General features: G+C 33.0%; 6 protein-coding genes across 7 annotated transcripts in view; 1 reads left to right on the top strand and 5 right to left on the bottom strand.

Moving 5' to 3' along the window:
* Positions 1-5,898, bottom strand: part of LOC124825749 (DDT domain-containing protein DDR4-like) — an 8,665-nt gene extending 2,767 nt beyond the window's left edge. Inside the window, exons 1-8 of the mRNA XM_047298446.2 lie at positions 5,199-5,898; positions 4,972-5,082; positions 2,894-2,980; positions 2,767-2,804; positions 2,613-2,694; positions 1,872-1,978; positions 1,588-1,753; positions 231-323 (exon numbers count right to left, since the gene is read on the bottom strand). Coding sequence (XP_047154402.1) covers positions 231-323; positions 1,588-1,753; positions 1,872-1,978; positions 2,613-2,694; positions 2,767-2,804; positions 2,894-2,980; positions 4,972-5,082; positions 5,199-5,573 — 1,059 coding nt within the window. The 5' untranslated portion in view covers positions 5,574-5,898. The remainder of the gene's footprint in view (positions 1-230; positions 324-1,587; positions 1,754-1,871; positions 1,979-2,612; positions 2,695-2,766; positions 2,805-2,893; positions 2,981-4,971; positions 5,083-5,198) is intronic.
* An 8,590-nt stretch (positions 5,899-14,488) lies between these two features.
* On the bottom strand, positions 14,489-18,434 carry LOC124825748 (HIPL1 protein). Its single transcript, XM_047298445.2, has 7 exons — positions 17,924-18,434; positions 17,649-17,806; positions 16,286-17,086; positions 15,987-16,203; positions 15,654-15,832; positions 15,188-15,429; positions 14,489-15,038 (listed from the first exon to the last, which is right to left on the bottom strand). Exons 1-7 carry the CDS (start codon positions 18,012-18,014, stop codon positions 14,630-14,632), a joined length of 2,097 nt encoding a protein of 698 aa, XP_047154401.1. The 5' UTR covers positions 18,015-18,434; the 3' UTR covers positions 14,489-14,629.
* Positions 18,435-23,974: 5,540 nt separating this feature from the next.
* LOC124825746 (protein NUCLEAR FUSION DEFECTIVE 4-like) lies at positions 23,975-27,460 on the bottom strand. Its single transcript, XM_047298444.2, has 2 exons — positions 26,876-27,460; positions 23,975-25,376 (listed from the first exon to the last, which is right to left on the bottom strand). Exons 1-2 carry the CDS (start codon positions 27,338-27,340, stop codon positions 24,228-24,230), a joined length of 1,614 nt encoding a protein of 537 aa, XP_047154400.1. The 5' UTR covers positions 27,341-27,460; the 3' UTR covers positions 23,975-24,227.
* A 5,001-nt stretch (positions 27,461-32,461) lies between these two features.
* On the bottom strand, positions 32,462-36,434 carry LOC124825745 (protein NUCLEAR FUSION DEFECTIVE 4-like). 2 transcript variants are annotated; one of them, XM_047298443.2, is made up of 3 exons: positions 35,800-36,434; positions 34,095-35,309; positions 32,462-33,458 (listed from the first exon to the last, which is right to left on the bottom strand). In XM_047298443.2, exons 1-2 carry the CDS (start codon positions 36,292-36,294, stop codon positions 34,128-34,130), a joined length of 1,677 nt encoding a protein of 558 aa, XP_047154399.1. In that variant the 5' UTR covers positions 36,295-36,434; the 3' UTR covers positions 32,462-33,458; positions 34,095-34,127. The 2 variants fall into 2 exon arrangements, with proteins under 2 accessions (XP_047154399.1, XP_047154398.1); XM_047298442.2 differs by lacking the exon at positions 32,462-33,458 and having other exon boundaries at positions 33,867-35,309.
* Positions 36,435-39,305: 2,871 nt separating this feature from the next.
* On the bottom strand, positions 39,306-42,732 carry LOC124825744 (pentatricopeptide repeat-containing protein At1g18900-like). Its single transcript, XM_047298441.2, has 2 exons — positions 42,581-42,732; positions 39,306-42,133 (listed from the first exon to the last, which is right to left on the bottom strand). The coding sequence occupies exons 1-2, from the start codon at positions 42,584-42,586 to the stop codon at positions 39,494-39,496; spliced, it is 2,646 nt and encodes an 881-aa protein (XP_047154397.1). The 5' UTR covers positions 42,587-42,732; the 3' UTR covers positions 39,306-39,493.
* A 28,395-nt stretch (positions 42,733-71,127) lies between these two features.
* The window catches only part of LOC124825742 (calcium-dependent protein kinase 10-like), a 4,903-nt gene continuing 3,941 nt past the window's right edge, over positions 71,128-72,089 (top strand). Inside the window, exon 1 of the mRNA XM_047298440.2 lies at positions 71,128-72,081. Within this exon, the coding sequence (XP_047154396.1) occupies positions 71,412-72,081 (670 nt within the window). The 5' untranslated portion in view covers positions 71,128-71,411. The remainder of the gene's footprint in view (positions 72,082-72,089) is intronic.

The raw sequence follows: 72,089 nt of genomic DNA, 5'->3' as shown, positions 1-72,089 counted from the left end.
GATAAAAAGAAGAGCAAAAATGAATTCAAGTTCAAATCCTAGAATGCTACATCTTCTCAACCATGCCAGATTAATTTTGCCAGTTAAAAGTACAATAGGGTTCTTCAAGGACCATATATGAAGATAAAACTAAGAGCAAACATGAATTCAAGTCAAAGTGCCCATTTTTTCAATTTTCTAAACCCACTGAGAGGAGGATAGGGTAGAGTAAGCAAACACAGATATAGTACCTTGTGAACCTTCTCAATTTCAGGAAGCATGTCTATCTTCACCTTCTTCCCTACAGAAACCTCCGTTCTGTTTTTACTTGTGAAAAGCTTCTCCTGGGCAATCAGATGGTAAAAGCAAATAAGATGAAGCTCAACTAAAAAAAGTTGCAAACTTCACGAAAATTGGCAGAATTAGGTTATTTTATAATGTTTCCCTTTGAAAATGAAAAAAAAAAACTAACGGTCAATCCTATCTTCTATAACAAAAATATATCTGCATTCTTAGGTCTGTCAAAAAAAAAAACAGAGCAATAGAGGGAATTGTAAACCAAAGGATTCAAGTAGGGTAGCCAATCCCAATTACTGGCAAAAGGCTTAGTTGTTATATCAGAATGTTTATAATTTAACTTTAAAATGATATTAGTCAAAGGATCAATGGATTTTGAACAAGACAATTGAGAAAACAACTGATTGCATTAGATAATTGCTGCGGCTAATTTGATCTCCCTGGTTCCAACACTGATGAAGGCCTCATTCTGGCCAACAACTACTTTTTATTATAAATAGAAGGCACTTAACACTTATGGTGGCATAAGGCACCCTCTGACCACTTTAAGTTCTTAGTTGCATTATATTTTCTTCGTGCATATAGTGGCTGAGATTGCCTTCTAGCACTTATTGATATTTCGGAAAAGATTGTTCCTTTTTAGTAGTAGTCATATGAAATGGCAAGGAATGAAATTTGAAAAGTATAATAATGTTGTAATGTATAGTAGAATTGTAACAATCAATGTTCTGATTTTGTTATTGTTAGATATATTGTGTATATGGGCTTGGCCCATCCCTATGTAATGCTATGTATGACATGTATATATGTTCCACTGCACACAATCCTATCACAAGATAAATATATACCATTTCTCTCTACATGGTATTTAGAGCCTAATTTGAATCCATGTCATCCCAGTGGACTCACTGTTCAATGGTGCCAATTTTTCCTGGATATCATGTCCACTCTGATTTCCTACTACCCCTTTCGCTGTGGATTTTTTCCTTTACAGTTATTAGGTTTTATCAACAATTGGTGAATCTAATGGTTTCATTCAAGGACTATAATTAACTTTGAATTTTCTACAAAATAACAGTTTCCTATTTGATAAGTTCACTTGGAACTTTAGTTACGGTTTCTAAATCAAAATAAAATTAGTATCAGTTTGTGACTCCATATATACATCACATTGATTTACTGATTAATATATTAAGTGATCCATTATCTAGTTCAAAACCTATAACTCCAAAGTCCCAATTCCCAGAAAAACACTGAACACTCGTTAAAACATGCCCACTAAGCATAGATAGATGAGTTTGAATAACTTACAGAAACATCCAGAAATTCATCAAAATTGGTAGCAACTGTTTCCCACTGGTAGGTTGTATTAGAAAAAACCTGGGAACCTCTTGGTTTCCCTTTCTTCATTTGAACCACTTCAGTTTTCCTTATCTCCCGATACAACCTCTGACCAATATTTTGGTCATCTTCATACCTGCATTAATCAAATGCCATGTGAATAAAAAGAAAAAAACAGAGATAAATGTGCATTAACTTTCCAGTATGACACTTCAAACTTCGAACAGATTGAAGTCAAAGCACATGAATATTACCAATAAGAAACTCCATGCGAATCACCACCAATACGCTCCTTGCGAAATGTTGAAAGTGGAATGCCATGCTTGATTGAGCTGTCAATGTAACTCCTGATATCTTCTTGCTGCAAAATACAAGTCAAGTTTAATCATGTACACTATCAAGAGGGATGATCAAAAGTAAGATTTGTGAGTCAGGCTATAAATGATTTGCCCCTCAATCTGTGCACTTGGCAAGTTTTGATCTTGGGAATTTAAATACCTTTTGCACTGCTCCAACCAATACCTTCCCCCCTTCCCCCGGCAAAATAACAGAACCCCAAAGAAAGTTATTGCATAATAGGGTGTCCTAGTTAGACACAATAGCAATTGGCCAACTAAAATAGTGCATGGCCATGCATCTCCAGGAATCTGTGTGAATTTTATTAAAAGAAACTATTGAGGAAAATTATCACACCCTTGTTAATAGACAAGCCCAAAGAACCACTCAATATAAGAAATAGATAAACTAAACCTAGAATAGGTGGTTGCAACTTGAACACAAAACGAGGCAAACAAAAATAGTGAATGACAGACAAATCACATGCATATATCATAGTATAAGTTAATTCAGTTCTAAACATGAATCGCATAGTTTTTAGAGATCCAACCTAAAATAAAGGAAAGTGGCCTCATTCTTCCATACTAACTTTCACCCATTCAAGGAAAAGTATATAAGAAATATAGATATATACATAGACATTAACTGGGCAAGGGTACCTCAACACGAATGTCACATAATGCTTTTAAGATGACCACACGAACCCCTGGATCAAGTGATTTATATACTTCAATCTCCGCTCTGTCACGTCAACATAACATGAGACTCGGTAAACATATAAAGTGGATTTTAGATATTGCAAGATTAACTTACCCGTGTGAAGCAACAATAGGAAGATCCCCATCCGCAACCTGCATTTGAATTCCCTATTCATATTAGCTCTGGAAACTACAAAATGTTATATAGAATTTTCAGCTTGCTGAAAAAATAGTCTTGTTACCCAGTGCCACCAATCTCTTAATTTTCTGCATAATACGGTTATCCAAGTATCACGTGAGAGTGCCATTCGTGTAATGGGAGGAATTGCCTATAAAAAAGATACAATAAATGTTATAAGACTAGCAGCAATTTTGACAGCTTGTGACATTGTACAAAGAAGAGAGTATTGATCTTGCAGAGGAATAGATTTTGAGAGGGATCAGTGCCCTATAAAAGACAATGGCAAACAACTCTCACAAGCTCTTAAACTGCAAGACAACTAGAATTAAAACCCTTGACTTTGTCACTCGTTTAACAATATCTATCTATCCACCAACAAAAGAGATTAAGCAAGATTAATGCTATTTATTATAATATCTAATCTAATTTTAAAAACTTAAATGAGTTCAAGTATCACCACTGTTTTGATTAACCACTTCAATAGATGAAGGACAAATGGAACTAAAGACAAAATTCAATAGATTCAATAGATGAAGGACAAATGGAAGTAAGGAGATAATGGCATTTAACTTGTGACAGCATTCGTTGCACTACAGCAGCTTAAAGTACAAAACTTCAACTACCTCTGCAAGATATGGAAGTGTGTGACCAATAACATTAAACAGTCTAAGCTTTCATCCTCCCCAGTCCCCACTATCTCTTTATCACTCAAAACCTAAGTACCTAGCATACAAGTCAGACTTGCACAGATTTATGTCGTTATCTACTCAACCCAAAAACTAAATTTCAAAACAGTCCAAGCACACTGTTTTAATCAATTCATCTCCATCCACAAACTCATTACATCATGGATGAGTATAGCATGCACCATGTCTATAACAACACTTTCTCATCGCAGAATGGGAGTTTCAATACAGATCTAAAAGATCTAAACCCTCAAACAATTAACTGAATAATTTCCCACATTATTTAAATCTGCAGGGAAGCTATAGTTCAAGTATAAACACTTTGCAATAAGAATTAGGTATAATAAAAACTCGTCTCAGAAGATCTGAGAATTCTTCAGAGTAGGCCTTTTCTATAGTAATTTCTGTAGTGATGCCCGCCTATATAAAATGTCCAGTAAAGTATACATCCGCCTCTTGCAAGAATGATCATGATTATCTTTGACATATTGATTTGAACTCAGAAAATCAGAAATAAGACCAACAAGGATGAAGCCCAGTGAAAAAAAAATCCAAAGGTACATTTGGAAGTGGTAACCATTTGATGCAGCATAGTAGTTTACACTTAGAAACAAAAGAAATAAGTAAACTAAACTTAATAGCAGCACACTTGAACACTATCCTTCAAAAGCAACTTGGGCCAATATCAGGGCAGAGAGCACAAGCAATCAGCAAAAGTCCCCAGTTTAACACTCAAGAAAGGGTTTCCCAACATTCAACAAAGGCCTCAAATCAATTACTTGCTTTGCACCAACCAATTCCTGCCAAACTCAACTCAGTTGCAAATAATCATGTCCATCTCCATGCATCACATAGGTCAAACATATTATGGCCATGAATCCATCAGACAGGCAATGCACTTACAAACGCTATATTCGTTAGTTTTCAGTTTTTGGCTCCTTCCACAATTCCCACATTTAAAAGAGTTTCAACCACCGCATTGAATAAAGAGTCATTCGAACAGTCAAGTAGTGGCTAATACTGAAGCTTATCATTTGGATATTCAACTCAAACTCTTAGAAAATTTTGAAACAAGTTCTGACCTTTACCATTTGAATTATAATCCCAAAACACTCTTCTCTGTTTCAGCAACAGCAACCTCCAGATACCCTACACTAATAAGAACTCCACTTTACAGCTATTAATTTCCCTCGCTCCCGGGTAATGGGCACTAGACATTATCACGAAAATACAACTTCATATTTAAGGCATACAATCATAATCAAAACCACCGCAATATTACTCAAATTAAGAAAAAAAACACACCAAAACAACATCCTACAAACTCCTAACAATAATAACAAGCACAAAACTAACACAACCGACATAGTCTAGAACTTCACAGAAGAAAGAAGAAATGCAGTACGCACACAAGAATAAACCAAAGGAAGAAAAAAAATAAAAAAGCACCAACCTTTAGCAAAGGCATATGTATATCACTCAATGTGTCATTGGGAGTGAGCAAAGCCGTCTCAAACTCTTCAGCCGAGAATTCTACTGAAATATTCAAAAGATGCCTAAAAAGCTGCAGCAGCAACAAAAACCACAAAAAAAAAAAAAGAAAAAAAAAAACTTAATACAAAGAATGCACAACAAACCCAATGAAAAGCAAAAAATAAAAATCACAGTCTCGAAGCTCACATTCAAAAAATTGAGTATTGAAGCCAATTCCCACATAGACCGGAGGTTGTAACGCGGCAACTGTGCAGGCGGGGGCGGTTCCACCAGCGGCGTCACGATCTTGCCGCATTGCTGCGGCTGCGGCGACGGCGGCTGGGGCGACTCCTCGCGGCGAGGCTCCCTCTTTGCAGCCTTGGGCCTGGCCGGCTGCGACGCCGAATAGAGGCGTGCAGCCGTGCGAATGGTACAGGCGCGAGAGGGGCGGTTCCTGGTGGGTGCGGGAGGAGCAGCATCGGCGGCGGCAGTAGCGGCGGTGTTGGTGGTTGCTTCCTCCTTGTGCGAATCGGGTTCCGGCGAGGGTTCTTTGTTGTCTTGCAGGGGAGATCCTTGGGACATGGTGTGAGAGAGAGAGATCAAAAGGGTTTTAGGTTAGGTATGGTGGGATTACGTGCAGAGGATCATGGTTGGGTTAGCATTGAAGACGGAAAATCAAAGTGAAGAACGAGGGGTTGTAGAGAGAGAACCGAAGAAGGGTACTTTCTTTGTTTTTAGAGAGAGAAACAATGAATGTTTGAAAAAAAAAAATTGGAGCAGTGTTTTTTTTTTAAAGGGACCAAAGAGAGGGACACAAACCCTCAAATTCAAAGGCGCATGTACCTATGTACCTATGTGGTTCTGCAAATATAGGTAACTCAAGCAGCACAGAGAGATAGATTTGTAAGGGTCAGAAACACAAACACAGTGCCAGGAATTTGGGTTTTCACTTTGCAGCTTTCATTTTTATTTATCTTTTACTTATACTTATGTTTCATAATTATTATTTTTTTAAATTGTACGGTTGCAATGTTCTGTTTCTGATGTTAATTTTAATTTTAATTTTCGTTACTGTCTTTTAAAAATTTCATATAACTAATAATTTATTTATAAATATTAAACAGAAAGGAAAACAGGTTTTGTGTTGTCACTTGTTTTCCTTGCCAGCTCCATGTACGATTTGTGCAGCTAGTATCCTCCAGAGATGAATTTTCAATGGAGGAATTTGGTTAAAAGGTTGCATTTGCAAAGTTTTTACTGATATATTTGCAGATATATGTGAAAAACAAAATTAATTACCCAAAAAAAATGAGAAGATCATTTTTCTCAATCAGTTTTCATTATTATAGATTGATACAATGTCTGTCACTTAAATCGGAAGATCTTAACATCTTTTCACCTATCACATGGATTATATCTTCAAATTGGGTGAATTTCGTAGAAAAAAATGAAATAGAAAGATATAGATGTGGTAAGTAATATAACGAAAATTTAAAAAGATAAAAAATAAAGTAAAAATGGGATAAATAAAAAAGGGGTTTGCGCGTACGCCTGTTTTTCAGTTGGTACATTTTAGCAATGTGTACCGGATTTTAGTAGACAAAAATACCCTTATATATCATGGATTCTAAGTTTTAAGGTTAAGGGTATTTTAATAATTTTTATTCTCAAAACTTAAAAAAAAAAAAAAGAAACCCCCCAAACCCTTACTCACCTCTCTCATTCCTTTCAATCCTTTCTCTTTCATCTCTCTCACTCCAACCTTTTCTCTGTCATCCCTACTGTAGCCCCAATTGAAAAAAATCAGAAACACATGCCTTTAAAAAAATTTCATTTGTAAAGAGTTGAGTCATTGACATATTCACCTTCAAGGCAAAGGTTCATTCAAGATCTCTTCAATTTCACCATCTTCAGTAACCTCTCTAATTTCATCATCTGTATTTGTTGAATCATCATCTCTAAAAAAACCCTTCAGGCCAATTACCAATTCTTTAGGACGTCATTATGCTTGTGAAAATTAGATAAAATTATATACGACAAAAATTATAAAATGAAAACTCATTATAAAGTCATTTTTTGTAAGAAATTGTTTAACAACTGAGTGTTTCTAATTTTTTTCTAGGCCAATTACCAATTCCTTTGATGTCATTATGCTTGTGAAAATTAGATAAAATTAGATTAGACAAAAATTATAAAATAAAAACTCATTATAAAATCATTTTTTGTAAGAAATTGTTTAACAACGAGTATTTTTGATTTTTTTTCAGGTCAATTATCAATCCCTTTATGCTTGTGAAAATTGGATAAAATTAGATAAGACAAAAATTATAAGATGAAAACTCGTTATAAAATCATTTTTTTGTAAGATTGTTTAACAGCAAGTGTTTCTGATTTTTTCAATTGGGGCTACAGTAGGGATGACAGAGAAAAGATTGGAGTGAGAAAGAAGAAAGAGAAAGAGTTGAGAGGAATGAGAGAGGTGAGTAAGGGTTTGGGGGATTTCTTTTTTTCCTTTTTTAGTTTTGAGAATGAAAATTATTAAAATACCCTTAACCTTAAAACTTAGAATCCATGATATATATAAGGATATGTTTGTCTACTAAAACCTGGTACACATTGCTAAAATGTACCAACTGAAAAACAGGCGTACGCGCGTTAGCAAGCCCCAATAAAAAATCCATGTATTCTTATAAGTTACTTTATCATGGGTTTTAAAATATTTAATAATCTAGAAAAATCACATTTTTTTTTAAAATTGAGTTATGTTTTTGTTTAAATATCATATTTATCGTTCTTTTGTAATTATGTTTTATAACATGTATAGATACTAAAGGTTTTACAGTACATATTTTATTACTCAGTTTATTTAAGTTTTGGAGTGATTGCCTTTTATCTTTTGACTATTCGTATAACCTTATATATATATATATATATATATATATATATATATATATATATATATATATATATATATATGTATATATATATGTATATATATATATATGTATATATATATATATATGTATATATATATATGTGTATATATATATATGTCTATATATATATATGTATATATATATATATGTATATATATATATGTATATATATATATATGTATATATATATATATGTATATATATATATATGTATATATATATATATATGTATATATATATATTAAATTACTTCAATCTAAAACATTTTCGCTCAAAATTGAAATGTTTCTCATTCCTCCAATATTAAAAGTATTGATGGAAGAAACATTTTAGATGGAATTGAAAGATGTTTTTTCATTAAAATATATTTATAAGTAGTGGATCATACATTAAGTCAAAATAAAGTTATTTTTTACGAATATTAGTTGGTACAAGGATACTCATATGTGTTTAACTGATATATCATTATAATATGAAATAAATCACATTAAGAAAAAACACTAACATTGTATTGGCCTAAGAATCCTATCATTTTCTTACAATATCTTGTTATTAGATAGAACATATCAATCATCTCTTTTAAACATATTATCTTAACCTTTAGATAAATTAATCTAAGTAATTATGGAGAAACTTGATCAAACTTTATAACTTCTACTATAATTATGTTAATATAAACATGTGAATGAATCATTATGAGTTTATGATTAATTGATCTAGGTCTTTTTTTTTTTATATTGGATAAAAATAAGTTTTATATGTGACTTATCAGATAATTTCTAGTGATTAACTATATGACTTATACTCACTTTTTCGTTTGTATGGAATGTTGCGTTAATATTTTTCCCTAAATTAAATATCAAAACAGTCCATTAATTTCTCGGTCAATGGTGTCATAGTTTCGACACTTAATATTTAATGGGTTATATATATATATATATATATATATATATATATATATATATATATATATATATATATATATATATATATATATATATATATATATATATATATATATATATATATATATATATATATATAGAAGAGTGGCAAGAGTGGACATTAGCTCCATGAGCATAATCTAGGATTGAACTTAGAAAAATTCATCATTGATATGAGTTTTAACACCAATACATGTCAAATTTGAAAATACAAATAAAAATTTAAAATTAAACATATATGTGTATATCATGAGCATAATCTAGGACTGAACTTAGAAAAACTTATCATTGATATTAATTTTAACACCAATGTTATAAATTTGAAAATATAAATAAAAATTTAAAATTAAACATATATATATATATATATATATATATATTACAAAAACAATATATGTTATGAGAAGTTATTTTTCGACGGCTTTAGAAACTTCGAATAATTGTTGGCGGTTTATGACTAAAATTATAGTGTTTTTTTTTTAATTTTCCAGCCGTTTATAACAAAATCCACTCCTAAAATTTTTTTTAAAATAATTTTCCTATGAAACCATTGGTAATTCTTAAATATTTCTTCAAATCATAGTTACTTTCCATCCCTGGTTTCATTCCTTCTGCATCTAATCTAATTTTCCTCTAAACCCCAATTCCCTCCTTCTCCTTCATTTCCCTACATCACAATCATTTTCCTCCAAACCCCTTCTCCGCATCACAATCTTCAAATAAGGCGACTTATTGTTCATGGAGCTCCTCAGTTTGGCTTCATGTTGGTCTTCTCCTGCTTGGACTAAGCGAGGTGTCAAGGCGTCGAGGAATTTGTGAGCTAAGCGAGGCGTCGAGGCGTTTTATTGTTCGTCGAAAGTCCCTACTGGTCTAATCGAGGGACCTTGTCGTGGTTGCATAGGTCATCGAGGTGCTTTACCGCGTTCGCTCCTGCACTGACCATCAAGGTACGTCGTGATTATTGCGTTCGAGCTTGACCCTCTGGTTTTGCCTCTCTCAAACTGAACTCTCGTAGATCTTTGTATAGTAACACCTTGTTTGCACATTCCCATTGTCTCCATGCAGCAACATGTCATTGTAATACGCTATCGAGGGTCTTCCTCAAAGAATACTTCATCGTCATGAACAACACTAGAATTGGTATACCAGGTGTATACTTGCATTAAGAAAAATAGGGTTTGAAAAAAAAGGAAAAGTGTATGATGACTTTCCCAATAAATATATGATGTTGTATTGGGAAAATTGGGTCCCGATATTTTGACAACAAAGTTTTAACACTTTTGACAACGCCACGTATTAGCATTTGATTGGCCAGTTTCAATTTTTTTTTTAATAAAAATCTGATGTCGAAATGGGTTGAGGGTTAACTTTTTCATGCTTCCAAAAATACCCTTATTTCTTTATCTCTCCAGATTGTGTTTCTGCGTTTTGGTTCACCATTCCATTTTCTCATTCTCCTCTTTCTCGGCGTTAAGCAAAACCCTTGGCATTCTCTAACTTTGCCTCCTCTTTGTTGTTCTCTCGTGGCTCCTCATTTCCTTTGACTCCTCATTTGCGTGGGACAAACCCAAAGTTCGTTCTCCTCATTTTAGTCCTCCATTTCGTTCGCTCTCATATTCTTCACTGTGCCCAATGGCATTCTCCGTTGACCATGGTGGTTCGAGGAAGGTAAATGAGTTTATTCATTTTCTTCATTGCGTATTGGGTTTGGCATTAGGTTTTCGTTGTTGTGTTTAATGTTTTTTTGTTTTCGCTTTTGGGATTTGGCCTTTTCTTATTTCGGTCTCTTTGATGCAGTTCGTCATTCTTTTTCAACAAAGTATATTTGTGCTTTGAAGAGAAGAATAAAAGGAGAAATGTACAAAGTACGCCTCGTACACGACCGTTGTAAGCCCGGGAGGCATGTACTACAACCAACCCAATGTGCAGAGGTTTGTGAGGATCGGATCGCGAAAGCCTTACAAGAACAAGGCGCTTAGAACCCCATACAAAGGAAATATAGCGAAACACAAGTGATTTTTGTATTGAATTGTTATAGAAAGGAATACAAAATTGTACATAGATGAATAAATAAGTTTATTGTACCCAATTTTTTTAATGAAATAAAAGATGAAACTTTATTCATTTTGGTTATTGTTAATGTTAATTGAAGTTTTAATCTCTTTGTCATTGTCATTGTCAGATGTGTTGTTGTTTAGAATGTGAATAAACAAAGTGGCCAATGCAATTGACTACCATCCATGAATAATGATATCACCAATTTTCATTGCATCTATGGAATGTGTTGCCTATTTTGCCTCTTGTAATCGATTACAATGAGCCTGTAAACGATTACACGAACAAAATTTTGGTTTTGTACAAAAACCTGTGCTGTAGGAGTCAATTGTGGCCACACATGTAGCCAAAGACATTTTACGTTAGTTTTTCATAATTCTTTAGTGGATGAGAGTTGTTTTTAGTGTTTAAGTGTGACTAGAGGAAGAAAACTGAGGTTTGGGCCATCCATGGTGAAGGAAAGACCCAATGTTGGTGTCAAGGCCAAGTTGGTTCAAGTCCTGAAACAAGTGTAGGCCATTTTGTTCCTTGTAATCAATTACAAGGGCCTTGTAAACGATTGCACGAACAAAAATCCAGTTTTGTACAAAAATTTGTGCTGCAAGAGCCAACTGTGGACACATAAGTAACCAAAGGCAATTTGAGTAAGATAACATGCTGCCAACTTTGACCTTTGCTGACTAATTTAATCATAATTTTTCCCACAAATCTCCAAAAGATGCGATTCTTTTTTTTATTATAAAATAGACTCAAGAATCTTTCTAATGACTACTCATTTGTGATTTTTGGACATTTGAGTCTGAGTAGGTGCAGTTAATTCCTTAAAGTTAACATTTTACACATTCCTGTCAACTCTGACCTTTGCTGATTGTTTTGCTCATAACTTTCTTCACAAAACTTCAAATGAGTTGATTCTTCTTTTGTTCGAATCTAGACTCAAAGAGCTTTCAAATGACTATCAACCCATAATTTTTAGACCACTGTACTAGATGTAGTTAATTTCCCAAAAACAACGTTTTTTTAAGCTTCTTAAACGAGTTTACTTTCAAGTTATTGTTTCATGTTTCTTAGTTTAGATGGGAAAATTACAAATTAGTAGTCATTGGAAAGATTTTTGAGTCTATTTTGTAATGAAAAATGAATCAACTCATTTAAAGTTTGGTGGAGAAAGTTAAAAGCAAAACAACCAGCAAAGGTTAGAGGTGGTAAGAATATATAAAACTTTAACTTGAGGGAATTAAAATTAAAAATTTATAGTCATTTGAAAGCTTTTTGAGTCTATTTTCTAATAAAAAAATAATCACATCATTTGGAGGTCTGTGGGAAAAGTTATGATTAAAATAGTCAGCAAAGGTCAAAGCCCATATATGTTTTTGAACCAAGGTAGGTGAACTACAGGAGTCAACTGTGGGCACATAAGTAGCCAAAGACATTTTACGTGATTTGTTCATATTTCTTGAATGCATGAGAGTTCTTTTTAATGTTTAAGTGTGAGTAGAGCCTAGAAACTGGATTTTGGGTAGTCCTTGATGGAGGACAGACCCAATGTTGGTGTCATGACCAAGTTAACATGATGTTAACTTTGATCTTTACTAGCTATTTTAATGATAACTTTTCCCACCGACCTTCAAATGAAGTGATTCTTTTTTATTTGAAACTAGACTCAAAAAGCTTTGACTACTAATTTGTAATTTTTGGACATCTAAGAAGGTACAATTTATTTCTTAAATTTAACATTTTATATGTTCCTGCCAACTCTGACCTTTGCTGGTTGTTTTGCTCATAACTTTCTCCAGTAAACTCCAAATGAATTGATTCTTGTTTTGTTGGAATCTAGACTCAAAGGCCTTTAAAATTACGCCTTGTTAATCAAGTGTAGGCCTTTTTGGGCATTGGAATTGATTACAAGGATCCTGTAAACGATTAAACAAACAAAAATATGATTTCGTACAAAAACTTGTGTTGTAGGAGCCAGCTTTGAGCACATAAGTAGCAAAAAAAAATTTACGTTATTTTTTCATATTTCTTGAATGGATGAGAGTTCTTTTTAATGTTTAAGTGTGAGTAGAGCCTGAAAACTGGGTTTTGGGCAGTCTTTGGGGGAGGAAATACCCAATGTTAGGTGTCATGACCAAGTTAACATGCTGTCAAGTTTGACCTTTGCTGGCTATTTTAATGATAACTTTTCCCACCGACCTCGATGTGATTCTTTTTTTATTAGAAACTAGACTCAAAAGGCTTTCCAATGACTACTAATTTGTAATTTTTGGACATCTGAGTAGGTATAGTTTATTCCTTAAAGTTAACGCTTTATATATTCCTGCAAACTCTGACCTTTGCTGGTTGTTTTGCTCATAACTTTCTCCAGCGAACTCCAAATGAGTTGATTCTTATTTTGTTCAAATCTAAACTCAAAGAGCTTTCAAATTATGCCTTGGTAATCAAGTGTAGGCCTTTTTCGTCATTGTAATCAATTACAAGGACCCTGTAAACGATTACACGAACAAAAATATGATTTTGTAAAAAAATTTGTGCTGCAGGAGCCAACTGTGAGCACATAAGTAGCCAAAAAATTTCACGTTATTTTTTTCATATTTCTTGAATGAATGAGAGTTCTTTTTAATGTGTAAGTGTGAGTAGAGAAGAGGGTTGCCATTGGGTTGCCATTGGACCTGCAGTTATAACATCAACAAAATAGCAAGGGTCGAGAAGATGGTTAGGGTTCGCGAAAGAAGAAAACGTCAATGCTGGAGAAGATGGTTACGCTTCGCGCGAAAGAAGAAAACGTCAATGCTGAAGAAGACGAACTTACAAGACAGCGAGAAGGTGAGTCTTTAGGGTTTAGCGAGAATGTTAGTCTTTGAACACCAGAAAGATAAGAGAACTGAGAGATGAAGGAACGCGAGCATTCAGGCGAAAGCGAAACTGCGAAATGTAAATAAAAGAAGAAGCGAAAGCGCGAAATGAAATTTCGTATTTTTTTCTTCCCATAATACCCTTGCTTGATCAATTGCATATTAATTTATTTTTTTAAACATCAGCCAATGGACAACCCTCACGTGGCGTTATCAAAATTGTGTTCAGAAAACGTTGTTAAAGAAGCGTTTTCCTAATGAAATACTATGAAAATTAGAATATTACACCAATAATAGCTTTTAGGTTTACATATAATCAATAATCTTTAAAGCATAATTAATTAGGTGTAAAGTTAATCAAATCTCTCATTGGTACAAAGTTTAACGCGTAAAATAATCCTCACTTCTCATGTTTTTCAATAAATTATTTCCTATTTTTTTGTTACGGCGCTTTTCATAGCAATCTTTCGGTCTAACACTTGGCGTCGCAATCCAAACACAGATTATGTGTAAAATGAGTGTATGTGTATATGAACGTTCCCTTTTCTAAATCATACAAATGGATGGAACAAACTTACCTTATTCTAAAAGTTGAAAAACTAAGTTCAAGCAATCATATATAAAAATAGCATAATTAGAATGACAATTGAGTCTTTATATTATTTGGTTGGTAAAAATAAATTAGAAAAGTGGAAGAAAGCATTCCCTAACTCGATCAGTAGCTGAGCTCAGTTATCTCATTTATTAAAGCGAAAGCAAGGAAACCCAGATGAAGAAAAGCCAGAAGAAATTGCAAACATCCTCTTAAAATCTGCTCTCCTACATAATGTACAATGATCATCATGACATCACCCTATAAAATGGAACAAAACCAACAACAAAAATGAACATTGCAAAAGCAGATACTGAGGGAGGAGACTCCAACGTGAAGCATGGGAAGGAGAAGGAGAAGGAGTTGATGTTGTGGTGGTTGTGGTTGTGGCCTTTTCCTGCGAGCAAGCATAACTGCAACGACTTGGCCGAACAACTCTGTAGACACCAGTGCTTGCAAGGACATAAACATCTTTGTTGTTGTCTTCACCGAATGAGAAGATGTAGCCTAAAGCAGGAAGGGAGTTTCCAGGTGTAGACTGACACTGTATAGGAGAATCACGTGCACAACTGAAGGGAATTCTGCTGCTGCTGAAATTTCCACTGTTTTCTGGGTTCTCTGTGGCTGCCCATATTGCACCTGCGTATAGATCTCCATACAAGTACCTGAAATTCATTCATTCATTCAACAGTAAGCAATGTTCCTGCTGCATAGGTCTACTGAAGTTGTGTCATGGATTATTTTCTAAAACCTCAGACAAATTTATAATATGATATATTTGACAAACTGCACTGTTTGGAAGAAGCTTATTCACCTTCCGGTCATGCAAGGATCAGTGGTAGATCGATAGACATATCCTCCAGTGATGGATGCTGATCCTTCATTCTTGTTTAACTCAGAATGGTGGTATCCCATTACTGGGAAAATTGGATTTATGGAATTTGCGGAAGTATTTCCTCCGGGTGATTGTGGAGGGTTGAACAGATACGGGCCCTCGTATACACGCCATCCATAGTTTCCACCCTTTGTGATGAGATCCACCTCCTCATAAAGATCCTGAAAATCAATTATGAAACTCAGAATGCTAAGAATATAATAGAGTTTAATGTTAACAGTTCTGCAATTACTGCACAGAACATCTATCGATGATGAGCCTGTTTTATGGTGCTATGCTAGATATGATTGAAAGATAGTATAAGTTTCTCTATAACGGAAAAAATTGGCACCTATGTGTCTAACTTAAGAACTGCACATTTTGGTCAGATACTCATTTCACAAACCTGCCCAACATCTGCACACAAGAAGTAGGAAGGTCTTTCTGCATCAAAACTGCAGCGCCAAGGATTCCTCATTCCTAAGGCCCATATTTCAGGCTGCAGATCATTATCTTCGCTAAATGGATTGTCATTAGGAATGGAATAGTTACCCCAAAGTCCAAGTTTGGTAATTTCTGCTGCACCTGAAGATTAAACACAGATACTTAGACATCAAAGCCAATAGTAACAAAAAGTATACACGTTACATGAGTGTGTGAGAATGTGTATCTTGAGCATAAGTGCATAGTTGTATTCCAAAAATAAAATCTTCTATTGTCATTCATGAGCACTACTCACTCGGGATGTTGTCGATATCAAACCTCATAATCTTTCCAAGCAATGATTTCTTGTTTTGTGCAAAATTATAAGGATCACCTACACTTCCTCCATATCCCATCATTAAGTATAAATATCCATCATCGGGTCCAAAGAGTATTTGACCACCATGTTGAGATGAAAACGGGAGCCCCATGGTAAATATTCTTCTCACCTCAGTTGGTTTAGCACTTTCCACCTGAAAAACATGAACACCATGGTGTATATTCATTGAAAACTCTATAGGAGAACTAGTTTTCTATGTGTGAAGAGATTTGTACCGAGGAAGGCTGAGATCCAGTGCTATTAGCAGAATACTCTGCAATAACAGTTTGATACTGGCACGGTTGGACACCAGGATCAGTTTCTAACTTCGATGGGTCACAATTAACATCTGAATTACAAGAACATCTTCCATTACATCCTGACCACCTGGACTTATCACATGTAAATGAAGCAAAGAATCGTCCATTTTTAGCAAAATCTGGATGAAACGCCATGCCCATCATTCCAAATTGAGTGTCAAAGTAAACTTGATCAGTTAGATCAACAAAAGGACTTGATTCATCAAGCTCGTATGTTCTTCCTGATCCCTCTTCCGGAAGTATTGCCAGCCAAACCGTGCCCTTTTGGTCAGAGAAGAAAGCACGGTTAGAGCCATCAGGATGAGCCACCATGTTGAGATAAGATCCATTACCAATTTTCTCGAGGCACAAGCCATGAGGGGGAGTTACAGAGGTCTCAGTTTTATTCAGTGAAACAGGTTCTCCTTCAAAGCACACTGATGAATTATCAGATGATCCACCAAACGCAGTGCAGAAGTCTGTTTTGGACTGCCATAAATCAGTAAGTTTGGTAGCATTGGTGTGAGCTGGTGCTCCTGCTTGACCTTGTAATGAAGGGGAAAATGGAGAATTCACTATGGGTACATCTTTGCATGTGTTCCATACTTCAGAACAGAAATCTTCCACTTGTGTCTTTGACTGAGAAGAATTTGTTGGTACAGTGGAATTGCAAAGCACAGGAACTGATCTAGCTGAGGACTGAACAGTAAATAGCTCCGCCGAAAATGGGTCGCACCTCTACCAACAAAGGGTATCAAAGAAATTAGTCCAAGGCAGAACTCAACATGGATGCTTTGTTTTTTGTTTATTTATTCCTGCTTTTAGAAGTTATTATTATGAATAAAAAAGCTTAACAAAGGTCTCTATCTCAATATCTTGATAAGATAATTATAGCTTCAGGAGAACTGAACAACTACCCCCTTTCCATACATGAAATTTGATTAAAAAAGTTTAGATCTTTAAGTTTATTAAAAAGTTTAGATCCATGAAAATAAGGTTATTGAGCCTCAAACATCAATTTATAAGCCAGATATTTATGACCTGAAATATGGGTGTTCTGAAATTATATGTGATGGGTTGATTTTCGTTTCGATCCATCTCAAAGTTAAGCTAATGTCATTGTTCGAACCCAATTTCCAAACGTCAAGACCAATATTCATTAACTCTAGATTGCTGCTTGATGCCACGTATCAAACGTGAAGAAGTTGAAAGTATTCTCCAATTTAAGAGCAAAGAGAAAACGACAACTTTCCGGGTCTTTATATAAATACAAAGTTCTGGGAAAATAACAAAATCTTACCGCACAGAGTATTGATTTCAAAACTGAGGCACAGGCAGAATCCGATACGTTGTTGACTTGGAATTGCTTCAGTATCTGTGAATCTTCTGTGGAGTTACAACATGAGCTTCCATTGTAAGGACAAAACTCAAGTGTCTTGTTCAGGGTCAAGGGTGCTCCTACAAGAAACAAACGATGAGAAAAAGTAACTAAACGGGTTGGAAATCCATAGACCAAAACATTGGATAATACAAAATAAAGGCCAAAACAAACAAAAAAGAGAGATGAAAACTCACTGGAATCAACGCAGAGAGGGAGTGAAATTGAAGAATCCAAGAGCAGCAGGAAGCAACAAAACAAGAAGCTGATGGAAAGAACACCCTTCATTTCAACAAACAGGTTGAAAGCCCCTAAACCAACATCAGCTCCACTTCAATCCAAGAACCCCAATTCGAAAAATACGACCTTTCGAGGCGAGTTGACTTGATAGCAAAAAGGAACAGAATTTATTTGAAAAATGCTCTCTGGGTTGTAATCTTTATGTGTCATGCTACCCTCTCTCTATCAAACTTCATTTCTAAAGTCCTAGTTCTAGACACACAATGACTTTCTGTCTTTATCATTTCCTTTAATATTCACCCATTGTCTTCAACTCCTAGTTATTCAACTCTCCCATTGTTTTATTCAAACCTTTCAATCTGAAAAGAAACTCTCTCAACCACCAGAAGTAAAAAGACCACCTTTTAGTTGCTCAGAAGCGCAATTTCATGGATCGAAAAGGACAGGAACATCAAGTTGTATATGATTTCTTCTCCCCACGCAGTTGACTTTTCAACATTTCTCTTAATTTAGTATTAACGGTGGTTTCAGCTTTAGATACAAAGGACCTACCAATTCATGCTGACTTAGTTCATTACCTCACATTTTATGTTTATTTTCTCTAACAGTCTAGGTAAGTTGAATAGGAAAATCTGAAATGAGCAAAAACAGTCTCCAAATTTGGCTGTTCTAAAATGTGAGAATTTTAACTTCCTGACATTTGCACTTTTTCCGATAAACAAAGTGTAAAAATGAAAATATTATAATATTATTATTTTTATTATAATTTTTATTTACAATATGACACTCCTTTTTAATAATATAATCATATATATTATAATTTTAAATTGAAAAATAATAGAAATATAATTAAAATATTATTATTTTAAATTGTCAAATGAATATATTTTATCTTTTTAATCTCAAAGTATCAACACTCCTTTAATATTATTTCCCAGAATAAAATTTAACATGTTATTGACTTCATGTGATCAAGATTATCGGCGTAATCTAAGAAAAATAATTTATAACTTTATTTGCTTCCGTGTCAAATATTCATCCAATATATAAGAGAAATAAAGTATATATGCTAATAATAACTCAAAAAAAAATAATTGCCATAATAAATAACTTAGAATAACATAAAATAGTTAGTTAGATGTAAAAATATATTATCATTACTATTGAAATTTTGAAAAGTTTGATTGAAATTAAAAAGAAAATAATTTGTAAGAGAGACTGTTTCATAAAAATAATAACTGTACGTAAAAGTAAAAGTCACAGAATTCATAAAAATTTAACAAACGAGATAATGCATATATTGAATAGTAATTAACTTTTAGTCTTTTAAAATTTGATGTAATTTATTTTCCAAAAGCTACCTACAAATTATATAAATGGATCTTTCACCTTATAGCTCTTGACTGATTTTATGAACATCAGTGTCAAGAAGTCCAAACGCATTTATTTATCGGCATGCTTGTAATGAGTGTGAAAAATAGAAGCATCTTTAATTTATTCGTATTCATGTTCACATTTGATATTCAGATTGTATAAAGAATGGATCAACTTGCAATTCAACAGTGACCATCCGACAATAATGGTAGGGAAATGGAACAAAACAAATATAATAAAACAAGGTTTTATTATTGATGCCATACATGACACAATGCAATGCTGTCTCCAAATAATAAATAGAAAAAAAAATGTGTGGTGAAGCGTGGCCACGTTTTTCATTGATCATAAATTAATAATTAATAATTAGAGATAAAGTTGAAATTAGTGGGACGATAACAAAATAGAAAGTTACATATGTAAAGTGGTTTAGGTTTAAAATATTCATGATTTTAATTTGGATATGTAACAAGTAATGTTATATAATAGCATCAGGATTCCAGTACTATAATGATCTTTTCCATGAAAGGATTCACTTACTTCTTTCCGGAAAAAAGATCATTTATCACTGAATCCCTTCTCATAAATTATCAATATCAGTATAATAGTTAAAACTGTTTTAAAAAGAAATTTAAAGATTTATATGGTAAAATATAAGGATTAAGAAATAAGTTACTTGTGTTTTTTTCTTTTTAATTTACTGAATTCAAAATTTGAAAGTACTCTTATATGTTAATTAACTGATAATTATAAAATATACAAAAAGACGTAACTAGTTATTTATTTACGATGAACTTAACATTTAACATTAATAGTATAATAAATACAATTTTTCATATAATAAATATATATCTCTTATCTTTTTATTTTAAACTTATATTTATAAAATTTATATTTATAGATTTTGAATCTTTATTTGAAATTTAGAACTTAATAATTATTGATAATCATACTCTACCTTTTCTACCTTTTAGTTGTTAACCTTTTAATTGTTAAATATTAATATTAATTATCTTGGCATTAATATTTTGTTTATCTCTTAATAGTCATCCGGTAATTTTGGTTTACTTCAAATTATTTAACTTTTTAAAAATCACTTTTTAATCCTAAATCCCATAAATAATCCAACTATTTTAAAGAAAAATAAAAATAATCCAACTTTTATTGTTTTGATTGTTTACTTGTTAAAACTTTAAAATTATTGTTTTGACTGAATGAATAACTAAACGTAACTCTTGAAATAGAGTAAATTACGAAAACATGTGTAATTTTTTTCTCTCTCTCTATATATCATTCAATTTATTGATATAAATCAATTTTGTTTCTTTGCGTAAATTTAATTGGACTATGGAACTAATAAATTTAATAAGATTTTTATTATAAGTTTTTGCAAAAAATGAGTGATACTCTTCAATTCACTACCTCTTGCACTTAGACCTTAACAGTAACAATACTTGTTAGCATAAAAACAACTTTATTAAAAACAACTTTATACATTTATTCAAGTGATTTTTTATGTAAATACACCTTCGTGACGTTCTCTTGTAAGAAACAAATAAGCCAACATTCTCTATGTAGCTAAAATAGTCATTTAGAATATTCAATGTGTACAGTAGTACTTAAGAGTAAATATTTTTATTGTCTATTCAAACATTTTGTTTATCAAATAAAACAACACATGCATAAGATATTATACTGTCACGTCTCATTATTTCGGTGCTGAGTCACCTAGCTGCTTACATCAATGCACTCACGTCACTCATTCGGTGCATTAAAAATTCACTTAGTAATCCATGCACCAAAAGCCACGTGTTGCAGTAGAAGTTTCTGAAGTCAGTATTGGGGGTACAGGTGTCGGTAGGGGAATGCTCGTCCGTTTGGACGTGGATGAAACAAAAGTATTTTCTGGAAAAATCATCCCACTTTTCCTGCACGCACCTTCTTCCTTCCAAAACTCAGACTTTTCATTTCTCCTCCTTCTCTCTAAAAACCCTTCTCCTTCTCTCTTCTGCAACTTATCATCCTTTTCTCCGTTCACGTTTCAGCACCGTAGGAACGTCCCCTGCACCGCGAGCTTCATCTTAGACCGAACAACTTTCAGTTCTGTATCCGGTGAGTTTTCCAACCTAAGACGCTCGTTTCTGGATTTCATGCAAACCCAGATTGAGCTGCATGCAAGGGTGTAAACTAAGCCCTTTCGTTTTCTTTTGATTAGTTTTAGTTGGAGAACTTAAGAGAAAAGTTGAGAGAGCCATATTTGGACGAGTCAAGATCACTCACTCTTAGAACGATCACTACTGAATCCGGGTAAGGGAAGCTTATTAAATTTAATTCTTGAATTGTACTACGTTGCATGACTGTTCTGTGAGTTATACTGTGTTGGATGCATGTTCTGTGAATTTTTATTGAATATGATCTATGGTATCAGATTTTATTATATGATTTTGATGATGAGATGAATGCATGAAAAGTATGGATTGTACTATGATATGAGTAATTTAATTTATGAAAGTTTATACCGAAAAATGTGTTTACTGTAAGTTGAATTTGAATATGAAATTTTATGATAATGAACGTTCGTTATCGAAACGGTCTTTGACCATTCGGTATTCTCAGTAACTTCTTTGAAATAGCTGAACCCTTTCAATTTGAAAGAACTGTATCTGAGGACGAATGCCCTCTTTTATATATATAACTTTACGTTTGAGCGTTCGGCCAAACTTAGATATCCTGAGTGTTGTGTGAGAGATTGAGAAACTTGAAAGTATATATAGTCAGACACTTAGTTCTATTGTTAAAAATGTAACTTCACCATTCCAACTTATATAAAATCCTATTTCTAAAATTTTAAATTAGCAATGGATCTCGACCCAAAGCGTACGTCCTAAGTGGCGCTCGGTCTTATACCGAACGCTCGTCCTAAAGCGTACATATAAGTAGCGCTCGGTTCTATATCGAATGCTCGTTCTTTCCGTAATTTCCAACGAATAGAAATAGCGTTCGTCCTAACTTTCATAGCGTTCGTCCGTAAACTTAAATAGCGTTCGTTCTAAACTTCAGTGAATTCGCGTACCGCGTTAGGTCATTTACTGGTAGTCGGTTTATTCTAACTAAATTGTACTTAGTACATTTAGTACTCGTCTTCTGTATCTTCATTCAATTGAATTGACTCTGAAATCTTGGCAAGTAAATTATTCTAAGTATAAGTTGAATCGTTCTAGAGTCAGTTCATTTAACTGATTCAAATTGTAATGACATTCGTCATGAAAAATGTGTCAGCTTTATCCTTTCGGAAAAGAAGATCTTTCGGTCTCGCCTTTAACCTTCGTCCTCGTTATAAAGAGGATTGAACGCTCGTCTTTTTATGAAAGTGGAACTAAGAATGAAAATGTGATTAAAAGAAAGAGTTATGATGTGCTAACGGTATAAGAGATGAAATTATGATTTTGAATTTTGAACGAGCGTTCCAGGGAGGAACGACTCTTGAATGGAAATTGAGATTTGTAAAGTATGAATGTGGTAAGCTTAGCTGGCGGGTCATCCTGATATTCCGTGAGTGCTCGTTCTCAAGTAGAGAGGAGTATGTCATGTGTGGGAATGGCAGGAGGTCTTAGTCCATAACTGTAACTTGGACAGAACGAACTAACCTCAGGTGGCAGCTGACGAGTATTCCAGCTATCCCACCTGGGTGCATGGACGTCGTAGCTACACAGAATTCATACAGTCCGGACGGTCAGTCTAGTATCAGGAATTTGACTGAGTTAACGAATGAATTGAACGTTGTAACTTATTTGATGTGTTTGATATGTATGAAATGTATGTTTTACTTGAGTTAAATTCAATAAGCTTACCCTTGCGTTTTCCATTGTGTTGTATGTATCTGTATGTCCGTCTTGTCCTTGCAATGATCATCCGTGTGGATGTGAGCAGAGGGAGATGCTTCTTTGGAGGAAACACTTGAAGAAGGATTAATTGCTGAAGAGAATCTGGTAGAGGTTGAAGTGAAGGCCGAACAATAGGACGTTCGGTGAGCTGTTAGCTTAGTTAAGTTAGCGGGCCGTTTTAGAACGAGCACCCTTTTTGCTATAGTTGTATAGTTGGACGTTCGGTATTTATTTTGTAAACCGTTCGTCCTTATTATTTAATGAACGCTAGTAAACTTTTGTATATATGTAAGGCCGTTCGGCCACTTTTGAACTTTATCCCTTTTCTTGTAAGACTGTTTTGTCATATTAATATATGTTAATATTCTATTATATAGTTGATGACTGTATAATTTTGGGATGTTACAATTACACATATACAACTGTGTAATACAACACTTATGTCTGTCATAATTTATGAGAATGACCAGAAATACGATTAATGCAACCTCATCTCCTAAACACTTTTGAAACATGACCGACTATTTATAGAACAGGACTTACATTTGAGCATTGATAAACAAAACTCCCCCTGAATTGTAGAAAGGTTGTCATATTTTTGGAATTAAATTTTCATTCAGAAAAGAGTGTCTTCAAAGTTTGACTCTAGGAATGATATTACAGATTTAAACTTGCAGAATTAAGTCTCTAAAGACATGATAGACAATGTAACAGAGGAATATGAACCAACTAGACTAAATTCACACATGGTGAACAACCATCCAACTGATACTCATTATGACTACTCAGAGCAGTAAACACACCCAAATACAGTTTTTCCCTACGCAAAAATTTAATCAAATTTACATTAGAATTGGTAAAAAAGTAGTTCACATCAATTTACAACAAAATTTAGCATCATATATCACAAGAATCAAAGTGAATTAAACCTGTAAACACACTCAGAAAGCTAAACAAAAGCTCTGACATTACTTTTTAGTCATTCAATCCCTGATAGAATCCATTATTCCCTCACAGTATTTTGAATATTTTGAATTCTTCTGAGTATAACCTGAGCATAGAAATCTTTGGTCCGAAAAAACAAAAGTAATGCTGTTAGAGAACCCAGAATAGTGGCAGATGCCATTATGAGAAATGAAAACATAAAACAAGAAGTTCCAATGCATGTGTTTCCTTCCGATGCTTCTCTGTCATATACATATCCAATTACTCTGACAGAGAATACATAAGAACCCACAGGACTTGCTATACTAATGGTGTTGAATATGCTGCCCATATTTGCAACACCAAATATCTCAGAAGTGAGAGTGGTCATGAGTGACCACTGAGAGCCATAACAAATACCCACCAATACTGAACCAGCATATAGGGCACCTGGAAGTCCAGAAACAATCACCACATGACCAATGCTCATCACCATTAAAGTGATCACCATGAATAAAGGTCTTGCCCATCCTCTTGTGTGCAAATAATAATCTGACACATAACCTCCTCCAAATCGACCTAGAAAATTCCAAATGCTCCACAAAGAAACCAAGGAACCTGTCTCATGGCTTGTGTAACCAAGAGATTCCCCTATTTGCCCCAAATTATTAACAGTTGCAACTCCTGATCCCATACCACAAGCAACAGAAACAAAAAAAATCCAAAAGTTCACAGTTTTCACTGCTTGGAAAAGATTCAGGTTTTCTCCTAGTTGCAAACTAGTCATTCGATTGTTCAAAGAATCTGACCTTGCATCCACCTTTTCAGGCTCCACAATTAGTTGTGCCCTTTCATCCAGAAAATCTTCTAAACTTCTTTCGCCAGAGCACTTTTCGTGTGCTTTAAATGCAATGAAGAGAAGTGAGGCAAGCAACAACACAAGAACAACAAGTATAAAGATGCGCACCGATGATTGCAGGCTAAAGATGTTGTCTAGAATTATAACAAACATAAGGTATGCAGCAACAACCATAGCCATCACAGAAAATATATTCAAATACTTCCTTTCTTCATCCTGACGAGTGTTGTGGATTCTCACAAACCACATAAGCAGCAAAGCATTTATAGGTGGTAAGAGTGCTAGCATCAGAAGATACGACATAGGCTTGTTGTTGAATAATGTTTTGTACACTTGAATTAATATTGCTCCACTTAGACCAAGAAATCCCTATCAAAAAGAGGAAAAAAACCCAATGGCCAAACTTCAACAAAATTCAAGACACCAAGGATTAAAGTCTACAGAGTCTCTGAGGCACCTTATTGTAACTAAAAACTGGCACAGCAAAAAGTTCAATATTTATACACTAAGTTGTATTCTTATACAGCATTCAATATCATATCAACATATTCATATCAATTTCAAACAGAACTTGCACTGTTGCCAAGTTATATAGAATGCAGTAGAGGACATCCTAAAGGGCACTGGTTAAAAATTTAAAAGTGAAAAGTTTTTATTATATTTTCATGATTTTTAATATATTTTTCAATATATAATAGAAATATTATCTAAAGCCATTGGCTAACAAAATCATTAAATTAGTTACACTATTCAATAGATTAACTTTTATAAAATAACTATTATTAATTGTAATTCTATTTAACCTGAATGACAATTACCCATTTCACCACATTCTTTGACTAATTTTTTTTCTTTTAATAATACAGTAATGTATTGAGTTAATGAGTGGTAACCTTTCATTAGCCACACACATCATACAATACAATGAGAACATTAACAAATCCCATAAAATAAAATTTAAGATATTAATAAGAGAACATATGTATGAAAAATAGAGAGTCAGGGTGGTAAAATAAGAGTACATTAGTCTTAAAATTTAAAGAAACAGAGTTTATTTTCGTTTTAATTGTTACATTTAATTATCACTTGTTTGAAAATAAAATAAACGAATGCAAAATACGTTAATTAAATTGAACTGCTAAAAAACTGAAGTTGGGAAAACTTAATCGAACTATATAATTCTTTATTTAATTGAATTAAACAATAATTTGAACGAACTACACTAGAGTTGAATTAAATTACTCTAAATTGTCTGATTATTTGAAGTATAAAGATGGTTTGAATTGTTAATTGTTTAAAGCATTAAAAATAGACATTTTGTTTTAAAATATTTTGAAATGTATTTTTAATATTATAAGTTATAACTAACTCAGTTTAGTGTAAGCAGTATAGAATAAAAAAACTCAAAAATAGGAATTCCATTTTTAAAATCAAATTAATAAAAACAATTTAGTGGCGTCCTACATATAAAAGAATTCAGTACTTTTTTATAGTATTTCTTTATGCAATTCAATTCAGAATCTTCAAATTAACCATTTTATCTACATTAGTCAAATTTTCCTTAAATTGTATTCTAAATAAAATAAATAAGATTTATATTGATTTAATATAATATCAACTTCATACAAGGAGATTTTAACATTATTATTTTTAACATGATTTCTAAAATATTTTTATTTCAATAAAAAACTTTAAAATATTTACAGTTTAATTCTTTTTACTTAAAAAAATACTTTTTTTTTTTTTACTTTTACTTAGATTTCATGCTTCATCTAGCAAGGTGTTGATGGTTGTGCATTAACGTCAGGTTCTAACTTATCTCTTTATTAATTAGGATTCTCCAAAGAGATAAACAGAAGAAACAAAACCTTCAAAATGCCGACAATGGTGCCGCTGTTGTGAGGGAAATTATGAACGCCGGTGACAACGTTGGAGGTGTTGAAGAAACTATGCCCGTGGGCTGTAACCAACATGAAGAAGCACATGACGGGGACGGGTACAGGCGGAAAGAGGCCGGCTACGGCGGCCCACATAAGGAAATAGCCCAAGAAGCACTGGGCCGAGCCCAAGAAGTGGACGATCCAGGGCCCAGCTGTGGTTGTGCGGGCAAGGAAGTCGTAGAGGACGCCGGAGAGGACGCCGGCGTTGACTCCGATGTCCTTGAAGACGGAGACAAGGTCGAGCGTTGACTGATCGTAGAGCTGAGTGGACTTGAGAGTTTGGGAGTAGATGGAGAAAGTATAGAGTGAGCCGCTGGTGCACTGAATCCATATGCTCGCCACCGTCGATACCCACTTCGAGTTAAGGTAGAGTTTGAAGTTCGCAAACTCCATTGAAGTGACTTTTTCACAATTTCTTCATCAGAATCAGAGTTTTTCGTATTTCTTAGATTCTTTTAGGTTGCCTTGAGGACACGTGGGAGACTGTTAATGAGCCAGCTGTACCTGCTTGCCACCTTTCATTTCTTGCAACTTTTTTTCTCTCTCTAAACTAATAGTATTGTACTACGTGCAACGCGCGTTACGTTTTAAAAAAATAATTGCTATATAATTTTAAGTTTACAAATTACTATATAATTTTAAGTTTACAAATTACTATATAATTTTAAGTTTACAAATTACTATATAATTTTAAGTTTACAAAAATATTTTATTTTGAAAATTTGGTTGATAATATTTTTTGTTATTTTTGTACTGAAATATGTATTTAAATTAGTTACATATTTTTTAATAAGATATATTTTATCATAAATTCAAATTTAATAGATGAAAATTATATATAATTTTTTTATTACATCATTTAATTGAGTACTAATATTTATTAATAAAAAAATTTAGTTAAAAATAATAAACATGTTTATTTTAAAATATAATATAATATTCACGTAGAAGAGAAAAAATTTATAATACATAATAATATTTTGATGATGTTTCTCATATCTCATTAAAACGCACTCTAAAACCCTTTCTAGTGGATGCCAAGTGTCAATACGAGAGTTAGAATTTCAGATAATGGAAAACAGGTGGCTGCAAGGAATTGGACGTTCGGTTTTAATTGATAAAAGCAAAATCTAAGTTTCAAAAGTTTACACCATTCTCTGCACGCAACCATTTTCCTCTCTGATTCCCGAAACTCCATTTTCTCCTCCTTCTCACTACATCTCCGTCATCTTCTCTTAAAGAAACACTCACCTCTTCTTCTCCGATCTTCGTTCAGGCACCGTAGAAGCACTCCCGGCGCCAAGAGCTTCAGTTTGAACCGATCGGTTTCGAGTTCTGAACTGGTAAGTTCTTCTTGTCCTTAGCCGTTCATTATCTGGTACATGCAAACCAAGTTCTAATTGCATGATTTCATCTTGTCTGAGCCATTGTTGGTATTCTGTTGTTTGGTTTAGTTTGAAGAATTGTTGAACGTGAGGGTAGAAGGAATTGTAGTCAGGCGAACCTTAATTCTGCCTCTAGGAACGTTCGTTCACGCTCAGAGGTAAGGGAAACTTATCTAATTTAATTGTATGTTCGCTTGTACGTTCGTTGATAATGAATGCATGTTATTGAGTGGTTGAATGTATATGAAGCATGATTGTTGATATGCTTGTTTATATGAAATATGACTATTTACTATGATATGGAATTTGATCTTATGAAAATAGATGTTGAGAAATGAATTGATATAAAGAATTTTAACATGAAATTCCCTATGAAAGTGTACGTTCGTTATGGAACGGTCCTTGACCGTTCAGTTTTCTAGTGAACTTGGTTAGAATTGGATTCTTTCATTTGGGAAGAATCTTAGTTGAGGACGAGCGTCTTCGTTCGTAATACTGTGCATGAGCGTTCGGCCAAGCATAGTTGTTTCTTGGTATTTGGTTATAAACTTAAGTATATATATATATATATATATATATATATATATATATATATATATATATATATATATATATAGGTAATTGTATATTTTCATTTGTTATTAAATACTACTCCAAATAGTATCTTATTATATTTATCAAGGCTTTCTATTATAAGTTTAGTAGTGCTCAGTTTACACCCAGGGCTCGTTCTGAGTAATGCTCGGTCTTACACTAAGCGCTCGTACTGAGTAGTGCTCGGTCTCAAACCAAGCGCTCGTACTGAGTAGTGCTCGGTCTTATACCAAGCGCTCATACTCATTTCTTTTATAATCTATCTTGATGAAAATAACGTTCGTTCAACTTCAATAAAGTTTTCTCTTTACCGTGCTCGGTCATTGACTGACATTCGGATTTCTTGACGTAAATTCAAATAAACTAAGTATTTATCAGCGTTCGGTTTCTTCATGTGAATTCTTCTAAGTATTATTATTGGAATGTCTTGAAGTGTCTGTATCGATTGGTTTCGGCCAAGAGTCCTAGTACTTGACATGGTCTTTTCAGCGTTCGGTTGGGGCTCTCAAGAGTCAGTTCATCTAATTGGCTCACTTTGTAAGTAACATGCGTTCTATTCGTTCTTGTGATATATATAGTTGTACTCGGTTTCTTTCTTAACCCGACTGTAATCCCTCGTGGTCTTAATCTATTCTGGAACTGGAGACCTCTCTGTCTCGTTCCAAGTGTGCATTCTCTTCTGAGTGAGGATTGAACGTTCGGTATCTGGTGTCCTTAATAATCTTTGAACAAAGATGAAATTGAAATGATTAATAATGAAAGATGATATTGAGATGATTGATAATGAAAGATGAAATTAAGATATTGATAATGAAAGATGAAGAGAATATGATATGGATGGAATGTGTTGGATTATGGACGAGCGTTCCGAGGAGGAACGACTCATGGTTGAATATTGGAATTGGTAAAGTATGAATGTGGTCATGCTAAGCTGGTGGTTCATCTTGATGTTCCGTGAGTACTCGTCCTCACGTAGAGGAGGGTAGGTCATGTGTGGGAACGGCAGGAGGTCCTAGTCCTTATGGTTAATTTGGACAGATAGGACTAACCTCGGGTGAAAGCTGTTAAGGGTATCCCAGTTACTACATCACCCAGGTGCACGAACGCCTGTAGCTACACAGATTTCATACCGTCCGAACAGTCGGTTTAGTATTAGGCTTTGTATGAAACGTATGATGAAATATATTTTGTGTGTTTGATTGTGTGAAATGTATGGTTATACATGAATTAAATTACATAAGCTTACCCTGTGTTTCCTGTCTTGTCTTGTTTTGTACGTTCGTCTTTGTCATTGCAATGATCATCCGTGTGGATGTGAGCAGAAGGAGACGAGCTGCTGGAAGAGGTGCTGGAGGAAGAAAACCTAGTTGAGGTTGAAGTTAAGACTGAACAGTAAGACGTTCGGTCAGTAGTTTAGTTGATTGAAAGGTGGTTGTTCGATCACCTTCCCTTTTTGTTTAGTATGACCGTTCGGTATAGGCTTTTGTAAATCGTTCGGGCAGAATTTACTTATGGCGTTCGGTTTTAATTTCTGGTCTTTATGTAAGGTCGTTCGACCAATACCGTACGCTCTTCTTAGTGTAAGACTGATCTGTATATTATTAAATGTGATTATTCTATTATATAGTTTCAAGATGTATTTTTGGGATGTTACAATGTTTAATTAAAATTTTATATTTTATATTGAATTTGGACACCGTGTAATGCAAGTAGGTAAATTTAATATAATAAAATGTTGGACGTTAATTACACATTTATTACTTTGACATTCAAACCAAACTAACTTTAGTATAAGAGAACCTTTGATAGGTACTCATCGATCAATATTGTTGAACAAAAGCTTGAAGCAAGGACGGTTAGACAATCGATCATTATAAAAAGTTTGATCAATGCTACTTACCAAAACATATACATTGTAGCATGACTTTGGCAAACCTTGAAAAGAAATATGGTACACCGTAGACTGCAACATGCATTGAGATAGGAAACATGCAATGGAAGAGAGATGTGTGTGTTGAGAGGCAAAGAGGTGTCTAAAGAGACATTTAAGATGGAATGACTCCTTATGAAAATTTCAGTACAAATCATTGTTCATGATTTGTTTTGTTAATGATTTATAACTTGTCTTCAGGTTTGTGTATGTTCAATATAATGAAAACTATGTATGGGAATAATCTTCATTATGCTGAATATACACATAGGGCTCTATTTATAATAGAAGATATATGGATTTAGCCTAGATTACAAATAAGAAATAATAACAAACTAATTAAAGATAAAAGATAAAGATAAGATAAACATAATATATCTAACACTCCCTCTCAAGCTAGTACATACAAATCGTATGTATCAGGCTCGTTACTAATATAATTCATAAAGACTTAGTGAAAATATATGTTTTTGCACTCAAGTGACACCAAATTAACCAAATTGTTAATGATTTACTAACACGACATAGAAGACAAAATTTGTGAACGAAAACTTGTCAATAACCTTCCTGCATACACAAACTTGTCAGGTTATAGTGTGAAAAATCACATAACAAGTCCAATTTGTGAACAAAATACATGAACATGGGAGAAAAGTAATTTATCTTCAACATCATAGATTTCTAAATCATTTCATTTGTATCATAGATTGAAAAATGTCTTTAATGAATGAACAATCATTGGATGAAAAAGAATTAGCCTTTACTCAAGAAGCGTGAACAAAGTATTTCCTTCTTAGATATAAGAATATAGAGAGATTGAGTTAGAGTTTGGTTGTAATACTTTTTTATATATATATATATATATATATATATATATATATATATATATATATATATATATATATATATATATATATTAATTAGTTATTTGTTTAACTTTTGAGATCTTTAAATCATTTAAACTGGTTGTTTGAATATTTTAAACTATCTGACAGGTTTGTGGTAAGACAAAATTGTAAACACTATATTTTAAAAAAACATCATATTTAATGACAGTTATAGTGAAAATTGTTATATTGACAGAAACCAAAATCGTTTTACATAGCTTATTCAACGAAAGTTATTACCAAAATCGTTATGATTTTTAATTCAATGTTTTTATTTTTTATATCTATTAAGATGACAATTCTAAGCAGAATCGTCGCTATTTTGATTTTCTATTTTCTAAACTTTTTGCTTCTTAAGACAACAAATGTCGATGGTGCTTGGAAATCATTGTGATTTGAGAAAAATAAATGATACCAGGTGACCAGGTCATGATTTTTAATAATGACATCGATTTCAATGATGACTTAGAAGCCGTAATAAAAAGTCAAATTTAACTGTTGTCAAAAGACATATATTGGTCTAGGAACCTCCCTCAACAAAATTATTCATATCCTCGTAACCAAAAGCACCTGTTTATACATAACTTCTTTTTAATCCACAACTCTAATTTCTAACAAATTTTACAACTTTTTAAATTAAAAGAAACAATTGTATTTTCCATTTTTTTAGTTTCTTCTTTAATAGACTTTTGTAATAAGAGGTTGTGCTCTAACAATGTACATTAAGAGTCAAGTTTTCATTAATTATACCTTTGAGGTTGTTTTTCTTTTAGGATGTTTGTACATATACAACTTGCTTTGTTTGATATTTATTGCATCTTGGTATTCGAATCCGAAAGGAGGAAAAAGACATTACAATAAAAAATAAAAAAGATTGTTGTCATTAAGAACCACAAAGATCTAAGGACAAATCTGAGGATAGGTCCTTCCGAAGAAAGAGGAGATGATGTAAATTGTCCAACTACACCTCTTAAAGAATAAAGAGACAAAAAACCTAGAGCTCTTACCAGGAGCATGCTTGAAGAATTGGTAGGTGGACTCAACTATATGCAAAGAAGGTCATCTCTAGTGTGTAAACGTTTGTTGTACAAAATAGGAATATTTTGGACATGTATTTGAGCTAAGTAGTATAAGACTTTGGACTTGCATTTTGACCTATGGTTAAACTAGGCTTAGAGGAGTCTTGCTAGGTTTCAATTGGGATTATTCAAACCCAAGAAAAACCCTAGACCGAATATGGATCAGCATAGGTGCATCATGCTTCTCACATTTCGAACACATGCTCAAATGCGAAAAACATGAATGGACAAGTGTCACTTGATTGACTTTTCACGTCAATATTCAAAGGTATTCATATTCAAATTTCCCTCTCTTTTGGCTCTCTGAATCCAGAGTTGAACTCTATAAGTATGACCCTTTAGTCAGTGTAAAATTAACTTGAATGAGTAGAGAGATTAAGCAGAATTTGCAGCTTGTTTTTTATTCTTGAGTTCATTAGGATAATCTCTCTTTCTAGACTCTCTCCTAAACCTTTTCCTTGAGAATTGACTGAACCTTTCTCAAGAAACATCTTCCATCCACTAAGAAATCTCACAAGCAATCCATCTCTGGTTACTTCCGCATCTATCACTCCATTCCCCAATTCAATTCAGCTTCAGCATGGAGATTCGGCCATCAGGTCAAGACTTCCATCCATCCTCCATCCCAACAGCTTCCTAATATTAAATAAAATACAACTAAAGGAGTAAATCTCCTTTTCAAGGTCAACATATGGAATTGTATGAACCAGAATGGAAGAAATGCAAAAAATGCAGAAACAAAAGATAAAAATCTGAACTGATATAACATAATTATATAAAGAGTGTGTTCTCCCTGTTCTAGGCCACCAATTCACTCCAAAACTCTGCTGTACCCCTTCACTTATTTCTTATTCTTGTTTTCTTTAATCTCCTAACATTACGCAGTTCTCCTCTCCAGTACCTAGCGGTCATGCCTCCTTACTCCAAGCTCAATTTGTATTTCTCCTCTTCTAATAACATACAATTTCCCTTAGCCCAACCCTCTCCAACCTTCTTCTCTTGCATACAAATCATAGGTCTATCATCAATCATTTGGGAATGTAATTGAAAAATGAAATGCCTTCTGAGAAGAGGGAATCTATCTTTCCTTTTAATTATGTGTACATTTATAACAAATAAATTATAAAATACATAATTCAATCTATTTCTCTTATTATGTTGTACAATAAATAAAATACATAATTCAAATCTTCCTCGTAGATAGAAAACTGCATCAGTTATATTTATGCCAAACAGAACACAGAAAGCAAGACTGGTTTCCTAAGCCTTTACCTCGTGTTGAAACGCAGGCAAATAAAACCTTCATCATCTTGCATAATGTTTCAATCTTCTAAGCACAACTTGTTTATAAAACCTTTCGGTCCGGAAGTATAATACCAAAGCAACCAAAAGTGTAAGAAAAGTCACGCCTGCCAGGATAAAATATGAAGGCATGAAACAGCCTGTGCCAAAACAAAAATTATCTTCATCGGCTTGCTTGTCATAAATATACCCAACAACTTTCACAGAAAGTATGTAAGATCCAAGTGGACTTGCTGCAGCAATGGCATTGAAAATGGTACCCATATGCTTCACACCAAATATCTCCGAAGTGATTGTAGGCATCAAGGACCAATGTGCACCATAGCCAATGCCCACTAGAACAGGACCCAAATACAAATTTCCACGGAAACCACATGCTATAATTAAATGGCCAATAACCATCATCCCCAGTGTTGCTGTCATCAATAGGGGCCTTGGCCAACCTTTTCTCTGCATGATATAATCAGATATATGGCCACCTCCAAAACGACCAAGAAAGTTCCACATACTCCATAGTGATACCATATTAGTAATCTCTATGGTACTATAGCCAAGGGATTGTCCTATTTGGTTCATATTATTGATAGTTGCAAGCCCAGATCCTAATCCAGATATCATGATCACAAACAACATCCAAAACTCAAGCGTGCATATAGCTTGCAATGGGCTCTTATCTTCTTCATGTGGCAATTCCTCATCTGAAGTCACATGTGCCTGCCCCTCATCACTGGGCAACTCATGGTACTCCACTTGATCCCCTGATGCAGAATAACTGGAAGATGTAGTACCCTTATTTGTAGAAGAACCCCTCTCAATGGTGTAGGACTGTGTAAACTTCTGCGACTCATCCCAGTGGGCATTGATAGCAATTCCAAAAGGCGATGCTAGCAGAACCATGAGAATCACAAACTCTAACATCCATCCCCAATATGGCAAACGAACGATGTTCTGTAAGATTATAATGAACACGAGATAGGAAACAATAATCACAGTAACCACAGAGAAACTATCCAAATGCTTCTTGTAATCACTGCCATGAACTTCATAAATTCTCAACAAGAACATAAACAACACGCAGATCAATGAAGGTAACAAAGCAAGCATCAAAATGAACGTTGACGGCTCCCCATCGAAAAAAGTATGGTAAATTTGGATCAAGATAGCTCCACTTAGTCCGAGAAAGCCCTGAACAACAAAAGTCCAATTCAACCAGAACTTAATTAGAATGTTACAGGTTTTCTACACTGTCTTCTTCTTATCAAAGGTCAAGTAATATGCTGACATTTATAACAAACATTTAACAAAAAACATAAAATGGTTTCTGATTTAGTTTTCTTTTGTAAGATAACACAAATGTTAAGACAAATTTGTTTAAACAGAAAAAATCATAACAAAAACAAAATTCTCTCTCTAGTCAATACAACTTTGCTTGATCTTCAAACCCCGGATTCAACTAAAGCAATTTCGTGAAGATCTCTAATTGGTCAACACAAATTAAAGTCACTGAAACAACAGAATCACAATGAAACTAAAATAGGGCTTAATGCCGTTCCTTAGGTTAAATTAAAATAAACATTTCCCAATTGCATTTTAATTTAAAAATTATGCAGTATGCTTATACCTACGTTCGGAACAAATCACTATTCACTCGTTGAACCCTTTTTGTTTCAGTTACCTTCATGATCCCAATGATCGTGCCGCTATACCCAGGGAAATTGCGCAAGCCAGTGACGACATTGGTGGTGTTCAGGAAGGTTTGACCGTTAGCCGCGAGCCACGCGAAGAAGCTCATGACGGGCACGGGAGGCGGGCTTATAAGGCCCACGACGGAGGCCCATATGAAAAGGTAGCCCACGAAGAACTGGATCGCTCCGGCAGCGAGAACGACCCAGGGCCCAGCGAGAGAGGTCCATTTGGACTTGGACGGGGAGCCGGGAAGGGCGGAGCGACGGGTGTAGGGAACGACGGCGGTGTAGAGGAGGCCAGATAGGACGCCGAAGTTAGCGCCGATGTCCTTGAAGACGGAGACGGTGTCGAGGGTGGATTGGTCGTAGCCCTGCGTTGACTTCAGCACGGCGGAGTAAATGCTGAAGGTGTACGATGCGCCGCAGCTCGACTGGATCCAGATGGCGGCGGCGACGGCCGTCCACGGATTCGCCACCCACCCCATCGATCCCTTGGTGGCCGAATGGGTTAAAATGTTTGCTTGACGTGAACCAACCAAAAACGGAAACTGTTTGTTAGGGTGTGGAACCGAACTCCACTGGATACACTTGAAGGAATCCGACAAATTTTATTATTGTTTTTTTCAAAAATAACAGAATTTAGGTGGTTCAAATGTATTTGAATATCGTACGTTATTAACCAGTAAGTTAGGACATTTTATTTATGATTCATGTTTGAATGTAAGGTCCAATCAAAATCGTAGTCCCGGCATTGCTCCCTTTTTTTTTTTTCTGTTTTTCTTTTCATTCTTACTTCTTTTAACTGAGTTAGATTAATTTTAGAAAATTTGAAAAATTAAAGAATTATGTTTAAGAAAAAAATATAAATAAAAAAACTATTTTTTTTCTGAATAATAATATTTTTATAATATTTTAACACTATTTATCGTTGGTCTATGTTGATGTTTATGATTATTATTATTATTATTATTTGTGAAATAATTTTGGATCAATCACATAATAACACATAAATGATGTTGAAATATTGATAAAAAAATATTGTCAAATATCATTATTTTTTTTTTACTTGTTTCTAATAGTGACAAGGAAATTGTGTTGGTGATAGGAAGAAAAAAGGAGTAATAATTCGTAAGTTATAATTATAAAACTTTGGAGGTAAAATTTATATTACAGTACTAAGCTTTTAAGGCACTATAATAAATTAATATTGCACGTGAAACTCGTAGACACTTAATGACCTAATAAACTATTATTGTGTAATTTGTATACAATATTGTTTATTTAGTATTAGTAAAGGTTGGTGTGATGCACGAATTTATTTTAGGTTTGAATAGGTTTTAAAGTTTTGATAAATTTAAATATATTTAATTAACTCGTAAAATTGTAAAGAAAGGCTTTGGAAAGTAAAATTTTAATATTTGATTAGAACACTTGTAAAGTTCATTGTGGGAAAAGCTAATCATAATGTAATTTATACTAAAAAGTGTGTTATAAATAAAGCTAAAATTGGATACATGTTTCAAAAGAAAGAAAAGTTTTACAAAAAATTCTTTAACTTTAGAAAATCCTGTCACTCCATTTGTAACACGTTTTCATTATTCGAAGAATGAACATGCTTCTAATTATTGTTACATGAGAAAATTTGGTATGCAAATTGGTAGATATAAATGGATATCAGAAGGTTCAAACAAAAGTAACTGATCATTCAAGACCCAAAATCATTTGGGGACCAAAATTTATCTTTTAATAGTTGTCATGTAGGTATGTGTGAAGGACAAGGAATTAATAGTTGTTATTCAAGCATATATTTGTCTAAGAAAATAGTAAAATTCATCAATCATTCTTGGTATGATTGTACTAATTTATTTATTGATTTGATTTTGATTGAGAGTTTATTTTTATGGATTTGTTGTATTAGGTTTTGATCATTGCATATTTTACTATGATTGTATCTTAATTTGTGTTTTAGATGATGAATTGGACATGTTGTGAAGTTTAGATAACCAGTTGGACTATAATTTCACGTTTTAAATTAATTTTTGTGTCTATTGTGATCATGTTGTAGTTTATTAATCAATTAAAATAAGCTTTTAATAAGCTAAGATAACTTACAAGGAGGTTTTAATAATTTTAATTTAACAAAAGGTCATTTTAATCATCCAAAATGAACATGATAGCCAACTGAAATATTTAAATGTTGTTTTAGTCAACCAATTCGTGAATTTAATCAACTATAAATGACAAATTGACTTTTCTTCTATTCTTTTGGTGCATTTAACCAACTAAAATATGTTTTTTCTTGACTAAAATCTAAAAAATTTAAAATAACTGGGAAAATGATTATGTTTTCATCTATGATTTTTTTTTTTCTTTCATGAATTGTCACATTCATCAATTATTTTGCTTCTTCCTCTTATTTTTTTTATTTGTGGAACCTTTAATTTAAGAGAAGAACCGGTTACGGTTAGATCCAGAAAAAAGTAAGTATACAAAGTGAGGAAAATCAAATATATCACTATCATATAGCAGTAAAAAGAAGTCATTTAGATAATAAAAAAATAGAAGTTATATAAAGCATGGAATATTAAGAAACATATTTCACTTTTTTTCTCTTGTAATTGCATTTCATCGTTTTTTTTTTTTTTACTTTTTGTTTTCCATTTCTTTACTTCCTATATTTTTTCATGCATTTTTTTCTCCTTTTCTTTTATATTTCATTTTCTTAAGGATTTTACAACAATTATACATATCAAAGGTAAATTTGCCAACTAATTTACCTAGTTTTTCCATATAAACTCTAAATGAGTGACACAAAATATAATTCAATTAAAAAATAGTGCCCAGAAAAAATGTATTCGTGTAGCAAGAAGTTCAAATGGACAACTGAGACTTTTATTTGAAAAATTTGAAATGTTTCTAAATCATATTCAAGTATGTTTATAAATGTCGCATCTAGAAGCTAATTTGATTATGAAAATTAAGATAAAGAACTTTATGCTAACTATTAATTCACTCAAAATCATCTATATTAAACCTTTTCTTATTAATTTATCAAGACAACATAAACAATTGGATCTAAACTTAAGGGAAATTCAATGATTATAAATGTTGCTGACACACAATGATATATGGAAGAACAAAGATGGGGAATCTTGATTCTAAAGTGGTTATAATGCAAGAAGACGAGGAAAAATATAAGTATTATTTTATTTATTACATATAGAACTCACTAAAGTAATGGTCTAAAATAGTCTTAAAGAAGTCAGAGAATGAGTGAAATCAAGAAAACATTAAACATATCTCTCTTAAATCACATGTCCTCAATACTATCCAAGAAGTTCATGTACCCTGAAAGGCTTACATAATTCTTTAACATTTTTCTATTCTTTATGAAATTTAATCTCTATTTGTTTTAATATTATTTTCGGTTTGAATTTAAAGCAAATGTAATGACATCTTAAATAAGTGATTAAGAAGAAAATGAAGGATACCGGAGTGAAGATTACTAACAAGCATTCAGTTTATCATTCTCAACATAAAAATTTGATAACTTGGATAAGTGCAGACTGACCAGGTACAATTACATACATACAATGTCAGCACCGTAAAAACCCCACTTCATTTCCCTCAGCAAAATTGTCTAAAGCTGAAGTGGAAACGATTCTACAATTCTACAATTACCAACTACAGTAAATGCATTCTCTCCACATAAGAGTGGTGCAACCATTGACTAAGAGGCTCCCCACATCCTACAAAACAGCCTGAATTTCCATTTTCAGTGAAAAATGGGAAACTGAACAGATGCAGCAGTTCATGCACTGTCTGTCTCACAAGAGAAGAACCTGTCACCCTACTCCTTCGACCCCATCCAGTGATGATATCTATCCGGTTAGGGCCAACCCCAGATGTCAGCATTTGTCGACGAAACCAAGCAAGAGTCCTAGACAATGCTGTTACAGCAGTTCCATCAGACATGACATGAAGATTTATAAGCCAATAACAAGAGCTTTTCTCCTTGACAGCGTCAGGGTACACATTTTTTTGTGCAGCCACCTCCCAAACTGAACCAGCCTCCTCCTTTAGCCCAGATTTATGAAGAAAGTCCACAACGGCATCTACAAGTCCTCTTTTGCCTTCTCTATCCTCAGAATGCATAAGGTCTAAGAATCTGCTCACATGATCCCGCACGTTTTGACCATCAGGTCCAGCTGCTGGCATCGACTGTAAAAATGCATGAGCTGGATGACCAGTGACTGCCATAAGCTCACGACAAAAACACATATCATACGACGATTGTGCATCCGTACAACAACTGAGAAGCAGGGTGTAAGTCTGCAAAGAGGGGTTTAAGCCCAGAGCCACCATGTTTTGGAGAAGATAATATGCATCTGGCAATCGATGCACCCTTAGGAATGCACTGAGAAGTGAATTGCAAGTTGGTACATTTGGAAGCAAACCCGCTCTCAGCATTGCCTGATACCATTCCCAAGCCTTCTCAACATTACCAGCCTTTCCCCACAGGTCTATCAGAAGACCATACACGGGTTCATCAGGAACCCAATTGTTCTGTTTCATCTCAAAGAAAACTGCTTCTGCCTCCTCAAGATACCCACAGTGACCAAGTACCTCCATTACAATGCTGTAAGTAACTTTGTCAGGTTTAAATCCTGCATTCTGCATGTCACGGTATAGTTTCAATGCTATCTGATAGTTCCTTGCTTTAGCTTGTAAAGCAATCAAGATATTGTATGTGACAATATTAGGAACACAACCCTGATCAACCATTTCACAAAATAGCCTATGGGCAGCAGATAAGTTACCAGATTTTCCAAGGCAGTTGATCATGACACTGTATGTAAATGTGTCAGGAGAAAGGCCTACTTCTTGCATTCTTTCATACATAGACATAGCCACATCAAGAAATCCAGCTTTTGCATGGATATCTATGAGTGTGCAATAAGTAACACGATCTGGTTCACATCCCCTCTCCTGCATTTGGTTGAACACATTCAGTGCCTCCCTTAGGTAGTTTGCACGGCCATAGCTGTGAATTAGACGATTGTAAGTAACAACATTAGGCTGGCATCCATCCTCGACCATCTGTTCTAGCAATTTGTTTATAGCACCAAACTCTCTTGCACGGCCCAGGATACCAACCATGGTGGTGTAACTATGCCCATCATGCCAGAAGCCTGGTTGTCGCTTTAGCCAGTAAAAGAAGCCAAGAGCAACAGAATGGTCTTGAAGTTGCTTTAGGATCTGGTTAGCTTGGTATGCATCAATTGAAAAATTAAGGTTATAAAGAGCCTTCTCCGTAGCAGGACCCCACTTTAACTGTCTCAGTATATCTTTAACCATATCCACAACATGCCCTGAATTAGTAAAATGCCTGTTTGATGGAGCCATTCCTGCTTGCATATTAACATTCCTTGTGTACTTACTGAAACTTTCTTTGAATGGCCCTGCCATCTGTGGATTTGAATTTGGCATATTAGAACCAAAATTTGTCACAAAGCGGTTTGGACGAGTTCTTGTTCTCTGTGGCAAGGCTCTGCGGTCATGGCTATTTACTGGAATATTGGGAGCTGCCCCTGACTTCTCTGTCCCAGGAGAAGCAACAGGCTTAAAGCCTTTAGCTACATTTGATTTATCACCTTTTCCCTTTGCCCCATGATGATTATTTGTATGTTTTGATGGCCCCGGATGAGTAGAAACGGGTGGTTTGGAATGAACCCCAGTAAAGCTCTCCTTTCTAATTCGCTGCACATTGGAAGATCTAATGTTGGGTAAGGCTCTGGAAGGATCAACCATATAATTCTTAGGGTAGTTTAGTATTCCCATGCCATCTGACAAAGGAAACTTATAATTAACTACATCAGAAATAAAATTAACAGCAGCAATACCGGCCCTGTAAAACTGGTCAGCATTAAGAGAAGACGAATGAGTAACATGGTCCTGAACACCATCAACACCACAAGCGTATGCCACAGCATCTGGTCTACTCGATGCATACGAAGTAGACCGAATTTGTTGTACACAACCAGATTGACCAACATCCCCAGTCTTGAGGGAAGCAGAGCCACTTGCCAAGCTTCCCGAGACCAGTGTTCCTACAACTTGAGATGTGGTTTTGGATACTAAGGAGGAAGGTTTCTGAACAAGCAAATCTTCACTAGTTTTTCTCTGCTGTCTTCTTGACACACATTTTTCATCCTCAGGGCAAGTGCAGGAGTTGCCATCACCCGCATTACATCGCGAACCCCCAAGAAAAAAACTCCTAGCATTACTGGAAAGGGTACTGATCTGCTTTGCTCTTAACATATTCTGTGAACAAAATTCAACATCTCATAATGACAAAACCCAAAAGAAAAATGAAAGTAGCATCACATTGAAGTAAACGAACAGAATACCAACCACAGTAAAATGGGAAATGCAGGTATCATAGCACCAACTATAAGAACACACACACACCTAATTATCATTGTTATAATAATAAACAAAGTCCAATTAAGAAAAAAAAATAGCATGGTCAAAGCAGGCATTTTGAGAGAAGAAAACACTGCGGCAATTCCATTTCACCCAGAGAGACACTAGCGACGGAGAAAGGCAAGCATACTCGTTAAAGTTTTAAAGCAATTGAAAGGAAAAGGCTGTAATTTAGAAAACCGAAAACACGAAACATGCGATGATTCCGAAAGAAGAAAGAGATAGAGAATGGTAGATTGTAGAGATGAATGAAATTTGAGAGGCGTTGAGGGAGTGAAGAGATACCTGCATGATTGAATGGTGCTATGGAAGCATAGAAGGGCTGAGAAAGTGAAGAGAGGGGTGGCGGCTGGTCTGGTTTGTGTTGTGTGTGGCGTTGTAGACTTTTCCAAACAACTTGGGGCAGAAGCTAATGTATCAATGAGCTGAGGTGTGCCCTGATCTCACGCACTCGACCCGGTTCAACCGGTGCTCGGTAATACATATTTTTATATATATTCGGTCCAATTTAAGGAAGATGAGTGATTTTTTTTCCCTCTGTTTTATTTCTATTTTATGTATATTTTTGTATGAAGGTCTGAGATAATATTTATATAAAATGTTTTTAAAATATTTTAATATTATTTCATGCAATTGGTTACTCGTGAATTTGGCCACAGAGAATTCGGATTCGATGGGGATGGAGCCATCACGAGATTATAAGCAGCCCTTCTTAAAATTTCATTTCCTTTTTTACTTTTTTATTTATTTATTTTTGTGTTTTTAAGTGAAGACGAGTGTTCCTTGCAGCCCACGCTCATTCGTGATCCACACGAAGAACACGTAGCCTATTCGTTAGTCTTTCGAATTAGCCAAGGAACATATATTTTTCAATAAATGTCAGGATCTAAGTATTTGAAACAAGGAAAATATTAAAATAGTCCGATTTTGTTTTCAAACTTTTAATTTTAAAAATAAAAAAGTTGTGTTAATTTGATATAATTTTATTTTGAAGAAATTGCGACCAACTTAAAATGATCATGATTTATAAAGTAAAGTTATGTCAAGTTCATACAATTTTAATTAAAATTAAAAAAAATACAATGTATTGAAGATGTATTAAATTGGTACAATTTTAGTTAAAATTTAAAAAATATTATAACATACTGAAGTCGAATAAAATTAGCATAATTTACTCATTTTCGTAATTTTTTAAAATTTTCACCACTTTAATGTTTTTGTCTAAATATGATGTATATGTATGGATAGTAATGATTAATTTAAGCAGTAAGTATAGGGTCTAAAAATAAATAGTTTAATTAGTAATTTGGTATGCTTTTATTTAATTTGGCCTCTTTTTTTTGTTCATTTAAGTTTTATTTTGTGTTAAATCAATTCAATTTAGTCATTTCAGTTAAATATGTATAAATAGCATTAACTATGTCTTTGTAAATGTTATGTATCAGTTCAAAGTATTTTTTTCTGATTTTTTTAAAGTATTTTTTTTCATATTTATGTTTTTGGTTTAATTGAGTTCTAATTTCTTTTATAATCTAGCAATGTTGTTTTTGTCTACGGAATCGAATTAGTAATTAACTAATAAAAAATATTAACTTTTTTTATTAGAGTAATTATATTTATATATAAGATAAAGAGGAAAAATCATTTTTTTCAAATATTAAATTTAAAAATACAATAAGAACTTTATAATTATATTTTTAATATATATTTTTGTTTAAAGGGTGAGTTGGTTCTTGTAATCAATATCAACTTGATATTTAATATCCCAAAATTATAGCATAAAACTATATACTGGTGTCATCATTTTATAATATGGTTACTAGAAAATAAAGTTAACCTTACAATTATTACAAAATAATCATAAAATTTAAAATTTTACAGAAGTCATACACTATTCCAAAACTATGTGCATAAATTGAACAGTTCATACAAAACTATTCACAAGACCGAGCGGGCTTGTACTAAATCGAGGGGTCATCTCCTTCCAAGGACTGCTCCACCGAGAGCTCCTCTCTAACTGCTCACACCCACAAGGTGATCATTGCAAAAAAAGAACCGAACTGGAAACATGGACAGAACAGGAAACAAGGGTAAGCTAACATAATTTAATTGTATACACATACATACATTTCGCACAAGTCCAAATAATGCAATACCAACACTACAACATACCAAAACCGAATACAAGCAAGCATATACAAACTGAACACTATACTCATGCATAGACCGAACACCATAATTCATGTATAGACCGAACACCTGACTTGACCATCCGGATTGTATGAATGTGTAGCTACAGGCGTTTTTGCACTTGTAGTGGTGAAACAACAAGACCCCATCAAGTTACCCCACAAGGTTAGTCCAGTGAAGATTACCTCGATACCTTGAGGTTAAAGGACCTCCTGCCATTCTCACACATGAGTTACTCCTCTCTACATGAGAATGAGTAATCACAGAATATCAGGATAAACACCAGCTTAGCACGATACCCACATTCATACTTTACAATTCCAATACCATCCACGAGACATTCCTCCTTGGAATTCTCTTCCACATTACTTGAAAACATAAATCCTCATCAATTATCATAACATGTCATTCACCAATTATATACTCACTCATAAGACTGAAAACCCTGTGAACATTGGAGACCGAATAGTTTCTCATCACCCCAAATGATATGACCGAACGCTAACACTAGCATAACTACTAGTATAAGACCGAGCGCTAACACTAGCATAACTGCTAATATAAGATCGAGCGCTCCTAAGAAATCACCCACCCACCTAAGACCGAACGCTCATGAACGGTAAAGACTCCAAAGAGACCGAACCCAGTTAATGACCGAGAGACCAAAAATTCTAGAAACCTAAAGCTCATAGTTGTAGAAACTCATAGTTGCAGAAACTCGCTCACCACCAAAAATTCTAGAAACCTATGGTTCACCGTTTAGTGGAAGTAGACCAACCAAAAGACCAGAAATGTGATCAGAATTTAAGAGAAGAAGATGATAAACACATGCAACCAGAAACTTGGCTTGCATGTGCCAGAAAAAAAATTTCTAAGAAGATGATGAACTTACCAGCTCAAAACAACAACTTGATCGGTTCAAAAGAAAGCTCTTGACACCAAGAAAGCTTAGGCACAACCTGATTGATAATCAGATAAACAAGAGATGAGAATTTCTAGAGGGAATGAGGAGGAAATGAAATTCAGAAACTTGGAGAGAAGGAGTGCATGCAGAAGAGAGTAACACGAAATTTTGAAAAGTTCCTTTATATACTACCGTCAAAAATCAATCGGTCCAATCAACTACATACACTTGTCTTCCACTTTCTCTGAATTTCTGAATCCTTACAATTGCTGGATAGGAAACATTTTGGTCAAAAAATTTTAAAAAATTATGTTTAAAATATAAATTCTTTAAATACTTGTGAAAGTTTCAAAATTTCCTTTCCTTAACTACTCGTGAAAGTTTTAAAATAAAATATATATATATAAGTAAAGTTCGATTTTAGGAAAAAAAGGAATTGAGAAGTCGAAGAAAAGTGAAAAGGGAAAGATAGAGAGGGTTGTGTATAATGAATTAAAGAAATTTTATGATTTTAGTAGCCTACAAACTTGTGTATAACTCTCAGAGGATAAAATCGTAACTGACTGTCATCCGTCAAAAAAGTTAAATACTTTTTTTTATATGAAATCGATCTTCTCTCCATACATCACTTTGTCTAAAAACGATAAACAAAATTCCATTAAGTTAAAAAAAATGTACATTGAACTTTAAAACAAACTTGTTCCGAAATAAAATTATTCTAACGTACATCAATTCCTTTTACTTAAAAGTCATCAACATTCATCTAAATTCACACCAGTTTAAAAAAAATTGAAGTACCAACTGGCTTCAAAAATATAAACATAAAATACTCAATTTTCTGTGCAAAATTGCTTATGTTTATAATAACTAAATAATAATAATAATAATATTAATATGTTACCTTCAATTTTTGAATAAAACACAATTGTTTATTTTGAATTCTAATTTTACGTAGATTGTGATTGCTCTAAATGGTTTAAGTGGAATTTCCAGATTAATGTGTTGTAAATTTCTTTTGTGGAAAGTTGAGTTATTTTCATTTTTGTTGATTTTGATGTTTGGACAATATTGTTATTTCTTCATGAGAATTGATACGATAAAAAATGATCATGAAAGTCCAAGTCTTGAACAAAGAAAGAGATTTATGTGAAACTGAAAATATTCAAATAATGAAAGCAGAAACGTGTTTCCACGGGCCACTCTTAGATTTCAACCACCGTCCATGGATGTCTAACTGTGTTCGGAAGGTATGAATTTCTTATCATCAATTTCTTTTATTTTCAGTTCTAATCACAATACATGGAAAGATTATGTTTTCTTTTTATATAAATTCATTTTAATTTCAATTGTCCAGGCCTGCATTTTTCCAGATTATGTTTTAACAACAAAAGATATAATGCCAAGTTGGTAATAAGTTCTTCGTAATTGTAATTTGAATTTTTTAGTTTTCTGTTTGTTTAGTGGTTGTTGTTTCCTATTTCTAGGTAGATGTGCTAAAGACTGAATTGGAGAAAATTTTATAGAATCAAAATATTCGTTTTGTATTGTGAACTCCAATCGCTTGAAAATCTCTTGGATGATTATAATCTTTCTAGGATTATTGTTCGTGGAGGCAAAAAGGATGAAACAAAATTGTAACTTCAATAAGGGTCTTTTTTATTCAGTTGATTTTTTTACTTTGGTATATGTGGATCAACGTTAAACCTTATACCGTCGCTCAAATTCACACATCTGTAAAACAATTTGCTAAAAATTAAAATATAGAATATCAAACAATAATTGCTTAAATGTCAACTAATATAAGAAAGTAAATAATTGAATTTTTTTTTATAGTTACAACATTTATCAATATTGTAAATGTTGAAAGAAGAGGTAACTTGAATATTTAAGTGAACTAGGAGATATAAAATGAGTTGAATAGTCAAGTGAAAAAATAAAAATTATATAATAAAAATATGATTCTTTAGAAGAACTTAAAAGAAAAAAAAACTAAAGAGAGTAGAGAAATAAGTTTTTTAGATTACATAATAAGTTAAAAGTGTTTCAGTAATTTAATACAACCACATATGGAAACGAGACAAATATATATATATATATATATATATATATATATATTTGTTTTCGTATTTGATTTATAAAATTAAATATTACTCATATTCAATTCATGTTTGGTTAATGCATCATGAAAATCAGAATGAGTTCTAACGATATCTACTGGTTAAGGTTTATTTGTCATTTGCAGTTGATGTTAACAAAGTGGTGAATGAAACAAGAATAACAAGAAAAAATGTTTAGTGTTTAAAGTGATAACACTTATGGTTTTACAAGAGATGTGTGAATAAAAGAAAGAATGTTTAGCCCACACTTTACATCAATTGTGGTTAATGTCAGCTCTACATATGATATTAAGATGCAAAGTGACCTAAGGCAAGATGATCCAATGACACCTTTCTTATTCATAATTGTGGTAGAAAGACTGAATGAAGTGATGGATAAATTATTTATAAAAGTTTTATGACTGACGAGAAAAGTCTTGAAGTATACTCTAATTTGCAAATGATGTGATATTTTTTAGGAGAAGCATCGGTGAGTAATAGTTTGTTTATCAAAAGGTGCTATGAAAAAATTCAAATTAGATTTTAGTCTCAAAGTAGACTTGTCCTTGAGTATATATGGATTTATTAGGGTGAAGGACAAAGTAACAAATTCTTTATATTGTAAGATTATATCAATTTTCTTTATGTATTGAAATGCCAATTGAGGCTAACATGAGAAAGGGTAGAAACATGGAACATAAATATTAGGAAGTTTGAGAAGAATCTAACCCTTTTGAAAATAGAAACAATTTTCTTTTACAGGTGAGGCATACCTTATTAACACGAAAATTTCATATTTAACCATATTCTTCCTATTATATTAAAAAGTTTCAAGTAAAGTGGCTAGGATGATTAAAGTATTCGTAATAGGTTCTTACTAGAAAGCAATGAGCCAAGATAAGTGTCAATGTATAAATATGGTAAAAGACAAGCAAATATAGTTGAATTGTGTTTTTAAAACCTTTTGTAAATATCATCTATGATAAAAAATTGATGATAAAATGTCAAATGATAGTTTTACACTTAACAAATAATATGGCAAAGGCCTTTAAAGAACTTAGTTTGAAAAGTTCTTCTTCAATTACTTTAGATTCAATAGTATGCCATATTAACAAGATAAGAGAAGAATGATTACTAAAAAATTTTGTAGTTGTTCGTTTGACAACGTAGACTACGTTTAATTCTTAATCAACTAGTTAAGTTTCACTAGGTAGTTTAGATTCAATAGTATGCCATATTAAAAAATAAGAGAAGAATGATTACTAAAAAAATTTGTAGTTGTTCGTTTGACAACATAGACTACGTCTAATTCTTAATCAACTAGTTAAGTTCCATTAGGCAGACTTATATTGCAAAGTACAAATGAATATTCTTTCAAACCATAACCACTTTTAACTAACTTCATTTGAGTGTTCTTTCGAACCATAATCACTCCTAACTAACCTCACAAAGTATTCTTTTACAACTAGTCACTCTTGACTAATCCTATTGAGTATTATTTCGAATTATAGTCACTTTTGACTAACCCTATCGAGTAGTCACTTTTGGTTCAACATGAGTTTTCTTTCTAATATAGCCACTTTTGCCTAATCTATTGAGTATTTTTTTCAACAAGAAGACATTATTGGCTCAACATGAGTGTTCTTTAAAAAACAAGTCACTCCCGACTTAATACAAAGAAAATGTCTCTATGATTAACATATTATGGATTTTTCACACTATAGAGGGGGTAGCATTTTTTCCACATTTACAAGGTTAAACTCTATCTACGAGTTTTCTAAAGGTTGAACATAAATAATGTTCTTTTTAAAGCCTTTAGTCATAGAAAATATTGTCACAATTTTAGTACTTAGGAAAATCTTGCTCTTTTCCTCTTCTTCTTAGATCACTTTTAATAAACATGGAAGAAAAAAAGTTACTATAAATCCTTTTCTGATCGTTGAGTCAATTTCAGACTCATTTGAATTTCATCCTTACATACAATGAGCTTTGTAGAGGAAGATGTTTTAAATGCACTTCATGCTTGCATTAAATGTATTTCTCTTTTTCAAGCAAATCTCATAGCTAATTGAACTTATCAAGTATTGATTAGAGAGCATTTACTTTAAATCATGTAAAGCACATTTTCGTACTCAACTAATAATTCTTTACAATATTAACAATTCAAGTACCAGATAGTTGATGAAGCAAAGTAACTTAAGGTTGAGTTCTAAAAAATTGTTGATGTGATATAATCTTTAAAGTGATTCCTCTTCGTTAGATGTAAGAAACGAACATTTCCTATGAAATAAAATAAATATATAGATATTTGTAAAGTACGATGTTAGCTTAAGACTATTTACGTATTATTTGAGGTTGTAAATGTTTATCAGGTATAAAATAAGATTTCATAGTGTTATAACATTTGAGAGATGAAACACTCACATCTTACATTATTTGTTGTTTGAGTAAAGCTTGCTTCTTACATACAAAGTAAGAGAGTGTATTATGCTTTATTGTTTTCATTACTTAATCAAAAATATAAGTGTTAGACATTTTCTTAACAATTTGGATAAGTTGAAATGATATATGTTATCTTAAGAGTCAATGAAATATACAAGTATCTGGGTATCAACTATTTGAGAAAATATTATGAAATTCAAAATTAAAAAGCAAAACTTTTGCATAAGATTTTAGACAGAGAAATGATGAGAATGAGATTTGAACAAAAGAATTATGAGAATAAGACTTAAAATAAATTGAAGTTGATTTCCTTAAAAAAAACACATGGGATAATTTGTGTAAATTAACTTATATATAAACTATTTTTAACAAAAAAAATTCAAAATTTTCTTTCATTTTTTTCTAAAAAAATGGAAAAATCGTTATTAATAATTCTTAAACAAGTGATATTAGATGTAGAAAAATACCTTGTCATCAATTCAATATAACTAACAAAACCTCTGTATTATTTATTTGTCTTCTTCCATGCTTAATTCTATAATTAGTTGAATAGATTATACCTAGAAATTTATATAAAACACTACAGTTAAGATTTGAACATTTTAAAAAACAAATTAGATTTAAGAAATACAATTATAAAAACAAACAAACTATTGCAAGAATAGCAATAGATATTAATAAACTTTATTTTTTTTTCTAGACACGCTTTTTGAAGAGTTGTTAAAAATATATTATATTTAATCGATGGCTTTCAAACGTATCCACAAGACAAATTTTAAAAGTTATATTTTCGTTTTTAAAAATGGTTTGCGGCTTTTTTAAAATCCTTTAAAATTCATATGATACACCAACTTCTTTTTCATATAAGAAAAGAATTAGAAGTATGTTCATTCTTATGAACAACAGAATGGGAGTGTTTGAGATATTTCTAACATTAAAAATGTTTTTGTAAAATTTATCTGTTTTGAAATTCGAGTGCAATTCAAATGTTATTGAGAACATATTATTAAGAGTTAAGAACTGTATCAAAATTAATTCTTTCCATATTTATAATTAAACAAATAAAATTTTAATCTATTGTTAAAAAACAAAAAATGGTGTTATCAATTTAAATATAGGCTTAATACCTTTTTGGTCTCTCTTTAGGGGGTAATGTTCAAGTCCGTCCTACCTTTTTTAAAAAGGTCAATGTGGTCTCAACTTGTGAAAAAAATGTACAATTAAATCCTTTTTGGTCACGGCGTTAAATATTTAGTGATCCAACTGACAGCGTGGAGTGATCTGTGCAACGTGGTTGTTTAGGTTCATAACGTGGCTGCATAGGTTCATAACGTGGCTGCATAAGGGGTAAACATGTGATTTTCATTAAAGTTGACGTGGCAGTGGTTAAAAAATTCTGAGTTAGGGTTTGGGTTGTAGAAATCGTGATTTGGGGTTAAGCATTTTGGAGGAGCTGTCTTCCAAATTGGGTGATCTTTAAGGTGAAATCTATAGAGCAAATTGAATTCCCCAAATCAGGTTAGGGTTTACATTTGATAATTTTAAGAAGTTGAGATTTCCGATATGTTTTGATTGTTGTCGCGTTTTAGGGGGTTTAACTATGGGTGAAATTGTTTTGTGTGAAAAGTTGTGTTGTTTTGATGCATGATAGTGGTCCCATAGGTCTTACTTTAACTGAAATAAATGGTCCCCCGTTTGCATTTGCAGGGTTCGGGTAGGGATGTGTGATGACATGTTTCGGGTAGTGGTCCACCATGGTGGGACCTTGATCAAAGAAGTTCCCTTTAATTATATAGGCGGGGAGTAGGGGTGGGCAAACTGTCTTATAGTGTACTGCACTGTAAAGGTTTATAGTTAACTATAAACCAATTTAGGAAAACTGCACTGAACTAAAAAATAGTTCAGAGTAACTAAACTGAACTATTTTTTAGTTCACTTATAATCAGTGCGGTTCAGTTAACTATTTTTATAGTGCAGTATACTGGTCACGGTCCAGCCAACTCTTTCAACACATTAAGAGTTTTCCTTCCTTTCAAGCTCAATTCTTTCTCCAATACTGAAGCCTGCTCCTCTAGTTTTTCAACACTGAGCTCTACTGTGTGGATAAGTGAGATACTTAAAAATTTAACTCAACCAAATACTTAAAAAGGAAATTTAACGAAAAATCAATATTAACAGATAAAGTAAGTATAATGCCAAGGACAAAACGTAGATAGAAATCCCTTAGTGCTTTTGGTGTTCTCTTATCAAAATTAAAGTTTCAATTTAGTAATTGGCATAATATAGGTTTGGGTTAAAGATCAACACAGTTACTGATGTATTTAAATTTTTTCCTTAAAACACCAATAGTTTCATTCCAATTTACCAATCAAGAAATCAATACAAATAGCATTTTTTATCTTTTTTTTCCTTAGATTTTAACAATATTATGCATAAATGACTTAAACTACAGTTCATGGGATCCAATCCTATACAACACAAATATAAAAACAAGGAAGGAGAGAGAGATTTGAATAAAATTTGTTGTTTGCTTCAAAGGTTTAGAGGGAAGGGAAAATGAGGAACTCAAATACCTCCCCTCCAATTAAGAGTTCTCTTATAAAAAAAGATGCTTTTTATTTTTTTCCAGTTCCTCTCCTCACTTGAAACTAAACCATAAGTCCAAGGTTCTAAATTGCAACTACAGTGATGATTTTGTCACAATCCAAGACATTACCAAAAACTAAATAAATAGAACAAATGCGGCTCCATTTATAACTCGAGACCCCAAAAAGCTTTGAAATTGTGGCACAATTGCATCTGCAAATCATTTTTGAAACCTTGAAAGAGTCTGTAGATCTTTTAAACCTTGAACAAGATTTTAAAAAAATAGTCCACAACCACGCTGTAATTTCCTACAATACCAAGAACTCAACAAAAATAGACTCTGCGACCATAATTTAGAACCTTAATCTTCAAAGAGTTCCTTAATCTTAATCCACGAGCCAAAGGAAAAAAAGAGAAACAACCTAGAATCACAAAAAACAAACAATTTTTCAAGAACAAACATTAAGGAAACAGCACAAATGGGTCCATACACTGCAACATATCACAACTTACCACACGAACAGAAAAAAAAAACAAAAGAACCCCAGTTTCTCCCACTCCACACAAGTAAAACAACAGAGACACTCATCAAAATTCCATAAAAAAAGGTACCACCTTTTCCACTGAAAAGGGAGAGAGACGTACCAAAACAAAGAAATGGCAGCATTTCAGCTTGTGCGGTGCTATACGTAGCAATGCCACAACATTAGAGAGACATCGGCAAAACTTCGATGGCGGCAAACCTTCGACGGCGACGACCCTTCGGTGATGGTGGTAGAGCCAACAGTTCGGCGACGACAAAATGCGGAAAAACCTTCGGTGAGTCTTCAACGGTGGTGAGCCTTCGACGGTGGAGAGCCTTCGACAGCGGAGAGCCTTCGACAGCGGCGAACCTTGGACGGCGGCAAGCTTTCAACAGGGCGAGAGTTGAGAAAGCAATGTAGGATGTAGGAGACAGGGAGAAAATTGTGATAGAAAATGACCTAAACCACAGTTCACAGTTAACTGTACTATTAAACAGTATAATTGGGTTTTAGTAATTGGTTTTTAAACTGAACTATTAAACAGTATAATTGGGTTTTAGTAAAAATAGTTTGTTTTTTAAGTACAAAACAATATAGATAAACTGTAGTTTAGAGTTTTTAAGGGAACTGTGCCCAGCCCTAGCGGGGAGATAGTTTATTGGGACGTTGACCCCGATAAATGGTGTTATTTTGGAGTATTAGGTTCACTCAAACATATGGGTTACATGCAAGTAGAAGAATTATATTACAATGTCCAACATGTTTTACATAAGGTTGATGATGATAAAGGAGCTATGAACATGATGAATGTGGCTAAGTATTTGGGGAAAGTGAACCTGTATGTTGTGCATGGGGTGGACGAAGCAACTATCTTAGAAAATGATGAGAATGAGATTCTTTACCTATGTGAAGGTCATGCAAAGAGTGGTGAGGGTAGTGGCGTGGGAGGGGAAGCACATATTGAGGGTGGTGAAGAAGGAATTAGAGACGTAATGAAGGGTACAGTAGAGGTTGATAATGACTATGCAGTGGATGTTGACAATGAGGATGCACGGGATGTTGAGAATGACGATGCATTGGAGGTTCAGAAGGAGGATTTACCGGATGTTGACAATGAGGATTGCCTGGATGTTGAGCATGACGATGCATTGGAGGTTGAGAAGGAGGATTTAGTGGATAATGAGGATGGTGAGCATGAGGATGTAGAAGATGTTGAGGTTGCAGTGGAGGTTGAGAATGTGGATGAAGTTGAGGATGTAAGTGAAGAAGCATTGGAAGTGGATAATGAGGATGAAATTGAGGTCGAAAGTGAAGAACTAGTTGACGTGGACATTCAGGATGGAGGGGAGGTTAATAGTGAAGAAGAAATGGAAGTGGAAGTGGACAGTGATGATGAAGCAGGAATGGATGATCTAAGTGGTGATGAATACGTGGATGAAGACAGTGAAAAAGAAACTCAACAATGTAGGGGTTTGTCAGATGATGATTGGGAGTCTGATAAGCTTTTAACTCCTGAAAATAGTGCAAGTGAGGAGGATGACAATGATGATACAATATATGTAGGTTCTTTCTCAAAATATGCAAAGCAGAAGTCCATGGCAGATTACAAGTGGGAAGTGGGCACTATTTTTACTGACAGGGAAGAGTTTAAGGATGCTATTAGAAGGTATGTTGTTCATGCTGGGAGGGATCTAAAATTTATCAAAAATGATAACCATAGGGTGAGGGTGACATGCATGGGTGGCCAAGGTAAGTGCCCATGGCTAGCTTATTGTGGTTATTTGTCGTCACGAAAAATTTGGCAATTGAGGAAGATAATTGATACTCATAGTTGTAGTAGGAAACTTAAGTAAGGAAATAGATAGATCTTTAGTTGACAATCCTAGTTTAAAGGTGAATGATATTCGTACTAAAGCATTAAGAAAATGGAATACAAATGTTTCAATATCCAAGGCAAGAAGGGTAAAGTTAATTGCCACAAGACAGGTTGAAGGAGATTTCAAAGAACAGTATAAAAGGGTGTACGACTATGGACATGAGCTGTTGAGGTGTAATCCAGGGTCAACAATGCAGATTAAAGTTGACTCTCATAATGGTGACCCAATCTTTCAAAGAATGTATGTTTGTCTCAAAGCTTGTAAAGATAGTTTCATAAGTTGTAGGCCCATTATATGTTTAGACAGATGTTTTTTGAAAGGTGTTTACAAGGGGAGCTGGTGACTGCTGTTGGTAGGGACCTAAACGATCAAATGCTACCCCTTGCCTATGCAGTAGTAGAAGTGGAGAACAAAGACAGTTGGACATGGTTTTTGTAATTATTAATTGAAGACCTCGAGGGCACTAAAGTATGTGGAGGGTGCACATGGATGTCAGACCAACAGAATGTATAATGTACTACTTATATTCATTTTTAGTTAATGCTTTTGTATAGGATATGGTTTTATAACTAAATTTAATTGTGCAAAGGTTAGTCTTAGCTATCCAAGAGCTTCTGCCTCGGGCAGAACAAAGATACTGTGTAAGGCACCTCTATGCAAACTTTAGGAAAAGGTTTGGTCGGCAGTTATTAAAAAATCTGATGTGGAAGGCTGCAACCAGCACATATCCCCAGGCTTGGGAGAGAGAAATGCTGAAAATGAAAGAAGTCAATGTTGAAGCATATAAATACCTCATAGGCATTCCCCTAAGGTAACCCATTAGCCATTATATACACTTTAGTGTCATAGATGCATTGTAACCCATTTGAGAATTCTTTTGTGCAACAGGTTTTGGTTAAGGTCTCACTTCACAGGTCAAGCAATGTGTGATACCCTTGATAACAACATCACTGAAGCTTTCAACAATGTTTTTATTCATGCAAGAGGAAAACCAATTATCACAATGATGGAGGATATCAGAGTGTATCTCATGAAAAGGTGGGCCACCAACAAAAGCAAGGTGGCATCTATGGACTTCACAATATGCCCAAAGATAAACAAGAGACTTCAGAACGAATGTAATTTGTCAAGATTTTGGCTGCCGAGGTAATGTTATCATTTCTTTTTATATACATTTTATTATTTACGTACATTGTTCATGTGCTTCATTTCTTTCAGCTGGGCTACACGAAAGATTTTTGAGGTTAGGCACACTTCATCCGTTGGGAACAAGTTCACAATGGACCTAGACACTAAAGAGTGTAGCTACAGAAAGTGGATGATCAGTTGCATCCCATGTTGTCATGCAATTGCAACAATGAACTACTCCAATGTTGATCCAGACAATTTTATACCCACTTGCTTAAGAAGATCCACATATGAAGAGGTGTATGCGTCCATAATTTTTCCACTCAATGGTCCCCAACTATGGGAAACCACAAATTTCAATGATGTACTACCACCAGTGATAAGGAAGTTGCCTGGGAGGCCAAAGAAAAAAAGGAAGTTGGAGGCATGGGAGTTAACTAAGGACGACACTCAAATGCGTGTTGGAGGGCATAGGAAAAACTGTAGCATTTGCCGTCAGAGAAAGCTCAACAAGAATAACTGCCCTTTACAGCTCCAACCAGCAGAAGCAACCCAGCCAGCAGTTGCAACCCAGCCACCAGAAGCAACCTAGCCAGCACAAACAACCCAGTCAGCAGAAACAACACAACCATCACAGCCACCTTCAAGTTCCCCAACCCCTCTACTATCACAGCCACCAAGTCCCCAATCATCCCGTCCAACAAAATTACATGTAAGAAGAAAAGATAGATAGATGGATTGCTTTATTATGTACTGTACTGTCTTTATTTTGGTGATAGACATGTATTGTCTTTTTAGATGAATTGGAGGTTATATGTATTGTCTTTTATTTTGGTGACAGATATGTATTGTCTTTTATGTTGGTGAACTGATATGTATTGGAGGTATGATGTATTGGAGGTATTATGTGTCTTTACATGAAATAGAGGGATTATGTACTGCCTTTATTTAATGAATGACAGTGGTTTCATCATGTTTTGGTCAAAGCTTGTACTTAGATTTGTAATATGTGCCATTAGTCAGCATCATATGCATTATTGAGTTGACCTATTTCAATATTTTTAAACTAAATGAGGGATTGATTCCAATAATCTCCATTGAATTTAACTTCATATAATGAATTTTTAAACCAAATGGGGGACTGATTCCAACATTTTGTACATTGCATTGCATAACTGATGTTACACCAACCAAAACACCTTCGTATTGTCAACGTACTTTTTTCAAGCATCCAAATACATAACAGGTATTAAGCCAACTTATAACAAACACCCAAATTCACGATCTAACTAAATCAACCTAAACACAACTTGAAAATTACAAGGTCAACCACAATACACACACACAAAGCTGCAACTTACAACTTCATCCTTTTCTGCATTTTCTGCAAATCCTTCACTGCACTTTCCAGCTCACTTATTCTCTTCATAATTGTGCAATCTTTTTCATCAACGTTGTCTTCACAACACCACTTGAAAAAGCTACAGCAGCTCCCAATTGAAGATCCACCCTGTTATTCACCATGTTAGGGAATCTATCAACAAATGCATGAAGTCAAGTCAAGAAAACATTAACTGAGAAGGGTATACTTCAAACCTTGTAATGAGGACAACCGCAAAAATTTCTCCCAGCATTCTTCATAGTTCTGGCCACTTTGATTACTGCAATATCACCATAGTAACAAGTAGGGATTAACCCACCTCCCCTACAAGCACCACCATGGGACGAACGAGAAGATCCTTTGGCCCAGCTTTTCGAAAACGAAGAGCACCCTTGGGAAGCCATTCCTATGTCTCCCCAAACACTTCCCAAACCTCAAAGACCAATTGGGAGGAAACCAAACCCTAACCCCTCTTAATGAAAATCACTGCCACTGCCACTGCCACTGTCACTGCCACTGCCACGTGAACTTTAATGAAAATCACTGTCACTGCCACATTATGAACCTAAACAACCACGTAATGAATCTAAACAGCCACGTTCAACAGATCACTCCACGCTGTCAGCTGGATAGTTAAATATTTAACGTCGTGACCAAAAAAGATTTAATTGTACACTTTTTTCATAAGTTGGGATCACATTGAACTTTTTAAAAAAAGTAGGACGGACTTGAATATTGTTTTCCCTAAAGAAAGACTAAAAAAGGTATTATATATGTGCGTGTGCACTTGCAGTCATGTGTGCACACACATGTATGTGTGCACGTGTGTGCGTCTGTTTGTGCTTGCGCGGGAATGTGTGTGCGCGTGGTACGTTTATTTAACATTTTTTTCACTTCTTTTACCTTTAATTGGTTTCAACGTTAATCATTCTCTATAAACAACAGGAACAAAAAGTTTATTCAACTTTCATCATTTCTCATGATGCAACTAAACGTAAAGAAAACATAAAAACGAGGAGAAACCAATGGCCTATGCCAAATGCTAAATAGGAATTAATTTATTCTCGGTAATTTGAGGCTTAATTTCAAGAATGGTAAGTTGTAACCTTTTCCATGAAGACCAATCATTCACTTTTTATTATTTCTTTACAATTGACGTTTTAACAACTCCATAGTTATATATCTATATCACCAATTAATATAACATTCTTTTGTAATAACATTTGGAGAAAATTAGGGTTGTAGTATACTTTCTTGAAGAAATTAATAAAATGAGTAAATTATGAAAAAAATTATAAAATTAGATAAATCGTGTTTAGGAAACATGCTTTCGTATAAGCTTTTAGTTTTAACCATATAAGAGTTCTGTTTAATTTACACAAATTTTTTTCATATATTTTATTAATGTTGTGATTTATGAATATGACTCTCTTTTTTCATAAGTATCATTTTCAATTTTTTTTTATAATGAAGTGTTTATGAAACAAAAGTTAGAAAAAATAGAAATCATTTATGCCATTATACAGAGAAGGCTCCTCTTTTGATACACATTTTATGTTCAATTTTATTATTTTTTAAAAATTAAAATAATTATTTTTTAATTTTATCTTTTATTTCTTTTAATTTTATCATTTTTATTTGACTTTTTATTTTCTAAAAAATTCTTCAAACTAAAATAACTATTTATAATGAAAATACTATCTAAAAAAGCTAAAAATTATCTACAATCAAATTGTAAAAATTATTTAAACTTATTTTTATAGTTTTAATAATAATAATTTATTATTTTATATTATTATAAAACAAACAAAAAAACATAATAACGCATGTGTTTTCGTTAATACTTATTAATTACGATTTTAATATAAAAATTATATAAAATGAAGTGTTATATTATACATAACTTCTATATTATAAAAAATAATAAGGTGAAATGGTGCTTTCCTAATTTAGAATTTTATTACAAATTATTTAATTTAATTATCCACATTGAGTAATTACAGCAAAGGTAAATTTCCATAACACTTTATTCTATAATTATATTAGATTATTTTATTTTTTTTACAAAAGTCATGATGATTTGTTGACAAGACACAGAGAATGTTAATATTTTGGTCATAACTTAATATCGTATTTCCATTGCTTTTTTTGAGATGTAAATTTGAACTTTAGGACTTTCAACTCTCCCTGTTGACCACGTCAACCATTCAAGCTTTCCCAAACCAAACGCCGAATGCAATTTTTCAAACTCAAAGCCTTTTTCTTTTCACACCTTCGCTTTCCAATGAACCAGATAAAAGGTTCCAATTATAAACCATTTTTAAAACAAATTAAGAAAGTGGAGATGATGCGGCTCAATCAAAACTCTTCATAACACTGACTCCTGATTTAAAGCATAATACTAAAGAGCTTTTTAATTTTTTACCATTTTTTGTACGAATGTAATTTCATTAAATATACAAAATTCTAGATTCTCCAAAACTTCTTCATGTGTTTAGGAAACACAAATAAATTTGTACTTGTCCACATGTATTTCAATGTTTACAAAGAATATTTTAATTAACAAGAGTCTGAAAATCAATAATGGTTATATATATATACTTTATTTTAATTGTAAATTATTAAAATATTTTTAATTTATTTAATACTCTATTTAGAACTCCATCTAATTATAATGTTTTAATTATTCAGTATTTTTTAGGACTAAATATACTCTTAATTCCACAACTCTTTTAATAGCTGTAGTATTACTCATCATTTTTGTTTAGTACTTATTTGTTAGTTTTTTATAATGTCGTTTAGTTGATTACTTGCAAAGATACTCCGACATTCAGGTAAATGTATGATTTTAGTTATTGTAATAAATGCAAATAGTTCAAAAAAGTGTCAAATGTTTATCTACATATCTTATTTATAGTATCTTTAATGAGTTTTTACCTTTAAGAAAACCTAATCACAGTTAAATGACATATTAACCTTACTTGGTTGTGGTAATATCACTATTTTGTATGTGCTAGAAGCTTAATCAAGAGTCAAGGAGAGCAAAACCAATAGAAGCAAATCAAATTTTGCACTAAATTGACAAAAAAATTATTAAGTTGACCATGAGTTGAGTTTTTACTATTCCATCCTTAAGCTTGTACAAGCTATGGGAGACTCAAATCGGCATTAAATGAGACTTGTGCTAAATTAAAGAAACATCAAAGAAAGTTAGAAGTCGAATCAACAAACCAAATTGATTCCTACACAAGATTACTTAACCATTCTTGTTTATTCATTGTTAATTTAGTTAGTTTTCTTTGTTGTAAGTGATAAAAGAGTTAACTAGGTTGATTAGTTGATTGGAAGAGATGAAATTCATCGTATATAGCTTAGAATATAAGTAATACACACACCCCACGCTGCACCACACTTTTACAAACCACAACACATACTTATTCTCTCTCATTTCTCTCTAGTTTTTTTTTTTACTTAGAGATTAAGAGTTTTGGTGAAAGGATGACTCAAGAACTCTAAGATTTGCATTCTTCATTTCGTATCATGTTTCATTACATCTATAATTGTAATTTCCACCTTTTAATTCTTTCTTTTCTCATTTATCTTGTGATTATTTTTAATTTCACCATGTTCATGTTATTTTAGAAATTTTCACTAAATTTCTTCTTAATCATGCGATTTGATAAAAAAAATCTTCCATTTTCTACTAGGTTTTGGTTATGAATTCATGCCTAAACCTAGTGTGTCCAAAAGATCACAATATGTCACTGTTTCATTTGCAAATGTGGTTATTGGAAGCAATATTTGTGATAAACACAAAATCAAAAGTTCTTCCATTTGTGCCATTGAGTTTCTCTCATTCTTGCATGATTTTAGTTGTTTATAAGTTGTAATTGTTTTGGATTAGTAAGTGAGTGATTCTAAACTTGTTATAGTTTTTAATTTCACATTTTGCAAGAAAATCCGGAAAACAAACTAGTAGGTAGTTAATTCCATTGTTCTCATTATGATTCATTAATTTTCGATTTCAAATTTTAAAACTTCATTTGAGTTTGAGTATGAAGCATTTAGCATTTGTTAAACTCATTTAGAAAACATCAAATAAGAGAATTATTGATTAAATTCGAAGTTCATAGTTTTCATGTAGTTGAAGGTTTCAAATTTTTATCTTTGTGTATACTTAACCAATTAATCTCATTTCAGTTTCTGTGTATAATTGAAACTAAACCAAACTGTTTCGTATGATTACTACATTCATTGCATTATGCTATTATGAAATTTGAGCATATCTTGTGTTTGTATATAATTCATCATACTGGTTCTTCGTCCATTGTTGGATTTGCTTATTTTAAGTGTCTTTTTCATTTCTTTAGGTTCTTTTCAAGTTTCTATATATTAGTAGTTTTTAGTTAGTGAGTTCATGATCTAAACACTTTCATTGTAGAAATCACATTCCATTATATCATCATTTCCTTCATCATACAAGAGGAATTAATATAGTTGTAGTTGATTTTAGAAGTGATTTTTGTTCTATATCATACATGGAATAGTACCTTATTCATTTAGTTAGTTTAGTGAATTAATTTTCTCCACCATAATTGATCTAGAAGCATTTGCATCTCTAATTTGTTGTGTCTAAGGATTTACACTAAGGTTGACCTTATATTTCATTTTTTGGGGATAATTGGATCTTGACTATAGTCTTAGGCGACTAAAAGGCTTCATCAACCTCGTTAAGAGTTGATGCTAAAATTAGTACAATACATAAAAGATTAGCAGGGTTTATGGCACGAGAGCGTGAGGACCACCGCTTGTCGACACTTAATTGGACAAGATGTGTTTTGTACACTCATACCTCTATTTCGATGGATGTATTGTGACCCCTCAGGCCCCATTATAGTGTCCCCTAAGCCCGAGGGTGTAACAACTTGTGTGTCTAGCCAAAGGGTCTTTTCTCCTCATGCTGTGAGTTGTCAAAATGTTGTCGGCTCATGGGACATGTTGTTCCTGCTTTATTAGTGATGATGTGAAACGTCACGCAATATGAGTCTTGATCCTATGACTAGGATTAAGCGACTATTGACCTACCTCTTACCCAAGTCTTTCTAAGAGTAGGGGTGAGACTCCTTTTTCTACCACTCGCTTCCTCTTTCACAACTACGGATGATAATGAGTCAGATTAGGCACAAATAATGTTTACACGATACCCACCTGCAACAAAAAAAATTAACTTGTTACCATTCTATTACTCGTCAGAAACCAATTTAAAAAGTACCCACGAGTTTTTTGAATTCTACGAGTGTCCATGTATACTGTAAATTTTAAAAAAATTGTAAATTTTTAATATAAAATCTAAATAAAATTACAAAGAAAATATAAAATATAATATAAATTACATTTTAATTAAATTAACCTAATAAAATATAAATTAAAAATAATTAAATTTAACTTAATAAAATATAAATTAATTTTTTATTTTACTTTTTGTGAGTAAGGAATTCTTACAAGTGTGGGTAATATGATATTCACACCTGACATGTCTACAAACTAGAATTCAAATATCCAGTACCCGCTACTCGAGGGTATCAACACCTAATTTTGTCCGGATAAGTAAATTTATTTTAAAAAATTAAAAAATAATAAGATAAATGTTTTCAATTAATGGTAGGTAAAAAAAATAAAAACAAATGAAATCAATTTCTTTAAATTTTCAAACTTCAATTTTAAAACAAAAAGGAATAAAAATATATAATAAAATAATAATAATGAAATAATGATAACAAAAATAATAATAAAATTAAATAAAAAAATAAAGAGAAAAGGATAATCCAAATTATTTTTAATTATCACATCCCTCTCATGAGTACAACAAGCCAATGGTTAGAAGTAATATTCATGATAATAATTTATCTTGATGTTATGATTTAATTTTTATGATGTGTTTTTTTCAAGACTTTTCAATTAGAGAAATATATGATTTTAATAATTCAAAGCATTATATTTGATAATAATAAATCAATATCCCGAATATTATGCTATGATTTTATTTCTATGACGTGCTTTATGAAGACTTTTCAATTAGAGAAATATATGATTCTAATAATTTAAAGCAATATATTTGATAATAATTAAAATCAATATCATGATTACGCTATGATTTGATTTTTGTAATGCGTTGTCATCAAGACCAATTCCTTTTTTATATTGTTCATTTGTAATTAAGGTTAGGATTACCATTTTATTACAATGTATATATATAAATACACAACCTATCATATGAAAGGAGACACAAAGACAGATGGGAGATGAAAGAGAGGAGGAAATTTCTACATTATTTTTTTTCATACCACAACATACACAAAAAATATTCATCCTACTATCTTTTCGATTAGATTTTCCCTCTTTGTGGATTTGAAAGGTGAGTTATTTATTTTGCTCGTGATATTATTTATGCATTAAATGTTTTGAACGTTTATAGACGATAATTTGTTTGTTTATTCAAAAAATCTTGTCATATGTCTTGTTAGTAATTAATGCATCATTCAAGTATATCATTCAAGGAGGGTTGAATGATGTATAACACTTTGACAGTAGACGACATAAGACACTAAAGTCTTATGAAAAGTTGTTTTAAATGTATATTTTAGCGTGTTATTCATTAAAAGCTTTAGTGTTATTCATTAAAAGCTTTAGTGTTATTACAATTCTCAAGAAAAGATATTTCAATTTGAGAGCTTGAGAGCATATTCTACTATTTTACCCATATTCCTAACGCAGTTCCTTCATGACATGTCTTTCTTTTCATCTCTCCATGAGTAAAAATCCTTAAATATATTATCTCTAAAGCTTTCATGTAGGCTTTTCTTATTGATCAAACACTTTATGTAGATAATGTGTTTAGACCATATAGACTTCAGAGAAAAATGGTTATGTATGTTCTTAATTTGAGAAGACTTTGTATTAGCACTAGGACGATTTGAGTACCTTTTCGTATAAAGCTTTAGGTTTTCATTTGATTTGAGCAAGTGTTTAGACATTTCAGGTCAGGTAGGCACTTCCACTATTGAAAAAAAATTTCGTTTGATGCTTATTGTTAAACTTCAAAACTTAGGTTGTTAGACAATTTAGTCTCTTTAGATGATCTTGTCTTAACAAGTATTATCACACTAAGTCAAAAGCATAATACTGTTTTATAAAATTGAATAAGATAGTAAATCTAACATACTAACTCTAAACTTTAGCACCACTCCTATCTTGCGCTAGATCAATTGAAGCATCTTCATCTGCTCACATCATTAATGTGATTATTGTAAATAAGAAGAAAAACACACAAACAAACAGAAAAGAAAGGGTAAGATAATGTACCGAAAATAATCATATAAAAAATTTCATTAGAAGTAAGCACATAACATAGGTAAAACAATCAATCCCTAAGACGAGCAAGTCCACCTACATGCATTTCCCAAACTAGAAAATCTCTAAGTGACGTACGAGGAGTGCATAACTTAGTCGCTCTAAACATAGAACCCTCACGAATAACAAAGTCAACATAGTTTATACGCATCCCTAACCTCCTTAGAAATGAGACCAAAATCAGGACAAGTAGAATATGCAATCACTCGTTATAGACTTGGACATCGAAATATATATGAATTGATATAAAAATCTAGGGTGTACTACACTTGTAGTGATATTTATACTTTGTAGAGTCATAAACAAAGGGGTTATCACCCAACCACCTACAAGGTTCTCCCTCTTAACGTGTAAAGTGCTCATAGACGAGGACCTCCTCCTACTTCTCACGACATACCTTACACTTCTCTACTTGAGAATGGATGGTATTAGAGTGTTAGGATAACTCTCATTTAGAATCCCTACATCAATACATACAATACTAAAACACCACCATAAAATCTCTCATCGAGACTAAAGAAATTATGTCAAACACATATATCATATTCAACCAATAACAAACTCATGATCATCATAATCTCATATTTAAATAAATACCATACAAGTTCACAATCATGTTATTAACCAAGCATGGTTTCATCATTCACATAATCACATCCATTAAGCACGTCATAAGAGGTATAGGTAAACTTAGTAAAAAATATGATATTTTCGCTTAATCACCAGATTTACTCGCCCAACTAGTAGTACTTGACAATACACTCGTTCAACCACCAGATCTGCTTGCGCAATGAATTCAATCTCGCTCAACGACCAGATTTGCTCGCTCAACCACTAAATATGCTCATTCATCTAAAAGTACTTGACAACACACTCGCTTAGTGACCAAATCTGCTCGTTCAACGAGAAAACCATTAGAGCTTACAAACTTAAAATTCTCCCAAAAGTCGTTTAGCAACTATCAAGTTTGTGAGCTATCTGACTTTGACTTCGCTCAATGAGAATAAGCTCGTCTAGCGAGTCTGCATAATTCTACATAACAGAATTTTATCATTCCTACCTTGCAAAACTAGTTTAACACTAATCACAAATGCTCAAAATAACCAAACATTAGATTATACAAAATTCAATGTCTCAAATCATCTCAAATGACATCTCAAATATACGATATATCTCCAATTTAACATACAATCATGAAAAATAATTCAACCTGCCTAACCCAACTCAATAGTCATATTTCATCAATCATCTCAGTTACATAAACCAATTATCGTACAAACATACAATCAATAATTAAAAGTTTTCTATTAGTTAAAAATAAAGGTAATGAGATTCCCTTACATTTTAGAAGCTCAAACAATTGTATAGAACCTAAATCGCTTTCATAGATCACAAAATTCTATATGTACCTATAAACCAAAAAATCATGATTAGAGTACGTCGTTGGGACAACTAATCATCAAAGAGTCTTATAAAATACTCAGATAACACATGCAAAACATAGTTGACTCGCATGCAAGGAAAACAAAACAGACCAAAGAAAAGAGCATGAACAAACTTACTTTTTTGTAGAAACTGATAGAATAGACTTGAAGATCTCGTCTCAAAGATTGCTCAGGCGGTCTCTAATCTTCAAACAAATGAACAAGGAGTAAGAACTCTCAAAGAGAAGTAAAAAAAACTCAAGAAAAGTGGTTTTTAGAGATTGTGTGTTTTAAAATAATAAAACTCGTTCATAACAAATCTATTTATAAATCATTACCATTTCTAAAATTTCATTTTTTTGTTCTTTACAAATACCAAATTGATTAAAAATGAGAAAAATAAACTAATTATAAAAAAAACTCAAACATATTATTTTAAAGTTTTAATTTGAAAATAATATTATAATTTTTATATATGTGTTAACTCATGATTCATTAATATTAAATATTTCTCACATAAAAGAATTACGCAGTGTTCGCTTGGAGCGATTATATTGTTTATGCATATTAGCGAGCGATGAATTTTAATTGTTACGCGTTCGGTTGAAGTGATATGCGCGGACGAATTTACGGCGAAATGCGGGATGCCTGTACTGTTCACTCACCCATGTATGTGGTGGGATTTGGAGGGATGAAATGCAAATTCTCTGAAATGCCCCTATAACTCAAAATAATTCCCAGATAAATTTTGATAATTAATATAAAGGTTGTAATTGCATTGCATGTTTAAAACAAGAACATAGCTACGCTTTGCACTCACTAGTATTACTGTGAGGAGTTACGACTTTTGTATGAGTGTATAGTTGTTTAGGCAAATATTTCTTGTTTATTTTTTGCATGGTTAGTGGTAGATGAAGAAGATAAGGTTGATGGAAGATGAAGAAGAAAGTGGTTGATAAAGAGAAGGACTATTTGAAGCTGGAGAAGATGAAGCAGAGCCAAGCGTATTCGGTTCCAAGAAGACCTGTATTCGGTTCCAGCGCCATGAAGAAAAACAACGCCAAGTTGTATTCGGTTCCATTTGAGGAGTATCCGATTCTACACATATTCACCAATCTGAGCGTTCGGTGCCACGACGTAGCTCAGAATCACGTTTCCGCTGACGACAAACTCGCTGACGGTCGGCCTCCCGTTCTCCAATTACACTGCTTCTATCGCCTTGCAGCGCTAAAGAAACGAGCGTCCCGTTAAACAGTTCCATAAAATAGAGCGAAGAAAATTAGAGAATCGGAAGCAGGTTCACTTACGACGGCGTTTCAGAGCGAGACGCGAGAGGTTTTGAAGAAGCGAGAAGTGGTGATTTGAGCGAATGAAGAGGAAGAAGTGGGAGCGGAGTGAAGTTGGAGAGTGGACATGGCGTTTCGAAACCTTTGAACACGATGATCTTTTCAAATAGCGTGGCTATGTTTATATTTCCTTTTTTTCATTTCTGTGTTTTATAATTCACTTTGTTAATTACAAAATGATACTAATTATTTCTATTTTTAAAGAATTATTTCTATTTTTTTTTACAATTCCTCTCATGATTAAAAATAATTATTTTAATTTATTAAATTACAATTTTTTACATTTTAAAAATTAATTTTAATAATTATTTTTAATTTTTTATTCTTTTTAAACATTTTTACAATTAAATATAACATTAACAATTATCATTTTATATTATTTTAATAACTAGGAGCATTTTGATAATCTTTTTATTATCATTTTTAAAATTTGTCACATCAATCAAATCCTACACTAATTCTGACAAACTTTATTTTCAAATTTACTCTCAATTATCCACAAATCCACTCAAAAAAACAACAAAAAAATTACCTTAAAATCCACTCAAATCCATTCACATCATCTCTCCCAAATCACTGCAAAAGAATAAAGCATTAAAGAGTTATATAAAGTGTATTATTGTACGTGATATATATTTGGTATTTAATCGAAACTTTGAATTCAAATTTTTTAAAAACGTATATTAAATCCAAATCTCTATTTATGTTTTAACCAAGTTACCTTTTATAAAAAAAATAAAAAATAAAAAATTGATGCAAAATCTCAACACACGGAATATTCATTCACTAATGCTGGTCTCTTTTGATGATGATATTTGTATTTAAGGATGTGTTTGAGTATTGGAATATAGAAGAAAAGAGCAGAAAAGATAAAAAGAAAAATGTTTTGTTGTTTTGAAAGTGAAGTTGGAAACATAGGTTAAGATGGATAAGTTGAAAAAAATGCAATGATGAAATGGTGAAGTGAAAGGTGACCAAAATGAAGGATGAAAGAAAGCATTTGGCATGAAAGTATTGTTTTGGTGTGGCGTACCCAGCATTAGCTGGATCATATTATATATATTGCCTTCAACTACAATGCAAATGGGTCCATTCTTCCTCGTTCGTACAAAATTCTTATGCATTATTTCCTTCACCACATGCATTCAAAATAATACATTAATTCTTTTTAACTTCTAATGCATGCAATTTTTCACCCATTCAAACTTCATTATATACAAGTGCATAGGTTGGGATATTCTTGATAAAATTTGCTATATATATATTTGATAATTACGGATATTTACTATTTATTAATTACGGATAGCGGATATTTTAATATCTATTTATAAACAAGTCGGGTGCAAGTACTATATATTCGACCCACGATTCAAAAAATAAAAATGATAATTAAATTAAATTAAATTTAAAATAAACTTAATTTATATTTTTTAGATTAAATTTATTTAAAATTAAATTTTAGTTCATTTATATTAAATTTTATTTTAAAAATATATAAAATATATATTTTCTAATATTTATATATCCATAAATTGTAATTTGCAGATTTTTTTTGAAATAGACTTTCGCGTGAATAACAAAACAGGTAAAATTTTCATTTGTGAACAGACATTATTCATATTCGATCCGTTTTAAAAACAAACATATTATAATATACAAAATGAATATATTATATTAAATATTTTGGTGTAGTTTTGACAATATAAAAGATTTATTTATATATACTAATTTTTTAAGCTTCTTATCACATCTTATACTTAGAATGATGAGTCAAGATTAATTGCATTTACTACATATTTCGCAGTGAATAAATTTGGATGAAGTAGTAAATTAAGCTGTACACCTAGAATGTAATAAAATAAAATCCTATCCTATATTAAAAAATTAGAATATTAATAATGTTTTGGTTGGGCTATTAAGTCAAAATATTCCTAACGTAACCCATCCACCGTTCAACAACTTCATCAATCTGAAAGAGCATTTCTTTTCCCACCTTTTTTCTAAATTATTTTTCCACTTTTTAGACATATATAATTTTGTAAATGAAAATGGTCAAAGGTCAACATTATTGGTGGGCATCGAGGTGTTGTCGTTTTATTGCTGCCAGCCGAAGACCTTCGGCGTGGAAACATAGAACCTTTAATTTTATCCATTTTTCAAGGTTGTTGGCATAGTCAGCATATTCTTTAATGCTGAAAATTACAAAAAACAAATAGACATTTATTTTTTATAGACATTAATTAACTGAATTACATCAATATTTTTAAATCACTTTTCATATATGTTTCGTCAATTATATTTAAACACCCTATATATCTTCTCTTCTTTTTTAAAATCTTTACTTTTTAACGTAGTTTTAAACAAGTTGCTTATTATACTTCTTTCTCCATTTAATGTCGACGTATTTTTTAATTATAATAAAAATGGAAAAAAGAGTATAACTAGAAATAAAAAATGAATAAAATATAGAAAGAAAGATAAAAAAAAAGAAGTAAAGTGTAACCTCTAAACAAAGAGGGTAAAAACATGATAATAATGTAACAGAGAAAAACGTAGTTTAACTGTAGAAGAATGAGTGAAATTATTGGTTGAGTAGAAGTTAACGTAAGATGTTGAATGAGTACAAAAGGCAGCATGATAAGCATGAGGTAAGTCGGAGTCAAAAGTTGATACAAACACTAAATTATTTATAATGATGAAGGTGAAGACCGTTTTAGAGGAATAATAATAATACTTTATTATTTCTTCATTTCAAACAGAACCTTCTTTTTTTATGCTTAGTTATTCTACACTTCCGCTATAAATGTATCAAAAAGAAAATTAACAATATTAAATATCACACGGCCAAAACTCCCAAACATCCTACATCTTTTGTCGCCATCCAAACGTTTAATTATTCATTTTTCGCAAATTAAAACAAAAGAAATTATCCAAATGTCAAAAGAAGCACGTAATTGTGGGGTTGGTGCTGAATTTCACACCGAATTCCTCCGTGTAATACTTTTAAAATAATCCATAAAAAAATTATTTATTTTTCTCAGAAGATGTAATAAAATAGTTCATTTTATATTTTAAAATATTCCCCTTCTTTTTATTTATCATAATTTTGGTAAAACATATAATGGTAACATATTTTTATCGTCAGTCAAAGCTCATTAAAGCTAAACAAGATTATAAACAGAAATTATGAAACAAAAATAAGTTCCCCCGGTATTATAACTTTCACGAATAAAAAGTGAATTGAAAAAAGATATACTTTTTAACTTTTTCCAGTATATACTTAATGACACCCGACAAAATTTAATTAATTCCTTATATTACAGACACAGTATAAATTAAAACAAGAATTCAGAACACGTGTCAGACATCATGGGCAGAGAAATATTAGTTTCTGACATATATTCTCCAGAATACAATATTTTCAGAGATTAAAATCATAAAGAATTATATATTATAATGAATGTTTATTCTTTTTGATAATTTTTGAGAAGTGAAAGATGTATATTGAACACTTTCACGTGTAGAAGGGCATTGCTTGGAGCATTAGCACCGAACAGTATTGAGCTTTGGGATATTCGTTTTGGAAAATTTGAAGATACAAATTGAGATATAACTGGATGAGTATTTTTAATTCTCGATTTATTATTACTTAATTTCCAAAAGCCACCAATTTCATTTCCTTTTTCTCTACTGAACTTTTCTCTCTCTATCTTCTGCTTCTTCCCTCCGCCGGGAAACCCACCGGCGATACTACACAAGTAAACCTAGACTCCCACTCTTCTAGAACCTTCTTCTATAAAACCGCAGCATGGGGAACTGCAACGTGTGTGCGAAAGCTGATGTGGTTGAAGATAATAGCAAGAAGTCGAGCGACGGCAACCGCGCCCGGAAAAAGGATGCGAACCAGAAAAAGCCGAACCCGTTTTCCGACGAACCGGGGCGGTCGGCGACGCCGATCCGCGTTCTGAAGGATGTGATCCCAATGAGCCACAGGACGCGCATAAGCGATAAGTACATATTGGGCCGGGAATTGGGCCGGGGCGAGTTCGGCATCACCTACCTCTGCACGGACCGGGAAACCAAGGAGGCGTTGGCCTGCAAATCGATCTCGAAGAGGAAGCTGCGGACTGCCGTGGACATCGAGGACGTGCGGCGCGAGGTGGCTATCATGTCCACGCTTCCGGAGCATCCCAACGTCGTGAAGCTCAAGGCTACCTACGAGGACAACGAGAACGTGCACCTCGTGATGGAGCTCTGCGAGGGAGGAGAACTTTTCGACAGAATTGTCGCCCGCGGACACTACAGCGAGCGTGCGGCCGCCGCCGTGGCGCGCACCATCGCTGAAGTTGTGAGGATGTGCCATAGCAATGGCGTCATGCACAGAGACCTCAAGCCAGAGAACTTCCTCTTCGCGAATAAGAAGGAAAATTCCGCTCTCAAAGCCATCGATTTTGGCCTCTCCGTGTTCTTCAAACCAGGTAAGATA

Source organism: Vigna umbellata, chromosome 2 (genome assembly GCF_029865625.1).
Source record: "Vigna umbellata cultivar VRB3 chromosome 2, Vumbellata_1.0, whole genome shotgun sequence".
In the NCBI taxonomy this organism is placed as follows: Eukaryota; Viridiplantae; Streptophyta; class Magnoliopsida; order Fabales; family Fabaceae; genus Vigna; species Vigna umbellata.
This window is presented reverse-complemented; position numbering and strand designations above follow the sequence as displayed.

What these genes read in the sequence shown, in the direction of transcription:
- LOC124825748 (XM_047298445.2), bottom strand. Translation starts at nt 18,014, where the DNA reads ATGAAGGGTGTTCTTTCCATCAGCTTCTTGTTTTGTTGCTTCCTGCTG. An exon ending in TGTGTGCAGATGTTGGGCAG is followed by an intron (nt 15,430 to 15,653) that starts GTTTGTGAAATG and finishes ATTGATTTTCAG; the next exon opens with GATCTTTATGAGGAGGTGGA. An exon ending in GATCCTTGCATGACCGGAAG is followed by an intron (nt 15,039 to 15,187) that starts GTGAATAAGCTT and finishes AATGAATTTCAG; the next exon opens with GTACTTGTATGGAGATCTAT.
- LOC124825746 (XM_047298444.2), bottom strand. Translation starts at nt 27,340, where the DNA reads ATGGAGTTTGCGAACTTCAAACTCTACCTTAACTCGAAGTGGGTATCG. An exon ending in CCATTGTCGGCATTTTGAAG is followed by an intron (nt 25,377 to 26,875) that starts GTTTTGTTTCTT and finishes TCTTTTTGATAG; the next exon opens with GGATTTCTTGGTCTAAGTGG.
- LOC124825745 (XM_047298443.2), bottom strand. Translation starts at nt 36,294, where the DNA reads ATGGGGTGGGTGGCGAATCCGTGGACGGCCGTCGCCGCCGCCATCTGG. An exon ending in CGATCATTGGGATCATGAAG is followed by an intron (nt 35,310 to 35,799) that starts GTAACTGAAACA and finishes TTTGTTGTTCAG; the next exon opens with GGCTTTCTCGGACTAAGTGG.